Source organism: Mauremys reevesii, linkage group 13 (genome assembly GCF_016161935.1).
Source record: "Mauremys reevesii isolate NIE-2019 linkage group 13, ASM1616193v1, whole genome shotgun sequence".
Taxonomy (NCBI): Eukaryota; Metazoa; Chordata; order Testudines; family Geoemydidae; genus Mauremys; species Mauremys reevesii.
The window spans coordinates 11,664,876-11,725,823 of NC_052635.1; the positions used below are offsets into that span (position 1 = coordinate 11,664,876).

General features: G+C 44.4%; 2 protein-coding genes across 2 annotated transcripts; one reads left to right on the top strand and one right to left on the bottom strand.

Annotated features, from left to right (window-relative positions):
• The first annotated feature begins 14,060 nt into the window (after positions 1-14,060).
• LOC120380017 (olfactory receptor 10A7-like) lies at positions 14,061-15,053 on the top strand. Its single transcript, XM_039497523.1, has one exon. The coding sequence runs from the start codon at positions 14,061-14,063 to the stop codon at positions 15,051-15,053; it is 993 nt and encodes a 330-aa protein (XP_039353457.1).
• Positions 15,054-37,952: 22,899 nt separating this feature from the next.
• LOC120380676 (olfactory receptor 14A16-like) lies at positions 37,953-38,945 on the bottom strand. Its single transcript, XM_039498635.1, has one exon. The coding sequence runs from the start codon at positions 38,937-38,939 to the stop codon at positions 37,983-37,985; it is 957 nt and encodes a 318-aa protein (XP_039354569.1). The 5' UTR covers positions 38,940-38,945; the 3' UTR covers positions 37,953-37,982.
• Positions 38,946-60,948: the final 22,003 nt, after the last annotated feature.

Genomic DNA, 60,948 nt, shown 5'->3' on the forward strand with positions numbered 1-60,948 from the left:
TTGAAGATTTCAGGAGGAACCTAAATTCTTTACAATATCTGACCTTAAGTCCCTAGTGATAGCAGGTCAACCCCCGCCCCACCACCACCAAATAAATAAATAAATTAATAAATTAAGTTGGCAACACTTTTTTCTATAAAAAAAAAAGTTATTTTGTCTAAACCACAGTTTCCCGGCCATGGAACAGTTTCAACACAAAAAGTGATTGAGAATGATTCTCCTGTCCAGGCTGCAGTTTCAGATGACAAGGAGGTACCAGAATAGCCAGGGAGCCGGGGTGCTTTCCTGGGGTGTAGGAGACACAGGTACAAGTCCCTGCTCTGTCTGTCTCACAGACCTTCCTCCCCCACTCTAACCCACTAGCCCCCACTCCCCTCCCAGAGATACAACCGAGGAATCCTGATTCATAGCCCCCAGTGCTCTAGCCCCCAGACTTCAGACTAAGAGGGAGACCTCACATCAAATGTTTTTTGTCATTTTTCCCCAAACTGGATTGCCAGCTGAGCAGTGACTTAATATTGGAACTGTAGCCACAGTGCGGGGTGGTGAAAGACATTGATCCTGACTAGGTATTTATTGGAGAACAAGCCAACATAAAAACAAAAGGGAAAATATACTCTCCAAGATGGACAGCTGGCATCTCTGCTGTTCTCTGTTATAATTACCATAATATAGATTGCATTCAAAGGGGAGTGGGGTCTAGTGGTTAGAGTAAGGGGGGGCTGATGGGAACCTGGACACCTGAGTTCTATCCCAGCTCTGGAAGGGGAGGTTGGAGAACAGCCATTTGCTCCCTTCACTGCTCCTTAAGGATTCTAGGGCATTGGAAAAGCTCTAGTGAGGGAGCCTGAGGATGGAATAAGATGCACTATTGGCTCTGGGCTCCTTCTGTTCTGCCTCTGCCTCTCAATCCTGACCGGCACTGCCTGCTATCATACCCCAGGGCTTCCCTTCACTGCTCTGATGCTTCCTATCAACCCCAACCTACATTCTCTGCTCTCCCATGCCGGGGACTCCCCACACTCTGGAGCTCTCCCATTGCCCCTCAATCCTAACCCGCTGCCCATTCCTCTCCTGGGCCTGAGCTCACCATCTCCGTAGCTCTCAGTCCTGATCCTCCATGGCTGCAGAGGTGAAACTAGGCTCAATGGACAAATTCTCCCAGCAAAGACATGGTCACGATTAATGGCTGCAATATATGGACTGTAGGTCTGTTTTGGTGCATATATCAGGGGGTTGCTAGCTGGGATGGTCACATAGGTCTGTTCTGGGGTCAAAGGGAAAGGGGTGGGGAGACAGCAGGCTAGATGCACACAGGGGTTTGATCCAGCATAGCAGGGAGTACCGAGCTAGATGGATTGATGATCCAGTCTGGTAAGTATGTTTCCGTGGAAGGAAATTGATTTGAGATTCAAGCTTGAAATCCTTAGCCAATTCGTTGCAGAAATTGTCTTCTCTTGCCCCGGCTGCCTGCCTCACTGTCTCTCTTCAGAGCTCTTCTGCTGTCTTGCCCTGAAGAGAGCTTTGGAAAGCACACACTTCCCTGCCCCTCACCCACCAACATCCCCAGCCCCCGCTCTGTGCCCAGCTGACAGGCAAAGCCCATCAGGGGAGACTCTGGGCTCAGAAGTTATTGCAGAGCCATCTCCCAAGAGAATCATTGTTTATACTCTGTAAACACTGCCTCAGGCCTGTCCCGAGTGTATCAATGTTCCTTTTACAACCTGCATCCTTGAGCAAGAAGGAGAGCGAAAGCCAAATCTGAAATCAAAACAGGAGCCAAGCCAAAACGAACTGCAATGTTCCATTCTCAGGGACCCTATTTAGGGGAGTTCTATTTCCGGAATCCCTGGTCCAAGTGACTCCAAATTTGCACCACTTACCCTAGCTCAGGCAACAAAGAGAGACAGGAATTTTCCAAGACAATGTGATTCAGCAGGTGGATTTTAGAGCACTTAGAAAAATTGGCTGTGGTTGGATCCTCAGCTGGTGTAAATCTAGATTCCAGGGGTTTATGTTTCACCATTTTCTACATTGTGTAAGGGCAAAAGGCAGCACTGGACAACCTGACTTCTCCCTTAATCAAGTTTTAGGGCAGTTAATAATTCATAGGGTCAGATCTTCCACTGGTGAAATCAATGTCATTTAAATTAAACCAATGGGAATTGGTTTAAGCAATTCTGAAAAATCTCAGCCTGTCTATTTAAGGCCCATTCAACAAAACAAAACTTTCTCCCTTGTAAGCTGTTTTTTTGTGACAAACTGTATTTTTGTTGCAATAAGGGAGTTCATCAAAGATGAAAATATTGATGAAAAAATGAGAGAGACAAGGTGGGTGGGGTAACATCTTGCATTGGACCAACTTCAGCTGGTGAAAGAGACAAGCACAGAGCTCTTTAGGTCTGGGCTTAGACTGTGTATTCATCCTGCTTAACCATATGGACTGTGTTTAGTACCTGCTGCTCTGCCCTTTGGAAGACCAGTGAATTCAAAGACTCATACATGCAGCCTCCTTATCCCACTCTGATTTATTTTAACAGCAGGAACAAAGCATCCCAGCCAAAGCCATCCCATCCCATTGTGAGCACCTAAGCAGGCCGAGCTTGTTCAGATACCCCCAGGGGGTCCCTGTGTGTCAGACTGGTTCCCCCAAACCTGTGTCCTGAGGGAAGGACCCTTTTGAAACTCCTCCAGTCCTTTGGTTCTGTTGCCTTCCTGGGCTTTGGCTGTGCTGGACATGAGTTAGAACATAAGAATGGCCATACTGGGTCAGACCAAAGGTCCATCTAGCCCAGCATCCTGTCTTCCAACGGTGGCCAATGCCAGATGCCCCAGAGGGAATGAACAGAACAGGTTAGCATCAGTGATCCATCCCTTGTTGACCATTCCCAGCTTCTGGCAAACAGAGGCTAGGGACACCCTCCCTACCCATCCTGGCTAATAGCCATTTATGGACCTATCCTGCGTGATCTTATCTAATTCTTTTTTGAATCCAATTCTAATTTTGGCCTTCACAACATCCCCTGGCAACGAGTTCCACAGGTTCACTATGCATTGTGTGAAGAACTACTTCCTTTTTTTTTGTTTTAAACCTGCTGCCTGTTAATTTCATTGGGTGATCCCTAGTTCTTGTGTTATGAGAAGGAGTAAATAACACAGCCTTATTCACTTTCTACACACCAGTCAAGATTTTATTGACCTCTATCATATTCCCTCTTAGTCGTCTGTTTTCCCAGCTAAAAAGTCCCAGTCTTTTAAATCTCTTCTGATACAGAAGCTGTTCCATAACTTTAATAATTTCTGTTGCCCTTCTCTGTACCTTTTTCAGTTCTAATATATCTTTTTTATCCATAAAGATTCAGAGATCTCTTTCTTGAGTGGTAACAGCTAATTTATACCCCAACATTTTGTATGTATATTTGGGATTATATTTTCATAGAAGATTAAGGTTGGAAGAGACCTCAGGAGGTCATCTAGTCCAATCCCCTGCTCAAAGCAGGACAAATACCAACTAAATCCTAAAATCCTAAAAAACCTGTAAGGATGGAGATTCCACCACCTCCCTAGGTAACCCATTCCAGTGTTTCACCACCCTCCGAGTGAAATAGTGTTTCCTAATATCCAACCTAGACCTCCCTGTAACGGTGCGACGACTTACCCCTGCAGCGCCTCCTGCTGGTCATCCAAGGAATTAGCTCACCAGCCTCCGGAGCACCCTCTGTACGCCAGTGTCTCGCCTTGCTGCTGGTCCTGGTGTCCCTCTCAGACCCCTGAGGGATAGCTCAGTGGTTTGAGCCTTGGACTGCTAAACCCAGGGTTGTGAGTTCAATCCTTAAGGAGGCCACTAAGGGATCTGGGGCAAAAATTGGTCCTGCTAGTGAAAGCAAGGGGCTGGACTTGATGACCTTTCAAGGTCCCTTCCGGTTCTAGGAGACTGGTATATCTCCAATTATTAACTTTTTGTATTACCTTCTCTTGGGGTTCTGCCCCCTGAAGTACTCCGCAGTCTCACTGGGTCTCCCCTCCCCAGGGGAACCCCGACCCTCTATCACCACCTTGCCTTAGTCTATGGGCTACTGCTAGTCACCATCTAGCCCCCTTTCACTGGGGCCAAGTGCAGTCTGTATAAGCCAGTCATCATAGGCAAGGGAGGTTTTGACCTGCTGCTTTTCCCTGCAACCCAGTATCTCCAGGGGCCTTGTACAAGGCCTTGCAGCCTGGGGAATTACCGGCCAAGAGCTCCCCAGATCCTCTGGCCTTTTCCCAGCCCTGCTTTACTCCAGTACCCTTAGGCTTCCCAGGCAGGCAATCCCATTCCCCCTCCTCAGCTAGAGGGAGATGTTTGCTTCTGGACCACTGCCCTCTAATAAGGGCCAGCTGGGTCCTGATTGGGGCATGGCCACAGCTGAGGCTGCTAGGCCAATCAGCCTAGCTAATTGGCTCACCTGGCCACAGCCCTGTTTACCCAGGGGTGGGGCAACTGCCCCACTACACTCCCCAAGCTCCATCCTCTTTGTAACCCTCCTTCAGGTAGTTGAAGGCTGCTATCCCCCCTCACTCTTCTAGGGCATTGGAAAAGCACTCTTCTCTTCTGCAGACTAAATAACCCCAGTTCCCTCAGCCTCTCCTCGTAAGTCATGTGCTCCAGCCCCCTAATCGATTTTATTGCCCTCTGCTGGACTCTCTCCAATTTGTCCACATCCCTTCTGAAGTGGGGGGCAAAACTGGATGCAGTACTCCAGGTGTGGCCTCATCAGTACCAAATAGAGGGGAATAATCACTTCCCTCGATCTGCTGGCAGTGCTCCTACTAATACAGCCCAATATGTCGTTGGCCTTCTTGGCAACGATGGCACACTGCTGAGTCATATCCAGTTTCTCATCCACTGTAATCCCAAGGTCCTTTTCTTCAGAACTTCTGGTTAGCCAGTTGGTCTCCAGCCTGTAGAAGTTCATGGGATTCTTCCTTCCTAAGTGCAGGACTCGGCACTTGTCCATGTTGAACCACATCAGATTTCTTTTGGCCCAATCCTCTAATTTGTCTAGGTCACTCTGGACCCTATCCCTACCCTCCAGCATATATACCTCTCCCCCAAGCTTAGTGTCATCTGCGAACTTGCTGAGGGTGCAATTCATCCCATCATCCAGATCATTGATAAAGATGTTGAACAAAACCGACCACAGAACCAACCCTGCCAACTAGACATCGAGCTGTGGATCACTACCCATTGAGCCCAATAATCTAGCCAGCTTTCTATCCACCTTATAGTCCATTCATCCAGTCCATACTTCTTTAATTTGCTGTCAAGAATTCTGTGGGAGACCATATCAAAAGTTTTGCTAAAGTCAAGGTAGATCAAATCCACCACTTTCCCCATATCCACAGAGCCATTTATCTCATCATAGAAGACAATCAGGTTGGTCAGGCATGACTTGCCCTTGGTGAATCCATGTTGACTGTTCCTGATCACCTTCCTCTCCTCCAAGTGCTTCAAAATGGATTTCTTGAGGACCTGCTCCATGATTTTGCTGGGGACTGAAGTGAGACTGACCGGTCTGTAGTTCCCCGGGTTCCTTTTCTTCCCTTTTTAAAATATGGGCACTATATTTGCCCTTTTCCAATCATCCGGTACCTCCCCCGATTGCCACAAATTTTCAATGATAATGGCCAATGGCTCTGCAATCACATCAGCCATGTCCCTCAGCACTCTCGGATTCATTAGATCTGGACCCATGGACCTGTGCATGTCCAGCTTTTCTAAATAGTTCTTAATCTGTTCTTTCAGCACTGAAGGCTGCTCACCTCCTCCCCATACCCCAGTGCAGCAGTCTGGGACCTGCCCTTGTCTGTGAAGACTGAGGCAAAAAAAGCATTGAGTACTTCAGCTTTTTCCACATCATCTGCCACTATGTTGCCTCCTCCATTCAATAGGGGTTCCACACTTTCCCTGACCTTCTTGTTGCTAACATACCTGTAGAAATCCTTCTTGTTACCCTTCACATCCCTTGCTAGCTGCAACTCCAACTGTGCCTTGGCCTTCCTGATTACACCCCTGCATGCTCGAGCAATATTTTTATACTCCTCCCTAGTCATCTGTCCTGATTCCCATTCTGGTAAGCTTCCTTTTTGAGTTTAAACTCACCAAAGATTTCACTGTTAAGTCAAGCTGGTTGCCTGCCATATTTGCTATTCTTTCTGCACTTCAGGATGGTTTGTTCCTGCGCCCTCAATAAGGTTTCTTTAAAATTCAGCCAGCTCTTCTGCACTCCTTGCCCCCTCATATTAGTTTCCCAGGGGCTCCTGTGACAGATTTTTGTTACAGTCTGCCTGGAGCGTCAGGTAGTCAGGCTGACGCTGCAGGATCGTTTGGGGAGGGGATGACGTAACACACAAAGGGTTTAAATTTTAAAGCTTTATTAATAAAATAATAAAATACAGCAGAGAGTGCTGGGAATGCTCCCACATCACTCAGGGGAAGAAAGAAAGCATTAGAGCCCCAAGCCCAAACCTACTTTCATACTCACACACACACTACCCAAAGCTGGCCAGGCCTGGGTGTAACCTAAGAAGATGAGGGGGAGGATCTCTAGAGATATCTAGAAAGACTTGTGTTCTGGGCTGGGGAGGCACTGGTGGTCTTGGTACATGTAGGTACCAGTGATATAGAAAAAGGAATGAGAGAGGTCCTGACTGGCAAACTTAGGCTGCTAGGTAAGATATTGAAGTTGAGGATCTCTATGGTAGCATTCTATGAAATTCTTCCAGTTCCATGGGCAAGGCCAGGAAGATGGGCAGAACTGCAGGGTGTCAATGCTTGAACGAGATGATGCTGTTGGGAGGATTTAAACTATTTCCATGTTGACTGGGTACATATCAGATCGGGACAGGATGCAGAAAGAAAATTTCTAGACACCATTAATGACTGCTTCTTGGAGGTCACCAAGAGGTGACTATAGCTGAACTGCTCAGTGATAGCAACCAGAATATAATTAAATCTAATATTCTCGGGTTGGTGGAGGGGAAATACCAAAGAAACCCATGACAGTAGCATTTAACTTCAAAAAGTGGAACTACACAAAAATGAGGAAGCTAGTTACACTCAAAAATTGCCCTGTTCTATTCATTCTCTCTGAAGCATCTGGCACTGTCCTCTGTCAGAAGACAGAACACTGGGTTAGATGGACAATTGGTCTTATCCAGTATGGCTGCTCTTATGTTTCTCAGCAGGAAATGTAGCCACCATTCATAGTGGCTCACTCAAAATTCAGCAGCAGGATTAACTCTTCCTTCCCCACTAATGTGAATTGCCTGACACAATAAGAGACTCTAAGAGTTTGTCTACACGGTGCCTTAGTCCGCACTAAAGGGTGTAAATTCTAGTGCACTTGAGTGTGTTTCTGAGTAGCAGCCGTGTTAGTCTGTATCCACAAAAAGAACAGGAGTACTTGTGGCACCTTAGAAACTAACAAATTTATTGAGTGTGTTGTGCACTAACTGGTCCCTGTGGATTCTGTTGGCCTGCACTAAAAGTTCCCTAGTTCACATTAACACAGGGTTGTTTGACAGGAACCTTAGGGAGAGGGCTAGCTCAGTGGTTTGAGCATTAGTCTGCTAAATGCAGTGTTGTAAGTTCAATTCTTAAGGGGGCCATTTAGGGGTCTGGGGCAAAAATCTGTCTGGGGATTGGCCCTGCTTTGAACAGGGGGTTAGACTACATAACTTTCTGAGGTCCCTTCCAAACTTGATACTCTATGATCAGTGTGCCCTAGGGACATTTGGGTGTATGACAAGCTACTGTATTGTAGAATATATACCCCTCTCCCATTGACTACTGCACAACACAGACAAGCTCTAACTGGTACTCTCTCCCTGATGCTAGGCTGAGCTTTAATTAAGGCTGTTTAACAGAACCATTCAGGTTTCAATACACTTCATATCTTGTTTATCCCAATCAATATATTTCCTAATGTTGGCATGGATTTTCCAGTGCACGTGCCATGGGACTAAACAGGCTGTGGTGTCTGTAGTCACGACTTGGACCACATTTGACTGTTCAGTGTTGTACATTGACAGGGGTATGTCAGTACCTTTGACTCTCTGGGACAATGTATGCCAACAAAAGGAACATAAAGCTTCAGACTAATAGAAAGAAATAGAAGTACCAGCAAATAGCTAGCAAGGTAGATGGAAGCAGGGCCAGCCAGAGGATTCAGGGGGCCTGTGGCAAAGCAATTTTGGGGGCCTCTTCCATAAAAAAATTGCAATACCATGGAATACTATATTCTTGTGGGGGCCCCTGCGAGGTCCGAGGCCTGGGGCAAATTGCCCCACTTGCTCCCCCCACCCCCGGGCAGCCCTGGATGGAAGTAAAAATAAATTAATAGAAAGAACAAACTAAAAACAAGCATACAGAGAGAAAGAAGTAACAATACATAATTAGATAAATACATGGATAGATAGATTCCATTTGTTTTTCACTTGACCCTGTTAAACAGAAATACAGAGCGAGAAAGAGAGAGAGAGAGATTCTCCATTTGTTTTTATCTGTGCCTTGTTTTTCATGTATTGGAATTGTTCCCTCTTCCCCTAATTCTTTCCCAGTCATTTCTACATAGGCCCCATAATTTTCCCCATGAACTATCAGACTCAAGACACCAGCATGTAATGCATATAGACAATTTTCATTTGGGCCTCTCAATCCATTTTAAAAAATGTGAGTCATTTTGATTAATTCCTCCACTTCCCATGGGAGAAAACAGGCACAAACATTCAGGGCCAGCTCCAGCTTTTTTGCCACCCCAAGCAGTGAAGTGAAAAAAAAAAAAGATAAAGCCGATCAGTGGCATTTCGGTAGCAGCTCAAACGCTCTTCATTCTTCGGCCGCAGTTTGGCAGCGGGTCCTTCGCTCCCGCTCTTCCTCTGCGGTGGCACTTTGGTGGCAGCTCAAAGAGGAAGAGAGGGACTGAGGGACCCGCCGCCGAATTGCTGCCGAATACCCGGATGTGCTGCTCCTTTCCATTGGCCGCCCCAAGCGCCTGCTTCCTTCGCTGGTGCCTGGAGCCGTCCCTGCAAACATTCTATCATCTCTTTCCTAATGTAAACTGTGATTTAGACTGCTTCAGTTTTCCATGGCAAAACTGAAATAAGACAGAAAGTCTGAAAGATATAAACATTGTCCATTCATATTTTTTTCCTTAAAGAGGATCTCTGTAAACCCCACATACAATTCATTGCAACAGCAAACTTACCATGCTGGCATGTGTGGAATCCTCCCAACTCTTCTGTCCTCTAACCTCAGAATCTATCTATCTATCTATCTATCTATCTATCTATATATCACTGTATTTGGAGAGACCATTTTCACCTCGCACTGAGCCTGGCCTGCTGGAAATATATTGAGACCTGTAAAAAGAACAGGAGTACTTGTGGCACCTTAGAGACTTACAAATTTATTTCAGCATAAGCTTTCGTGGGTGACAGCTCATTTCTTCAGATGCATAGAATGGTACACACACACAGAAGATATTTATACATACAGAGAACATGAAAAGGTGGAAGTATGCATACCAACTGTAAGAGTCCAATCAATTGAGATGAGCTATTATCAGCAGGAGAAAAAAAACCTCTCTTTCTGCAGACAAGCTGTGTATGGCTATGTCTGGTGCTGTTGGAAGGATATCTATCTGCATCTATTCTGAATGGCTTCCAGGAACTACTCCCTGGAGCACTGCACAGCACAGAAGCAGAGGCCCAGAGATCAAAGCAAAATTCAGTGGAGGACCTGGTAGATTGAAGAAGATCCTTAGGGTTAGGTCTACACTGTAGCTGGGCCTGAGCCCCCCTCCCAGCCTGGGCAGGCAGACTTGCACTAGCCACACAGAAACTAAGACTAGCAATGTGAACATTGTGGCTCTCAAACTCAGCTGACCCTCTGAGGGTCTGCAAGGTCCAAACTGCTAGTTTTAGTGCCCTAGCTAGACCCAAGCTATCACTTATCTAAGTTATAGACATTCCCTTAAGGACCCAATCCTGAAACCTTTATTATTTTGGGCAATGCATAATCCTTGCTGATGAGGCCAGGAGAACTCTGAGACTAACTGTTAGAAGAAGAGTTATTCACTTGAGTGCTGAAACATTAGATGGTTATGTTAAACGTCACAGATCCCCACCAGTTCACACTGGTGTTCAAGGCAGACAATGCCATGGGGAGGCTGAAGCTGTTTGTGGAGATCAGTGAGATCACCCATGGGGCCTAGTATCCCTAGACATTTTCACTGGCTCATACTTATAGCAGCCCGATGAGTCACCAAAGAAACAGCCCTTTGTTCTCAAGGCAGGTGAGAGACTTTCTTGATTTTATTAGAGAACTGATAACAATATTAGCTCACTATGTTCTTTAAGCTGAGTATTGAGAGCTATTTGGGGTGCACAGTGCTTTACAATGGGAGTAAAACATGGTCCTTGCTCTTCAGATTTTATTGTCTCAGATGATCCTGGCAAGTCAAGATGCTAGGGGAGATAACAACAGGCAATGGATGGAATGGACTTGACTGGGCAATGAGTGTCGCTTTGCTAGCAGCACAGACATCCTAGTTTCTTTCTTTCTTTCTTTCTTTCTTTGAAGTATTGTTGGAGGGATTCTAAAATAAAGCGTTGTTCTGAAGACTGAAATGAAGAAGGAGAGAGATGTTTTGTGCAAAACTGGTTCAGGGAATGCAGCTCATGGATTTGGGTGCCACTTCCAGTGAAAATGTAACAGGAAAGGGGTGCCCAAACTTCCAGGCAGCTTTGAAAATTTCAGCCTTGCAGCCCGGGAGAAGATGTTTTTTTGTTAGCTGGTGATAGACCTGGAGTATCTGGAGGGGTTGCAAAAGAAAAGGGTGAGGGACATGGGGACCTCTTCCTTTCTTTACTCATTGATATCTAAACTTTTTTTTTTGGTCTACTTGTTGCATCCTGCCAGTAAGTTATCTGGGCAGGTGCTGTGACTTTACTACATATGTGTGAAACACCCAGCACAACAGGGAACTGATTGCTGATTAGGACACTATATGCTACAGTGCTACAGCTATTACTACTTGTATTGTGTATAGCCAAGTAGGGAGCTGGGAAGACTGAGTAAACATATGTTTTGTAACCCACTCTTCCTTGGGAATGTTTTTATCTGATACCAGATACATTTACAGAAAATGCTACATATAGGTCAAATGGCTTGTTGTTTAATTTGAAATGGAGAATGGGTCTGTTTGTAGACCGTATAGAGTTGACAGCAGAGCCTGTCAAATTAGAAATTCTGACATTTTGTCTTCATTCATCCTGAACTGGAAGAAAAGCTCATAATTTTGAAATACCCCATGAAACTAACATTCTAAAAATCCCCTCATTTGGTAAATATTGAAACAACCTTACCAAAATATTTCAATCAGGTTAATGCTTTTCCTTTTTAAGTTTGAAGCCCTTTATTCTGATTTTATCATGTCAACATTTATATTATATTATATTATATTATATTATATTATTTAAACATTTTGATACTTTTCAGTCAAAAATTTGACAAAATTGCTACAGTCTCATATTTTTTATTAGTCGTCATTTTCTGATGGAAAACTGTTATGTTGAAAAACTTTCAACCAGCTCTAATCCACAGAGGTCTCCTCCCCAGCAGAGATTTCAGAGACTGCTGTGGTCATGATATATATCAACATCAATAACAAGGGAAAGGTGAGTAGGAGGTATGGGAAGCTAAACATACAATATTAGGAACTAGGGTTAAATATTCTGTTCAAGAGCAATAGCCAGAAATATTGCACTATCCCTATAATGAAGCTGAAGTGTTCTGGATAATTACTGTAAAATTATATAGCAGGTTAAAAATATGTTATTTTTTTCTTTGTTCTTTATAATCAATATAATAAAAGAAGAGAAAGACCATGAAAGAAGAAAAAAAAGCTTAATATATGACAACAATTTCTATCTAATCTATCTATCTATCTAATAATTAAGCGACAAAGAGTCCTGTGGCACCTTATAGACTAACAGAAGTATTGGCTACCCCTCTGATGTCTAATAATTAAACTAAAGAAGTGGGCAAACTGTTTGATTACTTTAAATGTTAATCTATGGCTGTCATTTCAATAAAAGCTACCAGTATTTCTAGGTATTTTTCATTTCTTTTTATATGTAAAAGTAAGAGTTCCTTTTCCTGATAATTGCCAAAGTTTATATTGGTAAATAAAGTTATCATCATTGTGCAGGATATGGAAGATGCCTCTATTATTTTATGAATATTCTTCCTTCATCTATTTGTTTGCTTGTGTATTTCTTGGTAGCTATATTGTTACAAAGAGTTTAACTCTAACACAAATGGACAGCAGGTAGACAGGAAGGGAGGTATAAGTTTCATATGGCATCATTCACCAATACTTAGGCCAATTCAGGTGTCAATTCCTTTGAAATTTACCTCTGACCATACTGAGTCATAATTCCCAGCTTGGTACAGGGTTAGTGAGGAAGAGTTTCAAGTTGGAAAACTGAATCAAACAACTTCTGCAGTTGATGAAAAACGGAGCCTCTGAGCTCAGAGCAGGAAGAAGGGTGAAGCAGACTGAACCCCTGGTTCAGAAGCATGGGTGTCTGGATAAGCTTTAAGTAAAACAGGTGCATGCTAGCATTGTACTGTCTAACTTTCTGCTCTTGTTATGTTTTGATTCCTACTGCTGAGATTAAACAATACTTTGTTTTGAAAAGGCTGCTATGTGTTCACTGTGTTCACCACTAGTCCCAGATCCTAAAGGGAAGCCTTGCAGGGCAGCCAGATCCATCTGGGCCTGTGGAGCAAACAGAGTTCATACCCAGCAGGCTGTAGCCTCATTTGAGAGTGGGAGAATTGTAGGATTCCACACCAGAGAGGTGAAGGCAAGAGGCCTGTCTCTAAAATGGGTTGCACTCAGGGAGAAGTTGAGAGTTCTGCCAACTACAGCTATCCCTGAACTGTGATAATCATTATTAATAGGTCATTTTTTCTGAATGTGTTCTATCAATCAAACCATCTAGCTGAAGCTATGACCCTACTTTTGCAACAGGATTCATGCAGACACTCTCTTGTGCCTGTGCAGAGTAACATTATTGATAGTAGCAATTACCATATTTGTTATGCTACTACCTAGGGACCAACCTAGAACAGGCCCTGTAGTGCTAGATACTGTATAAAGATAGAATAAAAGAAAGTCCCTGCCCCAGAGAACTTTTACTCTAACTGTACAAGACAGATAAAATGCAGGGGAAAGAGAGAAAACATTGACTTCAGTGATCTCAACATGGGCATACAGGAAAATCCACATGAATCTGATTATAAAATCAGGGCCTAAGAAATGGAGCGTACGTACATTTAGTATGAAATATTTATGATTTTTCTAGTATTAGACTCCAGAAAATAATGATCCAAGTCAATGAGTTTTTTGTCTCAAGTAATCTTGATTGCAAAGGCTGGCATTCTTATACACGTTGAGTTGGTGCTTCCATGTTTGAATGGTCTCATTTAAATCAGCATGAGACTGGAATTTTCAAGTGTATAACGGAATGAGGTGCCCAAATCTCATTGAAATTTAGAAGCATAATCCTCTTAGGTTCTGTTGAAAATCCCAGCCTGAGCGAAAGTGTAATGGAATCTCTCTTTTGAAATCAGTGGCACTCATCAGTGACTAAGATACCATTGACAAGAGCGGTAGAATCTGATACTTGGTCCTTTTTTCCCCTCTTCATTCATGCCCATTTGAAACAAGTGTGATTTAAAACAAATACTTTGGCCAGCTCTAGTTATGCCGGAGAAAAATGAGCCTGTTTCATGAAAGATTTCAATATTTCAAAAGCAGGTTTTATTTGAATGAAAACCACCATTTTTGACATTTTCTGTAGAAGGGAATGGAGCCCTGTTTTTAGGGCAGCATGACCCATTGGGGTGCCCTAGAGCAACAGCCCTTTGAAATCTAGGTTTCCCATCAGCCCACCTATCTTCCAGAAAGGCATCCAGTCTTTATTGACATAAGAGCTAGAGATACACTATGTTTTGCTTGTCTCTGTTTGTCTTCCAGTTGAAAACCTATGAAGAAACAATGAGCTTGAATCAAACAGTGATGACTGAGTTCCTTCTCCTAGGATTTTCTACCTCTCCAGAGAGGCGGATTTTACTCTTTGTTGCAGTGTTAGCCATTTATCTGGTTACTGTGGTGGGAAACCTCCTCATTATCCTTGTAACATTGCTGGATTCCACCCTTCATACCTCCATGTACTTTTTCCTCTCTAATTTGTCTGCCTTAGAGGTTGGTTACACCTCAGTCACTGTCCCAAAAATGCTGCTGAGCCTCATCTCAGGGGACAAGCGCATCTCCTTCACTAGCTGTGCCGTGCAAATGTTCTTCTTCCTCTGTTTTGGGATCACAGAATCTTCTTTTCTGGCCACCATGGCATATGACCGCTACGTGGCAATATGCAACCCCCTGTGTTATCCCATGATTATGAACAAGAAGGTGTGTGTCCTGCTGGCAGCCACTTCCTGGACTATTGGCATCCCGGCCCAGGCAGTCCAGACCAGTTTGGTGTTCACCTTACCCTTCTGTAGCTCCAAAAAGATCAACCATTTCTTCTGTGACTCAGCCCCTCTGCTATTGCTGGCCTGTGCTGACACCTCCATGAATGAAACCTTGACTTACATGGTGGTCACTTTCTTTGGAATGGTGCCCTTTGCCCTGATCCTGTTGTCCTACATCCGGATCATTGCCACCATCATCAAGATGACATCAGCTGAGGACAAGAGGAAAATCTTCTCCACCTGCTCCTCCCACCTCATCGTTGTGGCTTTATTCTATGGTTCTGGCATTATCCTTTATTTACAACCCAAGTCCAGTGAGTTTCCAGACAGTGGTAAACTTCTGTCTCTGTTTTACACTGTTTTGCCTGCCATGTTGAATCCTTTTATCTACAGCCTAAGGAACAGGGAAATCCAAACAGCCTTGAGGAGACATATGTGGCACAAAATGGTTCCTTGCTATCGCTGAGTGGCAAACAGCTTTTCCAGCCTCTTCTGCTTCTGAGAATGTGACTTTTAAATAACCACACTGCTCGGAGGGTGGGGTGGGGGGAATTTGCAGAAGCACCCATTAATTTTGGCTGCCTTAGTAATTGAGCTGAGACTCCTAGGGCTTCATTTCTTAGGGTGCCCTGGTACTACCAGTGACCTCTGCTGTTGTTATCAGTACTCAGCCCTTCTGTTTTTCACGTGGGGTACCTAGGAAACGAGGCACACATGGTTAGTGGTCACCCAGGAAAATTCTGATGGAAGTGACTCAGCAGACATTCTGAAATCTGGAGCAGAACCAGGACTAGAAGCCAATTTTCCTTGGTCTGACACCACCAGACCATCCCTTCTCTTCCGGTAGGCCTATGCACCATTGACTACATTCTTTCCAGCTTCTGCACTGAACAAGGCAGGGATTAGAGCTGCCTGGAAAACAGAATTTTCCTTCTGTGGTTGTTTAAACAAATGTGCATCCCAAGTCAACAGGGACCAGGAACAAAAAGTGTTCACAGGAGGGAAAGTATCAAAAAAATTCCTCTTCGGGAAAACTAAGGGGAAATTTCCCACTGGCTCACTGAGCTGTCCAGGTAGTCCAAGAAGTCGAATTGATGGCTACCCAGGTAGTCAAGGAGGTGGCTATCAAGAGAGTTGGGGAGTGTCTGCCCCAAAAGTGGGGTGCTGTGAAGCCAGTGAGGCTTAATTTCCAGCACATTTCCTGGGACCTGGACAGGTATTGTGCCTGGCAGCTTGCCTGCCAGTTGCTAGGCTGGCAGTCAAGAAAGAGAACTTGGAGTCACTGTGGATAGTTCGGTGAAAACATCTGCTCAATGTGCAACAACAGTAAAAAAAAAATTGAAAATAATGTTAATAATGATTAGGAAAGGGATAAGACAGTATATATTATAGTGCCCACTATACAAATCAGTGATATCCCATTACCTTGCATACTATGTGCAGTTCTTGTTTCCCCATTGTCACAATGTCTGGATTGGCTCACAAGTGCGAGTGCCTACCACTGGGCAGACTGTCAGAAAACAGGTCAGAGGCCCCAAACTGGTGGTGTGATCTGTAATTAGATTTCACCAAGCCTTTAACAAATATGAACACCTTGATCATTATGCTGGTCTTACCATGGAGTCACAGATAGTCTCTTTAGATGCTCCAGTCATAGACTTGGACTATCAGGGTTGGAAGGGACTTCAGGAGATCATCTAGTCCAACCCCCTGCTCAATGCAGGACCAATCCCCAATTAAATCCCCAAATGGTCCCCTCAAGGGTTGAGTTCACAACCCTAGGTTTAACAGACCAATGCGCAAACCACTGAGCTATCCCTCCCCCAGTCTATCTTGCCAGCCAAACAAACTGGACTTAGTGATAAATGGTCACTTAAACCAAAACTCACAAAATATTCAGGTTGCTCCCAGTCCCAAGAGACCAGTCACTTAGCCCAGATCAGTTAGTTCTCTAGAGATCATACCAAAGACAATGCTGGTAGCCAACTCTATAGTAAACTAACTAAAGGTTTACTAGCTAAGAAAGAAGAATGAGAATTATTGAGAGGTTAAAACAGGTAAAAATATAGGCACAGGTGAGTCACAGTTTGTAATTCCAAATGGTAGCAGAGATTTAGTAATCTGCAAGTTTCCAAAAAGGTTCTTGGGGCTACTCAGAATAATCTCTGTCTTCTCGTTCAGTTATTCTGCCATCTTAGAATCCAAATAGGTCAGAGATGAAGGATCTTTCCTTTAATCCATTCTTATAGTTTCTTTTCACAGAAAAGAAGCTGAAAGTGTGGGCTTTTCCTCTGATAACAGAGAGTGAGGAATGCATTTTGAGTCTTTGATCTCCGATCTTTACACACAATGACCACAGCGGAAATAAGCACTTTTCTATTAAAGGTCATAATTTGCATTCCACAAGGCTTCTTTCTTGCTTGATAGGTTATTTAGTTACAGGGGTCGACACAGTGTAAATGTTTGCTACTGTGGAGGAAAATGGCCTAAGGCTTAAATTTTGGTCAAGTGAACTGTATGTATGGTCAGGTGACCTGTATGTGTGTGGCCTGGAGGAAGGAGGAAGGGGGTAAAAGGAGAAGGGTAGACAGAAACTACTAAAGCAGAACTAACTGTAGAAATTAGAAAAGTAGAATTAACTTTTTGTAACAGTTTATGATTAATAGCTGCCAGGTGACAGAGCAAGAAACCGCAAAGGGCAAAAGTAAGGAAAAACAGAAAAGGCTTGCTTTGGTTTATTCCTTGTATGGATGTAAAACTTTAAGGAAGTATATGTAATTTTTGTGGTTTTTATCCTATAGAAGCTCTCTCATTTTATCTGTCGGGGGCGGGGGGACGGGAGAGCGTCGGCTGCCTTGGCTGACTCCTCCATGCATGCATTTTTGCGTGATCAATAAAGGAGCCTCAGGCTGTCTGATCCAAAATCAGCCATGTGGGCAATTTTCCACAACTCTACTACATGATAACAGGATTCAGATAAGTGAAAACAATGCATGTAACATCCCATTAGTTTTCATGAAGCTTAAACATCAAATACACTCTGATAGATTTAACAATTACTTTGATCTATACTAACACAGAAGTGAATTGACCTGAGGCTTGGACATGAGCTGGCACCTGGTCTGCCAGTGTCACACCCATATCAAAAAATCTATTTTATAATGGGAAAAGGTACAGAGATGGGAAACAAAAAATGATTAGGGGTATGAAAGAGCTTCCATATGAGGAGAAGTTAAAAAAAGACTGGGCCTTTTCAGCTTGGAAAAGAGCGTACTATGGGGGGATATGATAGAGATCTATAAAATTGTGAATGATGAGAAGAAAGTGAATCAAGAAGTTTTACTTACCCCTGCACATAACACAAAAATCAGGGATCATTCAATGAAATTCATAGGCAGCAGATTTACAACAAACAAAGGACTTCTTCACACAATGCACAATCAATCCATAGAACTTGTTGCAGGGAATGTGATGAAGGCCAAAAGTATAACTGAGTTCCAAAAATAATTAGATAAGTTCATGGAGGATAGGACCATTATGGCTATTATCCAAGATGGTCAGGGATGCAACCTCATGCTCTGGATGTCTCTGTTCTGTTCAAGTCCCTCTGACCCATCTGGCACTGCTGGCAGAGGATACTGAATGGGTACATTTCACAGTCTCAGAGACATTAAATTCAACTGAAAAATCTATCATGATTTTTGGTAAGTGAAATATATTCCTTCTCACTCCATTTGCAGCTTATATCATAGTCAAAGTATATGGGAATTGGCGCTGACAAGAGGCTTTCAGTATGACTATAACACTCTACTAAGGGCAACCTTGGCAAAGGGATAAACTTTAACAACAGTTATTTTGGTCCCTGCTGGCTGATCATGGCAATGAAGAATCTGTCTATAGGGTGTAAGGTTCTTGACCTTAAGGATGCCACTGTTTCTATATGTCTGATCCAAGATCTGGAGTGACAGCTGGCAATATGAAGGAACCCTGATCAATTTCATTTGAAACGTCAATTTCATTGACTCTTAGGGTATGTCTACACTACAAGAGTAGATCGATTCAACTTAAGTTGAATTTGTGTATCCACACTAAATACACTAATTCGACTGTGTGAGTCCACAGTAACGGGGCAAGCGTCGACTTTGGAAGCGGTGCACTGTGGGAAGCTATCCCACAGTTTCCGCAGTCCCCGCTGCCCATTGGAATGCTGGGTAGAGACCCCAATGCCTGCTGGGGGGAAAAATGTATCGAGGGTGGTTTTGGGTAACTGTCATCATTCAACCGTCACTCCCGCCCTCCCTCCCTGAAAGCACCTGCGGGCAATCTGTTCACGCACTTTTCTGGTCAGTGACAGCATGGACGCCACAGCACTGCGAGCATGGAGCTCCCTCCACTGGCTCTGCTGGGCCGCCTCGGCTCGGGAGCAGCCCATAAGTTCAGCGAACATCTCGTCCCGTGTCTTTTTCTTTCGCCGCCTAATCTGCGCAAGCCTCTGTGAGGGGGATGCTGTGGCAGGTCTGGAGACAGTCGAAGCTGTGTGATGGGAAAAAGGGAGTGAATTCCTTGCAAAGATACACTTTTGCGAACAATGAACACAGTCTAGTCTGTGTCTGTGAACAAGACCATGCACAGCACCTATCTCGTGCGCACTCCTGCTGCAGGCAATCCGGAAAGCATAAACTCTGCCCCTGTTCCACCCCATCGCAGTCTCCCCCGACCCTTGGAATTCTGGGTTGAGATCCCAGTGCCTGAGGGGGCAAAAATCATTGTCACGGGTGGTTCTGGGTAAATGTCGTCAGTCATTCCTTCCTCCGGGAAAGCAACGGCAGACAATCATTTCGTGCCCTTTTTCCCTGGATTACCCTGGCAGACGCCATAGCGTGGCAACCATGGAGCCTGTTTTGCCTTTTGTCACTGTCACCGTATGTGTACTAGATGCCGCAGACAGAGGCGATTCAGCAGCGCTACACAGCAGCATTCATTTGCTTTTGCATGACAGCAGAGATGGTTAGCAGCCGTTCTGTACCGTCTACCATGCCATTGTAAATTGGCAATGTGATGACGGTTACCAGTCCTACTGCACTATACCTTCTGCTGCTGTCATAGGTGCCCCTGGGTGAGATCAGCCAGGGGCGCAAAAGACAAAACTGGGAATGACTCCCCGAGTCAATCCCTCCTTTATGGTATCTAAAAATAGAATCAGTTCTGCCTAGAATATGAGGCAAGTGTACTAGGGTTCCAGTGTATCAGAGAACTAGAGAGCACAGCCACTCCGTGTCAGATCATGCAGGAATGATGAGCTGCATGCCATTCACAGGGGGTGCTCCTGCAACAACCCCACCTGTTGCTTCCCTCCTCCCCCAGCGTTCCTGGGCTACCGTTGCAGTGTCCCCACATTTGTGTGCTGAAGTAATAAGGAATGCAGGAATAAGAAACAGTGACTTGTTAGTGAGATAAAATGAGGGGAAGGCAGCCTGCAGCTGCTATTATAGTCCAGACAGGACATTAAGCAGTGTGGGGGAGAGGAGACCAGCATCCTGCTGCTATGATAGTCCAGGCAGTACAGAATCTTTTCTTTACACATGAAGGGCAGGGGCTGATGGAGCTCAGCCCCCTGTTGCTATGATGAAGACGGTTAGCAGGCCGTCTACTTATGGGCTGATGACGAGGACGGATAGCAGTCCTACTGCACTACACCATCTGCCACAAGGCTGATGAGGACGACGGATATCAGTCGTATTGTACTGTCAGCCATCCATGAGGCGGGGGGGGGGGAGGATGCTACAGTACAGTGCCGCAGCATCGCGTCTACCAGCAGCATTCAGTATACATTGGGTGACATTTAAAAGAGTCAAGAGACGATTTTTTTCCCTTTTCCTTCTGGGGGTGGGGGGTGGGGGTACATTGACGAGCTATGCCCTGAACCATTGTGGACAATGTGTTTGACCATACAGGTATTGGGAGTTCAGCCAAGAATGCAAATGCTTTTCGGAGACTGCAGGAACTGTGGGATAGCTTGCGTCCTCAGTCCCCCCTCCCTCCATGAGCGTCCATTTGATTCTTTGGCTTTCTGTTACGCTTGTCACGCAGCAGCGTGCTGAGTCTCTGCTACACCATCTGTCTGGAGATTTTTTAAAAATACTTTGGACCAGGTGTAACATTACAGTAATTCCCCTAATTAGATGCAGGAGTCTCCAAGCGAGATCACCCTGAGGAGGGTCACTGAAGGAGATAGAGAGTGCATGCTGCGTGAAAGCCAGCACAAACCAGGGGCCTATGCTGCCATGCTCGTGGAGGCAATGCTCCCAGAATACCTCATGAAAGCCTGGCGCAGAAAAGTGTGCTACCACGGAGCACCCAATAAGGCAGCTCTCCCCAGGAACCTCCTGCAGAGGCTTTTCGATTACCTCCAGGAGAGCTTCATGGAGATCTCCCAGGAGGATTTCTGTTCTATCCCCATATATATAGACCTCCTTTTCACATAGTTCAGATTCCTGTTCCATTAATAATAAAAGTTTACATGTTTAAAGCACTTACCGACTGATCCTTCCCCTGATTCAGGGTCCGGGTTAACGGCTGGGGAGGGTTGGTAGGGGATCTCCGTGAGGGTGATGAAGAGATCCTGGCTGTCGGGGAAACCAGCATTATAAGCGCTGTCAACTGCCTCCTTCTCCTCATCTCCTTCCCCATCTTCCCCGTCCGTGAACATCGCCGAGGAACTGGCTGTCGACACTATCCCATCATCGGAGTCCACGGTCACTGGTGGGGCAGTTGTGACAGACCCACCCAGAATGGCATGCAGTGCCTCGTAGAAGCGGCATGTCTGGGGCTGGGCTCCAGAGTGTCCGTTTGCCACTTTGGTCTTCTGGTAGCCTTGTCTCAGGTCCTTGATTTTCATGCGGCACTGCGTTGCATCCCGGCTGTATCCTCTGTCTGTCATGGCTTTGGAGACCTTCTAGTAGGTCTTTGCATTCCGTTTTTTGGAGCGCAGCTCCGAAAGCACAGACTCCTCGCCCCACACACCGATCAGATCTAAGACTTCCCAGTCAGTCCATACTGGGGCCCTCTTTCTATTCTGAGATTGCATGGACTCCTCTGCTGGAGAGCTCTGCATCATTGCCAGTGTTGCTGAGCTCGCCCCGATGTCCAAACAGGAAATGAGATTCAAACTGGCCAGACAGGAAAAGGAATTCAAATTTTCCCGGGGCTTTTCCTGTGTGGCTGGTCAGAACATCCAAGCTCGGACTGCTGTCCAGAGCATCAACAGAGTGGCTCACTGTGGGATAGTTCCCGGAGCTACTAAGGTCGATTTCTGTCCACACCTAGCCTAATTCGACATAGCCATGTCGAATTTGGCGCTACTCCCCTCGTCGGGGAGGAGTACAGAATTCGAACTAAAGAGCCCTCTAGGTCGAACTAATTAGCTTCCTGGTGTGGACGGGTGCACGGTTAAGTCGAATTAACGCTGCTAAATTCGACCTAAACTCCTAGTGTAGACCAGGCCTTAGTTAGGATATTTTTTTTTACATCCTTGCTTCATTGTGTTTTCATTAAAACCATCCCTGTTAGTAACACAGCCACCAAAAAGAAATCTGTTTTGAGGGAAGATGAATGCAGACTGTGGTTAGCAAGTACATCTTTTGGTGAGCAAACTGCTCCACTTAACTCCCAAGGACCTATGATTTCAGATCCGCATGGGGCTAGCTGCCACTGCTGCAGAGTGGGCTGGCTCTGTAAGACAAGGTGGGTTTACCCACACCTGTGGTCGTCATCTGATCCCAGCTGATCGCTTTTTCTCATATGCTTGTGCTTGAGTCAGTGGACCATGTATCACATGAGAGAGCCTGATCCAGTGGGTAGTAGAGACCTAGCAGAGATCTTTTCAGAGAGGCCTAGAGTCTGAGGTGAGCCTGGAAGTGCTCCAATGCTCAGAGATCTGAGGAGCAGAGAGAGAGCTAGGTTATAAATGAGCTGTGGAGAAGAAACATTCATAGAAATGATCTGGTGAATAATTTTTAACAATGAATACTGCAAGAGAATTATTATCCAGACATAGAGAACCATGAACAGGAGAAGAGTCACAATAAATCACATCTAATCTATCTATCTATCTATCTATCATAATTCATAATCAAACAGACATATATTATTATTATAAGATGAGGTTGTGTTAGGACATTGTATACTCCTATCTGTCTGCCTATCTATCTAATCTCACATTGTGCTTTTATCTATCATATACGTAATTTACAGAGCCCCGCTCCTTTGTGTGGAGAGCTGAGAACAGGGAAACCTCCTGCACTCATCAGGGGGCTGATAACAGTAACTGAGGTGATGGGAGCATTTCCTATGTCTCAGAGCTATTGTCATAGGCTGTACCTGGGGTGTTCTCATTCAACAGAGACCATCCCATTGAGGCGATTGCCTCCTCACACCTCTTAGAGCCCCCAGTGCTGCAGATTGATGTGCAGAGGAGCCCTTTCCCTCCATCCTGCCTCTAGCAGGAATTTCTGATGGAATGAAGTAATTGGCATTTCCATCTTCCGTTAGACAGCCTAGTAGTGTATGGGAATGGACACCTGATAATGTCACACTTACATGGCCGAGTTCTGGATTGCTCCATGTCACTAACTCCAACGGGAAGCTTGGGTGATCTTGAAGCAGGCAGCAAAACCTGAAACAGAAACGTCCCACTCGAAGTTTATCATCAGTGGGGAAAATCCATAATTCATCTGTTGGGAGACACTGAAACTACAGTGCTGTTTAAAGTCCAGAAAGCATTGTGAATATCAGGGCTGGAATAGAGCAATTGCCACAACCATGGACCCACTGAGGCTGTGTCCCTGCTCTTTGGCTAACCCCCCATGCCATGGCTCTTTCCCTAAGGGCCCCTGTTCTTGCCGGGTTACCTGCCCTGATATCTGGTGTGTCCTGATTGGGTGGGGTGTTAGGGTTGCTGTGCTCTTCACTGCCTGCCACCCACAGGGCCCCATGCTGGGGTGGGATCGGTGCAGATCCTGGGGCCAGAGCGTCTGGGAATTAACACTCCCATTGAGATGCATGGGGCAGCTTCTCCCTCTCAGAATGATTCTCAGGTTCTCTGCAGAATCAGACCAGATGTCACTGTACTGATTACATTCATGGAAGTCCCTTCCATCCTCAAGTGAACTCCCTCTAATTCATTTTTTGGATTTTTTGTAATATATATACAGGTTTTAGTTTGGTTTATTTATTTATTATTATTTGTCTTTAGACTTTTTGAAGCGACCTCCTGTCAAGGTTCCTTCCCCACTCTGAACTCTAGGGTACAGATGTGGGGACCTGCATAAGAACCTTTAAGCTTAACTACCAGTTTAGATCTGGTTTTGCTGCCACCACCCAAATTATTTATGAGTCATTTGGGAAAGTCTGTCTACCTCCCCCTCATAATATCTTCCTCCCAAGTACTATAACCCTTCCCTGGGTAGCCTTGAGAGACTTCTCCACCAAGTTCCTGGTAAACACCGATCCAAATGCTTGGATCTTAAAACAAGGATAAATTAACCATTCCCCCTCTTTTCCCCCACCAATTCCTGGTGAGTCCAGATCCAACCCCCTTGGATCTTAAAACAAGGAAAAATCAATCAGGTTCTTAAAAAGAAGGCTTTTAATTAAAGAAAGAAAGGTAAAAATCATCTCTGTAAAATCAGGATGGAAAATAACTTTACAGGGTAATCAGATTCAAAGAGCCCAGAAGCATTCGGAGCTCAGCCAAGAATGCAAATACTTTTCGGAGACTGCAGGAACTGTGGGATAGCTTGAGTCCTCCAGTCCATGAGCGTCCATTTGATTCTTGGGCTTTCCGTTACGTTTGTCACGCAGCAGTGCGCTGAGCCCCTGCTATGGCGTCTGTCTGGAGATTTTTTAAAAATGATTTTGAATTTCGTCTTCTGTAACGGAGCGCTGATAGAACAGATTTGCCTGCCCTTACAGCGATCACATCCGCATGGTCCATGCGGGAGCTCTTTCTTTATTTTGATTTTTAACTGCATTGCCACACGTGCTGATCTGAGCTCCACGCTAGGCAAACAGGAAATATTCAAAAGTTTGCGGGGCTTTTCCTGTCTACCTGGCCACTGCATCCGAGTTCAGATTGCTGTCCAGAGCGGTCAGTGGTGCACTGTGGGATACCGCCCGGAGGCCAATAACGTCGATTTCCGGCCACACTAACCCTAATCCGATATGGTAATACCGATATTAGAGCTACTCCTCTCGTTAGGGAGGAGTACAGAAACCGGTCTAAAGAGCCCTTTATACCGATATAAAGGGCCTCTCAGTGTTGACGGGTGTGGCGTTAAATCGGTTTTACGCTCCTAAAACCGGTTTAAACGCCTAGTGTAGACCAGGCTTTAGTCTCAAGAGCGAACAACCCCCAGAACAAAGAGCACACAAACAAAAGCCTCCCCCCCACCACCAAGATTTCAAAGTATCTTGTCCCCTTATTGGTCCTTTGGGTCAGCCAGATTACCTGAGCTTCTTAACCCTTTACAGATAAAAGGATTTTGGTGTCTCTGGCCAGGAAGCATTTTATAGTATTGTACACAGGAGGGCTGTTCCCTTCCCTTTATAGTTATGACACTTCCAAAAAGTTCCCAAGAAATTTTTTAACAAACAAACAAACTAATGAACTGGGAAGGGTTGCAGACCACACTGGATGAACAAATATCTTCAACCAGGATTTTTAATGAATCTATAAACTCAGGGGTCATACCCTATGAGTGGAGAATTGCTAATACAGTTCCTACTTTTAAGAAAGGGGGGAAAAGTGATCCAAGAAACTACAAGCCTGTTAGTTTGACCTCAATTGTATGTTAGGTTTTGGAACACATTTTGAAAGAGAAAGTAATTAAGACATAGAGGTGAATGATCTAACTGATCACCATATTTGGGGATGGGAAGGAATTTTATCTTACACAATCCCCACAAGAAAAAATGACTTTGTGGTGGGAAAAGAACATCTGGAGGATGCACTTGTTGAAGGATACAGTTTTACACTGGGAAAGGAGACCTGACAGCTAGTTGGCAATGTTGACTGCTAACTGAAATCCATGAAAGCCAAGAGAGCCAGCAGGAAGTCCGTGCGCATGAGGAGCCAGAGTTCAGGAATCAAGAATGTATTGTATGAGTAAAGGGCAGTAGAACTGTACTTAGCCTGTGCTGATTGAAGGCATCAAGAGAAAGGGTGGGGACCTGTACCTCTCCACTGTTTAAAGACAGAGCTGATTAGGCTCCATAGAGAGTCTTTTGTTCTGTTAAGTGACCACTACAGCTGAAATCACTGATAATCAGGTCTAAGGGTATGTCTACACTACAAGAGTAGTTCGATTTAACTTAGGTCGAATTTGTGGATTTGACCTTATGAATTCGAATTTGTGTATCCACACTAAGGACACTAATTCGACTTTGTGAGTCCACACTAACGGGGCAAGCGTCGACATTGGAAGCGGTGCATTCTGGGCAGCTATCCCACAGTTCCCGCAGTCCCCGCTTCCCATTGGAATGCTGGGTAGAGCCCCCAATGCCTGCTGGGGGAAAAATGTGTTGAGGGTGGTTTTGGGTAACTGTCATCATTCAACCGTCACTTCTGCCCTCCGTCCCTGAAAGCGCCGGCGGGAAATCTGTTAGCGCACTTTTCTGGTCAGTGACAGCGCGGACGCCACAGCACTGCGAGCATGGAGCCCGCTGCGATCATCGCTGCACTTATGGCCGTTGTCAACTCCTCGCACCTTATCGTCCACCTCTTCCACAGTCAGCTGCTGAGAAATCGGGCGAGGAGGCTCTGGCAGCGCGGTGAGGACATGAAGTGTCAGAGTGGCACAGACCTCTCACAAAGCACGGGATCCCGCGCCGTGGAGATCATGGTGGCAATGGGTCACGTTCATGCTATGGGACGGCGATTCTGGGCCCGGGAAACAAGCACGGACTGGTGGGACCGCATAGTGCTGCAGGTCTGGGATGAATCACAGTGGCTGCGAAACTTCAGGATGCGTAAGGGCACTTTCCTTGAACTGTGTGACTTGCTGGCCCCTGCCCTGAAGCGCAAGGACACCCGCATGCGAGCAGCCCTGACTGTGCAGAAGCGAGTGGCCATAGCCCTCTGGAAACTTGCAACGCCAGACAGCTACCGGTCAGTAGCGAACCACTTCGGTGTGGGCAAATCTACCGTGGGGGTTGCTGTGATGCAAGTAGCCCACGCAATCGAGCTACTGCTCTCAAAGGTAGTGACCCTGGGAAACGTCCTGGTCGTCATAGATGGCTTCGCCGCGATGGGATTCCCAAACTGCAGTGGGGCTATAGATGGGATTCACATCCCTATCCTGGGACCGGCCCACCAGGCCAGCCAGTATATTAACTGAAAGGGCTAATTTCAATGGTGCTGCAAGCACTGGTGGACCATAGGGGACGTTTTACCAACATCTACATCGGGTGGCCGGGCAAGGTTCATGACGCGCGTGTTTTCAGGAACTCTGGTCTGTTTAGATGCCTGCAGGAAGGTAGTTTCTTCCCGAACCACAAAATAAGTGTTGGGGATGTGGAGATGCCTACAGTGATCCTCGGGGATCCAGCCTACCCGCTAATGCCCTGCCTCATGAAGCCCTATACAGGCGCCCTGGACAGTGACAAGGTGCTCTTCAACTATCGGCTGAGCAAGGGCAGAATGGTGGTGGAGTGTGCTTTCGGACGTCTCAAGGGGAGATGGAGGAGCTTACTCACTCACTCGGATCTCAGCGAAACCAATATCCCCATTGTTATTGCAGCTTGCTGTGTGCTCCACAATCTCTGTGAGGGCAAGGGGGAGACCTTTATGGCGGGATGGGAGGTTGAGGCAAATCGCCTGGCTGCTGATTATGTTCAGCCAGACACCCGTGCGATTAGAAGAGCCCAGTGGGAAGTGCTGTGCATCCGGGAGGCTTTGAAAGCTAGGTTCCTCAGAGAGCAGGGTAACCTATGACTGTCTCTTTACAGAGAAGCTGAACCTGCCCCTGTTTCAGTTACTATTGACTTTTTTCAGCGGTTACATACCCCGTTCACCAGGTTTCCCCCCTTCCAACAGACGTTTAAAAATAAAGTTATTGGAACATTTTTAATTAACAAAGTTTTCTTTACTAACGAATTCGCGTTAAAGGGTTCAAACAGGGACGCAGACTGTGGTGGGTACGGTGTGCAGTGATGTACAAACTGCTTCTACACTCGCGGACTGACAGGCTCCTGCTCCTCCAGCGGTCTCTGGGGGGAGGACGGTTACAGGAGGGTGTGCAGGAAGGGGTGGGTTTGCAGGAAGGGGTGAGGGGTGTGTGGGAAGGGTGAGTAGGTGTAGGGGGATGATGGCTCTGGCTGGGGCTCAGGGCATCGGAGAGGTTCATGGCTAGGGTGGAAGGGCATGGTAAGGGCAGCCTGCCTTGCCATTTGTGGATGCCAGGCGCTCGGACCCTGGGGCAGCATACACCTCCCAGACTGACCTGGGGCAGCAGACACCTCCCACAGTGACCCGGGTGCCTAGTGACTGCACTCTGTGTGTGACCTGCTGTTGATCCTGACCCGACCCCATGTCTGTACCCTGTTAATGGTGGCTGTCCTATGCAATTAACAAACCCCTCCCGCCCCTTCACACAAAGTCTTCTGCAAAGAAACATGACGGAAACAGTAATGAACAGCAAATTATTTTTAATACTCAACTACACAGTTGGGGGATGAAACTGGGATTTTGGATTGGTTGAGCCAGGAAGGGAAGCTCTGCTGGGGTGGAGTGACAGTTTTCACGGCCCCTAGCACCCCTCCTTCTTGTGATTTTGGGTGAGGGGGGGACAGGACTTTGTGGCGGGGGAGGGCGGTTGCAGATACAATTCAAGGGGGCTCTCTGCTCCTGCCTGTGGTCCTGCAGAACATCCACAAGGCTCCGGAGCATGTCCATTTGCTCCCTCATTAGGCCTAGCAGCGTTTGAGTCACCTGCTGGTCTTCCTACCGCCACCTGTCCTCCCGTTCGCTGTGTGAGCGCTGCTGCTGAGAGAGGGTCTCCCTCCACTGGCTCTGCTGGGCCGCCTCGGCTCTGGAGCAGGCCATCAGTTCAGCGAACATCTCGTCCCGAATCTTTTTCTTTTGCCGCCTAATCTGCACCAGCCTCTGTGAGGGGGATGCCGGGGCAGTTCAGGAAAGAGCCGCAGCTGTGTGATGGGAAAAAGGAAGTGATTTCCTTGCAAAGATACATGTTTGCGAACACTGAACACAGTCTAGTCTGTTTCTGTGAACAAGACCAAACAGGGCACCTATCTGATGTGCTCTCAGGACAAGTTCGAATTTTCGGCATTCGCTTTCATTGCCTGGGGTCTTGCACTGGAGATCAGACAAGCGGGGCAGGACAGCAGAATCCGTGTAGCAGCCAGGCCTGGTAAGCCGTAAACTTTAGGCTGCTTAACAGTTAATGGATAGCAGTGCCCTCCTGCTGCAGGCAATCTGGAAAGCATAAAGTCTGACCTTGTTCCAGCCCCTCGCAGCTGTCCCTGGGAAAGATCCCTGTATGCTTTCCCTCTGCAGCCTCCACCACGTGGCTGTTAAACGACGGTCATTGTTATGCAAAGGAATAGTCAAGCATTCACAATAGTAACATTACAGTAATTCCCCTAATTAGATGAAGCAGTCGCCGAGCAAGATCACCCTGAGGCGGGTCACTAGGAGAGACAGAGAGCGCATGCTGCGTGAATCCCTGCACAGACCAGGGCCCTATGCTGCCATGCTCGTTGAGGCAATGCTCCCACTGTACCTCAGGATGGCCTGGCGCGGAAGAGTGTGCTTCCACGGAGCACCCAATAAGGCACCTCTCCCCAGGAACCTCCTGCGGAGGCTTTTCGAGTACCTCTACGAGAGCTTCGTGGAACTCTCCCAAGAGGATTTCTGTTCTATCCCTATATGTATTGACCTTCTTTTCATATAGTTTTTATTCCTGTTTTTTAAAAAATAAATGTTTACATGTTTATAGCACTTACCGACTGATCCTTCCCCTGATTCAGAGTCCGGGTTAACGGCCAGGGAGGGTTGGTAGGGGATCTCTGTGAGGGTGATGAAGAGATCCTGGCTATCAGGGAAAGCAGTATTGTAAGCGCTGTCGCCTGCCTCGTCCTCCACAAACCCTTCCTCATCTTCCCCATCCGCGAACATTGCCGAGAAACTGCCCGTCGACACTATCCCATCCTCAGAGTCCACGGTCACTGGTGGGGCAGAGGTGGCAGACCCACCGAGAATGGCATGCAGTGCCTCGTAGAAGCGGCATGTCTGGGGCTGGGCTCCGGAGCATCCGTTTGCCCTTTGATTTTTTGGTAGCCTTGTCTCAGGTCCTTGATTTTCATGCGGCACTACGTTGCATCCCGGCTGTATCCTCTGAGTGCCATGGCTTTGGAGACCTTCTCGTAGGTCTTTGCATTCCGTTTTTTGGAGCGCAGCTCCGAAAGCACAGACTCATCGCCCCACACAGCGATCAGATCCAAGACTTCCCGGTCAGTCCATGCTGGGGCCCTCTTTCTACTCTGAGATTGCATGGACTCCTCTGCTGGAGAGCTCTGCAGCGCTGCCAGTGCTGCTGAGCTCGCCCCGATGTCCAACCAGGAATTGAGATTCAAAATGGCCAGACAGGAAAAGGAATTCAAATTTTCCCGGGGCTTTTCCTGTATGGCTGATCAGAACATCTGAGCTCGGACTGCTGTCAACACAGTGATGCACTGTGGGATAGCTCCCGGAGCTGCTAAGGTCGATTTCTGTCCACACATAGGCTAACACGACATAGCCATGTCGAATTTAGCGCTGCTCCTCTCGTCGAGGTGGAGTACCGAATTCGAACTAAAGAGCCCTCTAGGTCGAACTAATTAGCTTCCTGGTGTGGACGGTTGCACGGTTAAATCGAATTAATGCTGCTAAATTCGACATAAACTCCTAGTGTAGACCAGGCCTAAGTGTTTAGTCCTGCTGTGGGGAGAGTGTTTCTGTGGAAGAGACAGCCCAGACTGCCCTAGCAGCAAGGCTCCCTCACTGAGAGCTCAGCTGAAATCACTGAGAGCTGGGTGGAACCTCAAGAGACCAACTCACAGAGGTCACAGTGGCAGGTGGCAGCAGAAGGTGACTGTGCAGGGCCATTGGCAACAGAGCGATGGAGTGAACGGTGGCACAACAAACAGCAGTGGCCAGAGCGAACAGTGAGCAGCTGGAGGAATGAGCAAGGTGTCTTCTTGCCCCCAACCTGGGAGGTGAACTCACGTGTAAGCACCTCTGAACTCTGAGTCTCCACTGACCAAGGACAACACCAGTGAGTGGGGTGCAGTGGAGGGAAAAGTTAAATAAACATTTTTTTGTTGGACTATATTTCAGTGACTTTGCTCCAGAATTCTAGATTTGTGACTGGGAATGGAAACGTCTATAAATATGTTTCCTAGTAGGCCAAGATTTTTAAAATGCATTATTTGCCAAGGTTCTTGCCTCACATTGTTGCTATCTTGAGAGGTCATTATGTTGGGGAGTTTCTGTACTAAACATTTTTATTATTTTAATTAATGTTTACATGAGAATGGGCATACTGGGTCAGACCAATGGTCCATATAGCCCAGTCAAGGCCAGGTGCTTCAGAGGGAATGAACAGAACAGGTAATCATCAAGTGATCCATCCCCTGTTGCCCATTTCCAGCTTCTGGCAAACAGGCTAGGGACACTCAGAGCATGGTGTTGCATCCCTCCCCATCCTGGCTAATAGCCACTGATGGACCTATTCTCCAGGAATGTATCTAGTTCTTTTTAAAATCCTATTATAGTTTTGGTCTTTACAGCATCCCTTGGCAAAGAATTCCACGGGTTGACTTTATGTTGTGTGAAGAAGTACTTCTTTTCATTTTTTTTTAAACCTGCTGCCTATTAATTTCATTGGGTGACTGCTAGTTCTTGTGTTATGTGAAGGATTAAATAACATTTCTTTATTCACTTTCTTCACACCCGTCAAGATTTTATAGACCGCTATCATATCCCCCCTAGTCGTCTGTTTTCTAAGCTGAAAATTCCCAGTCATTTTAATCTCTCTTCCTGTTTCATAACCCTAATCATTTTAGTTGCCCATCTCTGTACCTTTTCCAATTCCAATATATCTTTTTTTGGGATGGGGTGACCAGATCTGCACACAGTATTCAAGGTGTGCATGTACCATGGATTTATATAAAGGCAATATAATATTTTCTATCTTATTATCTATCCCTTTCTTAATGATTCCCAACATTCTGTTTGCTTTTTTGACAGCCGCTGCACATTGAGTGGATGTTTTCAGAGAACTATCCACAATGACTCCAAGATCTCTTTCTTGAGTGTTAGCAGCTAATTCAGACTCCATCATTTTGTATGTATAGTTGAGATTGTTTTCCAATGTGCATTACTTTGCATTTATCAACATTGAATTTCATCTGCCATTTTGTTGCCCTGTCACCCAGTTTTGTGAGATCCCTTTGTAACTCTTTGCAGTCTGCCTGGGACTTAACTATCTTGAATAGTTTTGTATCATCTGCAAATTTTGCCACCTCACTGTTTACCCATTTTTCCAGATCATTTACTAATATGTTGAATAGTAATGGTCCCAATACCGACCCCTCAGGGATACCACTATTCATCTCTCTCCATTCTTATAATTGATAATTTAGTCCTTCCCTTTGTTTCCCATCTTTTAACCAGTTACTGATGCATGGGAGGACTTCCCTTTTATCCCATGATGGCTTACTTTTCAAAAGTCAATTTAAATTAAATACATTTTTTTTAAATATATATTTTTAGAAATCTAGACCTGTTATGTGTTTTGGTGTAACTTGCATTATCCTTATGTTAAATTTGCATTATCCTAACAAAACATTTACTTCATTCATATTTCTTTTATATGTTACAGGTCAAAGTGAAAATGAAAAAAACAAAATAACAATACAACAATTTTTCCACTCAAAGGCCTCAGAAACTAACCAAGGTGAAGAACACATCAAGAACCAAGAATATATCAACATGTTATTTGAAGGTTCAAGTGGTATATCTACGTCTGACCAGCCTGAAGCACAAATACAGCTACCTACTGAAGAAACAGTGTCTCCAAAACCTAAAGGCAGTTCCTAATGTTTGTCAGTCAAAATATTCCCATTTATTGAAGTTACAAAAGATGGCTACTGGTGCACCTCTTCCAAAAAAGCATACGAAGAAGGAAAGCTTCCCAATGCTATAATTGGTAAAAGTGGAGGAGCTTGGTTTGTCAAACCGATCAGCAAAGCCAATGCTGACAAACTACGTGAAAAGGCTGCAAAACACCAGGCATCTGGAGTGCATCAACACGCAGAAAGCCTTATAAGCCCACTTTCAAATCCAATTTCAGAAGTACTTAGTGAGGCTAAGAATGTTGGAGACACAACACAGTTCATGCAAACAAACATCGCTGTGGCATCCTACTTTCTATTTAAACAAGAGATACCACACACTACAAACTGGAGGCCAATGTTAAGTGCAATTTTCTCACTTGTTCATACTGAAGTTGAACACTGGTTCCGAACAAGACCAGCAAATGCTCTTTCTGCAAGAAACTCAACTGACTGGCTAGAGGCATGCGGTGCAACAGTGAAAGACTCAACAGTTGAAAAAGTGAAGAACTCTCTCACCACATTCAAAAAATGTGCATACATGGCTGATAAATGCATCGATGCAAATGGGCATCAAGTATTAAGTCATTGTGTATGTTATGTTGATGTCAGGGGTAGGCCAGTAGATGCATTTCTAGATGTTTAAATTATAGAAGACACATCGGCGGCATCGGTGACAACCCACATCTTAGAAGAGTTAAATGCTTGTCAATTGGACCCCAAACAGATGGTTGCTTGTGCATTTGATGGAGCTGCAAACTTCTCTGGAAGACATGGTGGAGTACAAGCTTTGCTCAGAGAAAAGTGTAACCCTAATCTCTCCTATGCGCACTGCAGAGGCCATCTACTCCAACTAGCACTAGTACGAGCTGCAGAATCTTCAAAAGACATTTAAAAAGCTATATATTTAATGTATTCATTATATTCTTTTTACATCAAGAGTCCAAAAAGACTGAATATCTTGGACAATATAGAAGATACACTGGGACTGAAGTTCAAATTAGTCCAACCTGGCTTTTTCATGAGTGATCCTTGGCTGTTGTCTTAAAATTACTCCAGCCATTATTACTGGCTTTGGAAAGTATCTACCAAGATGGGATGGATCTAAGTAGTGAGGCTGGTGGATTAGTTTTGCTACTACATTCAGAGAAGACCCTTGCCATTCTCTCTCTTGTAAGTCTACTGTTGAAACCACTTGGGTCATTAAACAATGCCATCCAGGCATCTGCTACCACTGTAGTAGATCTTTGTCCAGCAATAGAAGCTACATTTGCATCAATCAGAGAGCTATCCACTGAAAAAGTACTGGAAGAAGCAAAGACTTCAGTCCAGAAGTTGACTAATGAAGGCATTTATACTGAATCCTTAAGTGAAAAAGACAAGAAGTGTTTGTTAAGACAACTGAAAAAGTACACAGACTTGATTCTTAAAAATCTACAACAGCGACTTCTAGATTTTACTCAATCTCTACGTAGCTTTTACAGATGCCTGTCCTATAAAACACCAACAGTTGGTTGGAGTGAAGCACTATCAGCATTGGGGCTACCATGTGATCAGGACAGTGTTACCCAGTATTCATGTGAGCCCACTGCCAAAGACAAAACGTGGAGTGGCTCTTCTTCTTGTGAGGAGGTATCTCCTTTGTCATCCTGGGTCTGCTCTAAGGTATGCAGATTTCCCTTTTTGGTTGGCCAGACCACAGGCCTCCTTTTCTTTTGTTTACAGGCACATGCAATGTGTCCCTTTTTGCCACAGTGTCAACACACCTGGTCCTTACACCAGCATTCTGATGCGTGGTGACCCAGCTTACCACAGCAGTAACATTCCTGACACCCCACAGTTTTGTGGGTAGGTTCTTGTGACACCTTATGCACCCTAGGGGATGCACTCATGGATTGTGCCTCCTTTGTAGCCAGTTCCATGGAGACAGCAATATCAATGGCCTTCTGCAAGGTAAGATGAGCCTCTGTCAATAGGCGCTTCCATATAGCTTCACTGTGCAGGCAGCAAACTAACCTGTTACGTAGGGCATCATTTAACATCTCCTTAAATTCACAGTGTTCTTCAAAAGCAGCAAAGAATCCTGTGGCACCTTATAGAATAACAGACGTTTTACAGCATGAGCTTTCGTGGGTGAATACCCACTTCATCGGATGCAAGTAGTGGAAATTTCCAGGGGCAGGTATATATATGCAAGCAAGAAGCAAGCTAGAGATAACGAGGTTAGTTCAATCAGGGAGGATGAGGCCCTGTTCTAGCAATTGAGGTGTGAAAACCAAGGGAGGAGAAACTGGTTCTGTAGTTGGCAAGCCATTCACAGTCTTTGTTTAATCCTGAGCTGATGGTGTCAAATTTGCAGATGAACTGAAGCTCAGCAGTTTCTTCTTTGAAGTCTGGTCCTGAAGTTTTTTTGCTGCAGGATGGCCACCTTAAGATCTGCTATTGTGTGGCCAGGGAGGTTGAAGTGTTCTACAGGTTTTTGTATATTGCCATTCCTAATATCTGATTTGTGTCCATTTATCCTTTTCCGTAGAGACTGTCCAGTTTGGCCGATGTACATAGCAGAGGGGCATTGCTGGCATATGATGGCGTATATTACATTGGTGGACGTGCAGGTGAATGAACCGGTGATGGTGTGGCTGAATTGGTTAGGTCCTGTGATGGTGTTCTGCAAGCTTTCTCAAAGTTGCTACAAATTGTGCAACTGTTTTGTCTTCTTTCTGGTCTCTTTTGTGGAACTTATATCTTTCAGCAATTACCAGTGGTTTTGGGGAAAAAAGGGGACCCCAGGATTTCCACAATGTCACTGTAAGATTTAGTCTCTGGCTTAACAGGATGTAGTAAGCTGAACCCCCAAACAAGAACAACCCTACCTCTCTCCAAAAAAGTCTACATTGTTCCATTTCCTGGAAAAGGGAATATTTATTTATTTTAATCAATATTTTCTGTGGAAAATTTCCATTTTGAATAAGTGGTTTTGCATGAAAAGATTTTGGATGAAAAAAAAATAATTTGGAAAAAAAAAACTTTTAATCTGCTCTACTGAATCTAGTCTCTCCCTGTGCCTATTCAAGCTCCAAGAAAAATGAAAGTCTAGCTTATTGATTAGTGTAAATGGATTTATGCCACTGGAGGTCAGGCCTGAGAATTACTGAAACACTTACCCAAAGTATACAATGATCCCAGCCATCAGTATCACAAAAAGCAGGTGTACTTTTCTGATTCGCATGATGTTGGTGTAATGTAATGAGAGCACAGAAAAGAACAGAATTATTAATAATAAAGTTTTTAACAGCCTCAGCCAGATTCCCTGGCAGAATTTAGACCTCAGCATTTAAAAGGTGCAAGTCAGCAGCAGATGCTGTTTCTTTCTTTCTCAGCCTTGTTTTGGAGGGTGTAACTGGAACAGCTAACCAGGTTAATCACAATCTCTCCTTATGTTGTGAGCTGACTTCCTCTTTCACCTCTGCCCTCTGCATAACTCTTTGGCAAAAATCGCCTTTTGACAGCAGACACAAAGCAGATTGAGCTCTGACTGCAAACCGTCAGAGAAAGAATTCTTTGACCAGCAGGGAAATAAAATAATCTGGAAAAGGGGTCAGTTAAAATGTACCCTAGGCCAGCACTGCCATGCAGCAGCTCCCAGCCTGTGCCACGCTCCTTTCCCCTCCTTGCACCCTGCCCTTCTAAGGTTACTACCTGTGAGTTACATTTTAAAAACCAGGACATCTGGGACAATCCAGAGACTGTAAAACGGGCCAGCTTCACAGGCTTCTGGTACAGCAGTGATCTCAGACAAGAGAGGGTCCTGGACAGGCTGAATCCTGATACCCCTCTGGCTGGGCCCCACCCCCTTCCTCTTTGCTCCCCAGACCAGCACAAAGTGAAAGTACAGGTTTCAGAGTAGCAGCCGTGTTAGTCTGTATCCGCAAAAAGAACAGGAGTACTTGTGGAACCTTAGAGACTAACAAATGTATTTGAGCATAAGCTTTCTTCGGCTACAGCCCACTTCATCAGATGCATGGAATGGAACATATAGTGAGGATATATATATATATACATACAGAGAACACGAAAAGGTGGGAATTGCCCAACCAACTCTAAGAGGCTAATTAATTAAGATGAACTGTTGTCAGCAGGAGAAAAAAAACTTTTGTAGTGATAATCAAGATAGCCCATTTAAGACAGTTTGACAAAATATTTAACATGGGGGAAACAGATTCAATGTGTGTAATGGCTCAGCCATTCCCAGTCTCTATTTAAGCCTAAATTGATAGTATATCTAGTTTGCATATCATATTTGCTTCAGTTTGGGGGGCTGTCTGTAAGTGAGGACAGGTCTGTCTCCCAAGATCTGTGAGAGTGAGGGATCATCTTTCAGGATAGATTGTAGATCTTCAAAAACAGACTCTAACGAGAAACTGCTGAACTTGAATTGATATGCAAACTAGATACTATCAATTTAGGCTTAAACAGTTTTGATTTTCCAGCAGATCTGAGTGTGTGTTTGGTACCTGCCAGTTCTTCTGCCAGGATCTGTGACCAGTAGTACATTAAGCCATTTCCAATTATTTATCTAGCATAGCTGGAGCAAAGCATAACTTATTAGAAAATATTACAGAGCAACTCCTAGTGACTAACACACCATTAATAAAAGAATAAAAACCCAGCAACATTACAATCATAATTTGAATGGGAACTCAGCCATCCAGACAGTGGTGGAGACTCTTTCTGACCTCTTCAGCTTTACAGGAAGCAAAATGTCAGCTCTCTCAGAAAACCCCATCACAGAACTGATGACATTGAGCTTCCCCATAGATGACAATGAAAAGACACTGGCATCAAGTCAAACATATCCCACACTCCCCAAAAGCAGACCACCCCAAATATCTATAACAAAGCAACTAGCGGGGGTTGGACTAGATGATCTCCTGAGGTCCCTTCCAAGCCTGATAATCTATGATCTATCTATGAACTAATCAACCAAACACCCAACAAACAGAACATACAGAACATAAAAAAGACACAAGCTTAAGACTTACTTATGGCTACTGATTAGACAGATTTATTTACACCAGTCAAACCCTACAGTAACTCCATTGAGTTCAATGGAGCTAGTCTGGATTTTTTCTACCACATAAACAGATTGCATGCTATGTTCACATGGGAACAATTGTATCATCAGTTGGTTATATTTATGAAGACATGCTCAATGAAACTATGGTCATGGGAGAAATATGGGCATTTTATTCTTGGAGAACAACCTTGATCCAATTATTTTCCATAGGGCAGCTTTGATATCCTTGTTCCTCATGCTGTAGATGATCGGATTCATCACTGGAGGCACCACAGAATAGAGAACAGCCGCCAGGAGATCCACACCTGTTGGAGTGCTTGAGGTGGGTTTCAGGTAGGCAAAGGTGCCAGTGGAAACAAACAAGGAGAACACAATGAGGTGAGGGAGGCAGGTGGACAGAGCTTTATGCCGGCCCTGCTCAGAGGGGATTCTCAGCACTGTGTTGAAGATCTGGACATATGACACAATTATTAAAACAAAGCAGCTTAAGCCTAAAAAGATAATAAATACAATAACTCGCACTTCACTGCGGTTTGAGTCATAGCAGGCGAGCTTGAGTAGCTGGGGGATTTCACAGAAGAACTGATCCACCATGTTGCCTCCACAGAAGGTTATGGAAAATGTGCTTCCAGTGTGCAGTGCAGAATTGAGAAGACCACAGATCCAGGCACTGGCTGCCATTTGGACACAAGCTCTCCTGTTCATCACCCTCTCATAGTGCAGTGGTTTGCAGATAGCGATGTATCGGTCATATGCCATGATGATGAGTAAGAAAACATCTGCTGAAGAGAATAATATGAAGAAAAAGACTTGGGCAAAGCATCCAAAATAAGAAATTGACCTGGTGTTCATGACGCAGTTGACCATGGATTTGGGGATGGTGACAGAGATAAAGCCGAGGTCCAGGATGGATAAATTTATCAGTAAGAAGTACATGGGGGTGTGAAGATGGAGGTCAAGGATTACAGCGGTGATAACAAAGAGGTTCCCTGTCAGGGCTACCAGGTAAATCACTAGAAACACCACAAATTGTAAAATCTGCAGCTCCCGACTCTCAGAGAAGCCCAGGAGAAGGAACTCGGTCACGGTGGTTCGGTTGAACATTTTCCTTCTCAGTACATCATGTCCTGCCTGTCCTCATGTCCTGTGTAGGGAAGAACAAAGAAAATGCTCATGATTAGAACAACAGAAGGAATTACCCTGATTCCTCACTCATTAAGATCTCATGATGTGAATGTGAGAGTCGCACAACGCTCGTCATGTGAATTGACTAGGTGTGGTGAGTGCTCCTCACCAATCTCATCCAGACCATTAGTCAGGTACATTATCACACTAACATAACTTGGATTCAAATATCAGAGGGGTAGCCATGTTAGTCTGGATCTCTAAAAAGCAACAAAGAATGTGGCATCTTATAGTCTAACAGATGTATTGGAGCATAAGTTTTCATGGGTTTCTCTTTGAAGTCTGGTCCTGAAGTTTTTTGTGGTAGGATGGCTATCTTTAATTTTGCTATTTTGTGTCCAGGGAGGTTGAAATGTTCTCCTACTGGTTTTTGTAAATTGCCATTCCTAATATCTGACTTATGTCCATTTATCCTTTTACGTAGGGACTGTCCAGTTTGGCCGATGGTCATAGCAGAGGGGCATTGCTGGCACATGATGGTATGTATAACATTGGTGGACGTGCAGGTGAATGAGCCGGTGATGTTGTAGCTGATCTGGTTAGGTTCTGTGATGGTGTCGCTGGTGTAGATATGTGGGTAGAGTTGGCATCGGCGTGGCGCAGGGAAATAAGGAAACAAATCAACAGAGCAAGATGTGTACAGAGAAGTCTCCTGCTGTAAGACAAGCCCAAGAAAGAAACCAACAGAACTCCATTGGCCATCACTTACAGTCCTCAGCTAAAACCTCTCCAATGCATCGTCAGTGATCTACAACCCATCCTGGATAATGATCCCTCACTTTCACAGACATTGGGAAGCAGGCCAGTCCTTGCCCACAGACAACCCGCCAACTGTAAGCAAGCACACACCGCACCATAGTAACTCTAACTCAGGAACCAATCCATGCAACAAACCTCAATGCCAACTCTGCCCACATATCTACACCAGCAACACCATCACAGAACCTAACCAGATCAGATGCAACAACACCAGTTGATTCACCTGCATGTCCACCAATGTAATATACGCCATCATATGCCAGCAATGCCCCTCTGCTATGTGCATCGGGCAAACTGGACAATGTCAAAGTTAGACTCAGGACTCTCAGTTTGTCAGACCACTCTGTTTTATTAGCACAGCGCTCTGCTAATAACACCCAGATAATGTGAGCACCATGCAAGACACAAACTATCTTATTTATACAGATAAAAGGGTGAGAACTTAACAAGATAACAAAGGAAGCAGAATCAGATAAGTTTACCTGGGCTAGGCATGCATATCTTATTTCCTTACTAACTATTACCCATCTTCTGTTAATGTTTCACCATTAGCACCATTGTTTATGCCTAATGTTTCTTTTCCTGGCACCTGTATTTCAACATTTCTTATTTCTGCTTAAAGGCCAGGGAGGTTGAAGTGCTCTCCTACAGGTTTTTGTATATTGCCATTCCTAATATCTGATTTGTGAAAATGGACTGTAAACTGTCTAAACTCCTACCTGCTACATGGGGCCACAACCGTGGTACCCCTAACCCACCCAGCAATATCGTCAATCTATCCAACCACACACTCAGCCCAGAAGAAATGTCTGTCCTATCTCGGGGACTCTCTTTCCGCCCTGCCACCCCCACAAACATGATACAGTTCTGCGGCGATCTGGAAGCCTACTTTCGCCGTCTCCGACTCAAAGAATACTTTCAGGACAACACTGAACAGCGCACTGATACATAGTTACCCTCCCACCAACAGCACAAAAAGAAGAACTCCACATGGACTCCTCCTGAGGGTCGAAATGACAGTCTGGACCTATACATTGAATGGTTCCATCGACGTGCACAGGCAGAAATTGTGGAAAAACAACATCGCTTGCCTCAAAACCTAAGTCGTGCAGAACGCAATGCCATCCACAGCCTCAGAAACCATCCTGACATTATAATCAAAGAGGCTGATAAAGGAGGTGCTGTTGTCATCATGAACAGGTCTGACTAACAAAAGGAGGCCGCCAGACAACTCTCCAACACCAAATTCTACAGGCCACTTCCCTCAGATCCCACTGAGGAATACACTAAGAAACTGCACCATCTACTCAGGACACTCCCTACACCAACACCGGAACAAATCAACATACCCTTAGAGCCCCGACCAGGGCTATTCTATCTACTGCCCAAAATACACAAACCTGGAAATCCTGGACGCCCCATCATCTCGGGCATTGGAACTCTCACTGAAGGACTGTCTGGATATGTAGACTCTCTACTCAGACCCTATGCCACCAGCACTCCCAGCTATCTCCGTGACACCACTGATTTCCTGAGGAAACTACAATGCATTGGTGACCTTCCAGAAAACACTATCCTGGCCACCATGGATGTAGAGGCTCTCTACACAAACATCCCACACGCTGATGGAATACAAGCTGTCAGAAACAGTATCCCTGATGATGCCACAGCACAACTGGTTGCTGAGCTCTGTGCCTTTATCCTCACACACAACTATTTCAAATTTGATGACAATATATATCTCCAGATCAGTGGCACCGCTATGGGCACCCGCATGGCCCCACAATATGCCAATATTTTTATGGCTGACCTGGAACAACGCTTCCTCAGCTCCCGTCCACTCACGCCCCTTCTCTACCTACGCTACATTGATGACATCTTCATCATCTGGACCCATGGGAAGGAGTCTCTGGAAAAATTCCACCACGATTTCAACAGCTTCCACACCACCATCAACCTCAGCCTGGACCAATCTACACGGGAGGGCCACTTCCTAGACACTACGGTGCAAATAATTGATGGTCACATTAACACCACCCTATACCAAAATCCTACCGACCGCTATGCCTACCTTCATGCCTCCAGCTTCCATCCCGGGCACACCACAAGATCAATTGTCTACAGCCAAGCACTGAGGTACAACCGCATCTGCTCTAACCCCACAGACAGAGACCAACACCTACAAAATCTCCACCAAGCATTCTCAAAATTACAGTACCCGCACGAGGAAATAAGGAAACAGATCAACAGAGCCAGACGTGTACCCAGAAGCCTCCTACTGCAAGACAAACCCAAGAAAGAAACCAACAGGACTCCACTGGCCATCACATACAGTTCCCAGCTAAAACCCCTCCACGCATCATCAGGGATCTACAACCCATCCTGGACAATGATCCCACACTTTCACAGGCCTTGGGTGGCAGACCAGTCCTCGCCCACAGACAACCTGCCAACCTGAAGCATATTCTCACCAGTAACTGCACACCGCACCATAGTAACTCTAACTCAGGAACCAATCCATGCAACAAACCTCGATGCCAACTCTGCCCACATATCTACACCAGCAACACCATCACAGGACCTAACCAGATCAGCCACACCATCACCGGTTCATTCACCTGCACATCTACCAATGTTATATATGCCATCATATGCCAGCAATGCCCCTCTGTTATGTACATCGGCCAAACTGGACAGTCTCTAAGGAAAAGGATAAATGGACACAAATCAGATATTAGGAATGGCAATATACAAAAACCTGTAGGAGAGCACTTCAACCTCCCTGGCCACACAATAGCAGATCTTAAGGTGGCCATCCTGCAGCAAAAAAACTTCAGGACCAGACTTCAAAGAGAAACTGCTGAGCTCCAGTTCATCTGCAAATTTGACACCATCAGCTCAGGATTAAACAAAGACTGTGAATGGCTTGCCAATTACAGAACCAGTTTCTCCTCTCTTGGTTTTCACTCAACTGCTAGAACAGGGCCTCATCCTCCCTGATTGAACTAACCTCGTTATCTCTAGCTTGCTTCTTTCTTGCATATATAAAGCTGCCCCTGGAAATTTCCACTACTTGCATCCGAAGAAGTGGGTATTCACCCACGAAAGCTCATGCTGCAAAACGTCTGTTAGTCTATAAGGTGACAACAATTTCTTCACTTAACAAATTTTGTCTTACCGTACTGGAAACATACTGCATCCAGTTATATTGATAGGTATTAAACAATTATCTTTTTCTTTGCTTTAACAGATGTATTAAAACTTTAATATTCTCTGATATTACCCAAAACATCTTATCTTCTAAATATCTGCATTTTAGTACATTCCATAGCTATTGCAGTATGTTTTTTTTTTAACTTTTATTTGTTTTTGTAATAGGTTGTTCTGTAGCTGGTATTAGCTTTTTCTGATTTTCTGAAAGACAAAAATAACATTTTCTACCCCTTTCAGGGTGGCATTGATTATCGCTTAAAAGATTCCTTTCTTTTACAAATACCCTTGCTGATTGCAGGCAAAACAGAGGAATTACCCCCATATTTTCCTGTGTGTGTTTATAGGCAGGCCAGGTTTTAATGGCTTCTACTTTTTAAGGGTTATGGGGAAATTATTCCAATGTTTAGTTATTAAATTCATGAGGTGGTGTACCTCAACTTTTTCTTCTTATATAGCAGACCAAGTTTGTAATGTTTTTCCTGCTGTGTTAAGCTTTAAGTTTATTCACAGGTAATAGCTGAGAAGCATCATTACCATATTACCTTAAAGGATTTTTCCAAAAATCATACACACTATACGTTGTTACAGGGGTACTTACTAACATTAAATTTATTTCAATGTTTAATATTAACAATAACATTTAGCATCAAATCTCTTAAAGGGATCTTGTTATATACCATGTCTTTTATTTAGGCAATTTCTTTTGTGCTGGCAGTTTTCACCTTCCTTTATCAGTTAGGTAATTTGCATCAACACAGGCTTGGCTTTTGGATTCAAAGCCATCAGCAGAGCTCAGAGACTCTGCCTTAAAAGGGACACAATCAACTTCCACCAGAGTTTTGATTTCTTTCCACTTTCAACTCCTGTTTACAAAACACACACAGATCTGAAAAAGAAAACAGTCTATTGCTGCTCTTTTTGGAGCCCTAATAGGATTTTAATTCAATGGCATATTTCATTTTTATTTCTTTTACCCCTTTTTACAATATACACTGCACATGTCCTAGGGAAAAAGCACATTCCTTCTATACTACAACTTTTTTTTTTAAACATTAGCCATATCAATTTTTACATACGATGTAACTTTTTTTTTGTTTTTTTTTACAGAGTTTTCATGTACCCTTATCAAAAGTGACAGTCTGATTACACAGAGCCATTTTAAGGTTCAGTGTTTTTAACATTGCTTCTTTTTGTTTTGTGCACCTCACCTCTGCTGTTGCACAGGGCACTGTTAAAATTTTTTTTTTATTCTTTCACTACAGCTCTTATCTACTATTGTTACCAAAAAAACCAACCAAACAAACAAAAAGACTCCAGAATCTCTCCCTATTCTCCTGATTTTGACTGCCCTATTGCAGCCATGACTTGGTTTTTATTTAAAAAAACATTTTAAATTTTATAAAGAATCAAGTTACCCCTTAAGGGTTAAATGCTAAATCCCAAAGCCAAACAACAGTAATTACCTGTGTCTTGCAAAAAGGTCTGTCAGTTTTACAACATTGAATTAAGAGTCAAATGAATTTTTAGTGGCATGAAAAACAAAAACAAAACCAATTTATCTTATACCTACAAAACAGGAGTTTTACAAACCAGATGTGCTGGTTTAGATTCTTAGAACTTTACATATTTTCCACAGACAAATAGATACATACTCAATTTCCTTAACATTCCTTTACACTGCTTTGTTTTTACATAGCTTTATATATATTTGGATTATTTACAGGCATTCTTTGGGAAAAGGGCCCATTTTCCCTTCAGAATGGCTGCAAAGAAACCAAGAATTCTCTCTCTTTAACATGGTCCTTTTAAACATTTTCACAAAGTTTAACTGCTTAATTCTCTCCAGCCTTTGTAGAGTTAACTTTTCACTTTTTCCTTAAATCACTTGTTTATCTCCCAAAATAACATCTTTATCACCTCAGATTTCACCATTTTTAAGTATTGTTCCAGGGGTTCATGCCTGCACTTACTGCTTTTCTTACTCCTTACACTATGCCCTTAGGGCTTCCAACCTGTTTTTCAGTTTATTTATCTGTTGCTTGCCTGCTTTTCTGGGCCTGATCCTGCTTTTTTCCAATGAACCGTTTGTGAGTGCTATTGTGGTCACTTCACAATTTTGAAATAAATGTTTAAGGAAAGGGACCAGGAAGGGTGGGGGCTAGTTGAGGAGCTCCCCCGCCCTTGCTGAATTGGTAGTGGAACACTAAAGAATCAGTTTTTGAGGCAGACAACAAAGGGGAACAGAACAAGGGGCTTTTTGTCCTTTTTACAATGAGATGGGAGTATTAAGGGGGTTGGATCGATCCAAGGTGGGTTTTTGAGAACGGGGTAAAGGGGAGCGCTCGGTCTGGTGGTGGGAGAGGAGGCTTTTAATAAAGCTTTTAACTTATTATTTGAATATTTGAGAGAGGCGAGTTTTGATTTTGTCCAGCTACGATTTGCCTCTTCCCACCACTGAATGAAACAATTAACCTCTTCTTTAGCCAATTTAGTTTTAGGTTGGCCGAGTTTGTCCTTTAAGACGTCCACTCGGTCTTTGTTCCAAGATTTTAACACTGGCCACTGAGTTTTGGGATCCCCCTGAGTTAGCCTAGACCATTTTTCCAGAAATTTACAGGAGTCCGGACCCTTCTTACAGGAGTCTGGACCCATCCTAAATACATACATGAGCCAGCGTTCGTTTAGGGAACTGTCCCGACTTAGACGTCTGGTTACCCATACAGGAGGACTTCACACACCAATCGCACAAGAAAGAAATTCGCGTTCATCAGAGCAATGCCCGGTGCAACACTCAAAAGGAGCCCACAGGCTACTGTCTCAATCGCCCTTTCTTTCACACCAAGGGTTTTACCCAAAGTGCGGTGCGGCTGCGATTGTGCAGATTCCACTCACTCAGACCACGGGGACAGGAACCCCTTGGTCGGCCTATCCCCGGACGGAGATGGCACCCAGACTCAAACACTCCACAGGAAGACGGATAGACATAGAGACAGGACAGTCCTCAGTCCGGACAAAACACAGAAATAATTACCTGACCAGATTCCTGATGTCAGATCCCGGGATCCCTACCAGAACAGAGTGGGAACCAACAGGTTCAATGGCGTAGACTTCACTGTGGTCGTGCGCCTTTCCGTTCTGGTGGAGGACCGCTCGGGCCAAATGCCCAGGTGCCGGCTGCCACGGTCGTCCTACAAAAACGGTCAGGAATCACACAGCCCCAGTGAAGACAGTTGCCATCTCGGTGGAACCTCCAAATTGTCAAAGTTAGACTCAGGACTCTCAGTTTGTCAGACCACTCTGTTTTATTAGCACAGCGCTCTGCTAATAACACCCAGATAATGTGAGCACCATGCAAGACACAAACTATCTTATTTATACAGATAAAAGGGTGAGAACTTAACAAGATAACAAAGGAAGCAGAATCAGATAAGTTTACCTGGGCTAGGCATGCATATCTTATTTCCTTACTAACTATTACCCATCTTCTGTTAATGTTTCACCATTAGCACCATTGTTTATGCCTAATGTTTCTTTTCCTGGCACCTGTATTTCAACATTTCTTATTTCTGCTTAAAGGTACATACAACATTTCTTTAATCCATTCTTATTTTTACAATATAATTCATTCTACTTTCACAACAATCCCTATGGAAAAGGATAAATGGACACAAATCAGATATTAGGAATGGCAATATACAAAAACCTGTAGGAGAACACTTCAACCTCCCTGGACACAAAATGGCAGATTTAAAGGTAGCCATACTAGAGCAAATAAAATGTCAGGACCAGACTTCAAAGAGAAACCGCTGAGCTTCAGTTCATCTGCAAATTTGACACCATCAGCTCAGGATTAAACAAAGACTGTGTATGGCTAGTCAACTACAAAAGCAGTTTCTCCTTCCTTGGTGTTCACACCTCAACTGCTAGAAAAGGGCCTCATCCTCCCTGATTGAACTAACCTAGTTATCTCCAGACTGATTTTTGCCTGCATATTTATACCTGCTTCTGGAAATGTCCATTACATGTGTCTGATGAAGTGGGTATTCACCCATGAAAGCTCATGCTCTAATACATCAGTTAGTCTATAAGGTGCCACAGGACTCTTTGTTGCTTATAACTTGGATTAGCTACCTTTAAATCAAGGGAGTCAGGTCAGTTTACACTATCTGAGGATCTTGCCCAAGATGTGGCCTGATAAAATGCAGTATGAAGAACTGGAGCAAAATAGAACCCAAATCCAACAATTCCAGCCAAGATGCTTCCCCTATTGTGATCAGCTCAAAATTTGGGCATGAACCTAACATTTTAAAACAGCCTGATTCCTCCTTTCCCTGGAAATACAAGATAGACACACCCAGCCTTCTAAGTGGTAGCTCATCTGTGATGATACCACCCAAGGGCCACGTAGACGGCTGGTTGCCTGGTTACACATTGATTTATGCCACCAATCCCAGCTGCACATCCATTTCTATGTGGTGATGGGCTAGTGATATTGCTCAGTTCCTGCTGTGTTGATCTTTTACCTCTGTGAGTTTATGTCTATGTTGTGCTCTTAGACCTTCATCTTACTATGGGTATGTTTTGCGTAACTGTTTACAGCGTTTTTTTTTCTTTTCCCCTTTTTGGCTGGCAGCAGCATGTGACAAAAGGTGTAGCACTTGACTAGGAGGTTTGGAGTCTAGTCCCACTGACAATGGTCAAGATAGACATGCTTTGGCTGATAGCCCTGACTCCTCTTTCAAAAGTGCTAATGTGTTTAAAACATATTCTGGGGGCTGTCGCTTTTGTCAGTTATGTTTTGAACACTGAAATCTCAAAAAAAAACAATAATTTGTTTTTCAACTTCAAAATTGCAATTTTCAGCTGAAATTTTTTGATTTCCCAAATGCTGTTGGAAAAAAGAAAAAAAACTGGGTTTAGGTTTTTTGGTAAAGTTCAAAATTTTCCAAGGAGGAAATAAAAATCTGAGCAGCCATTGATATTGAATTAATTAATAGAATTAATTAAAATCTTCAAATTGTAATTCACATTTATGTTCTTAAATCCCCCTATGTAAAATCATAGAGAGTTCACCTGGTCCACCCTCCAGCTTCAAGACAGGACCAAGTAAATCTAGACGATCCCTGACAGAGGTTTGTCCAACTTCCCTTGGCAGCCTGTTCAAACCAGGGCTTTGGAGCTGTGCTCCAGCTCCACTCCAGCTCCAGGCAAAAATTTGCAGCTCCATTGCTCCAGAGCTTCTCTGTGCTCCATCTCTGGGCTCTGCTCCAAAGCCCTGGTTTGAACGACTCTTAGAGAGAGAAAAATTTTCATACTACCTAACCTGAATCTCGCTTGCGGAAGATGAAGCCCATTGCTTTCTGTTCTACCTTTAGTGGATATGGAGAACAATTGATCACCGTCCTCTTTATAACAACTTTTAACATATTTGAAGATTTTGATCAGGTTCCCCCGCAGTCTTCCTTTTTTGAGACTAAACATGCCCAGTTTATTAATACCCAAATATATTTAATTGAAATAGCAAACTTACTGTTCTGGACTTTGTGTAACTTGTCCCAACTTGCGATGCTTTCCGGTCTCAAGCAGCAGGATTATTTAGCTAGTTATCATGCATCCCTCACTATATTATCCAACAGCTATTTCCATGTCTCTTCACTAGATTTCCTGAGTTGCTAAATTTCTCTGCAGTTCCTAGCAAACAGTCCACAGATGGGTGCTGCTTGCTCCCCTCCTTGACCAGACTTGGCAGACAGGTGATGGACTAAATGGGATGGGGGACTGAAAGCCCCTCCCAGCACTGGAGATAATCCTGGCTTCTTCAGGGTTGAGACACAGTCACAGCCCAGGATGTCCCTGCTCTGGGGTTAAAACACTGAATCTCATCTCCAGGGCTGTGAGACCAGCTCTGGTCTCACTTCAGGAGCAAAGCACCCTGACAACCAGCCCTAGCTGAGCCTACCCTCACAGAAGGGAGAACCGATCTACCCTGGATCTTACATGATGGCAGCATCCTTAGAAGGATCCTAGGCTAAAAACAAGAAGGGCTGAGATCCGGAGGTGTCCCATGGTGTTTGCAATCTAAAAACAAACAACAACAACAACAACAAAAATTGTGTTTGCAGTAAAAAAATATATTTGTAGCACAGACGTGACCGACAATAGCTAAGAGCCTAGTGGCACCACAGCCCCAGCTGGCCTGGAATAGTTGGTTTCTTCATTAACTCAATATGATTATCTCTGGGTTGGGCAGGCTTTCTTTTCCAGCTTTACATCAGCAACTCTTGGGATGTGGCCACTAGAGGGATCCAGGCTGCCCTGGGAGTTTGATGTTGGTCATTAAGTTACTCTGAGGCAAACACAAAAAGTTATGGCCCAAGTCATGAGCTGATGTAAATCAATACAATTGAGTAGCTAGGACTATTCATGCCAAGGAGGAGTCTAGCCCTTTGATATCATTAGAGCTACTCTGATTTACATCAGCTGCAGATCTGGCTCATTACACAGTTTCCAATCCAATTTTTGCCAGAGACTTTGAACCAAAAAAGAGTCAAAGTTCCTAATCAGTCTGCACTTTCATAGCTCTTTGTCCACTGGGATTAATTACAAGAGTGTAACTTCTAGAGGTGACGGACCAACTCATTTCCCCTGGGGGCAGAACTTTGGAGGAATTAACTGTTGCTAAAATTTTCTCCTTCTGATTAATGGTATGACTAGCCCAACTGTCTTTAAGCTCCTCTAATCTGGGGTTTGGGTGCTGAAGTCCCTTTGTGGTTCTTGGGCTCATCATAGAATCATAAAAAGAACAGGAGTACATGTGGCACCTTAATGACTAACAAATTTATTTTAGCATGAGCTTTCGTGAGCTATAGCTCACTTCTTCCGATGCATAGAATGGAACACACAGACAGGAGATATTTATACATACAGAGAACATGAAAAGGTGGAAGTATGCATAACAACAGGAAAAGTCTAATGATGAGCTCATCTCAATTGATTAGACTTTTCCTGTTGTTATGCATACTTCCACCTTTTCATGTTCTCTGTATGTATAAATATCTCCTGTCTGTGTGTTCCATTCTATGCATCCGAAGAAGTGAGCTATAGCTCACGAAAGCTCATGCTAAAATAAATTTGTTAGTCTTTAAGGTGCCACAAGTACTCCTGTTCTTTTTGCGGATACAGACTAACACGGCTGCTACTCTGAAACCTGTCATGGAATCATAGAATCTCAGGGTTGGAAGGGACCTCAGGAGGTCATCTAGTCCAACCCCCTGCTCAAAGCAGGACCAAACCCAACTAAATCATCCCAGCCAGGGCTTTGTCAAGCCTGAACTTAAAAACCTCTAAGGAAGGAGATTCCACCACCTCCCTAGATAACCCATTCCAGTTCTTCACCACCCTACTAGTGAAAAAGTTTTTCCTAATGTCCAACCTAAACCTCCCACTCTGCAACTTGAGACCATTGCTCCTTGTTCTGTCATCTTCTACCACTGAGAACAGTCTAGATCCATCCTCTTTGGAACCCCCTTTCAGGTAGTTGAAAGCAGCTATCAAATCCCCCCTCATTTTTCTCTTCTGCAGGCTAAACAATCCCTGTTCCCTCAGCCTATCCTCATAAGTCATGTGCTCCAGCCCCCTAATCATTTTTGTTGCCCTCCGCTGGACTGTCTCCAATTTATCCACATCCTTCTTGTAGTGTGGGACCCAAAACTGGACACAGTACTCCAAATGAGGCCTCACCAGTGCTGAATAGAGGGGAATGATCACATTCCTTGATCTGCTGGAAATGCCCCTACTTATACAGCCCAAAATGCCATTAGCCTTCTTGGCAACAAGGGCACACTGTTGACTCATATTTAGCTTTTCGTCCACCTAGGTCCTTTTCTGCAGAACTGCTGCCCAGCCATTTGGTCCCTAGTCTGTAGCAGTGCATGGGATTCTTCCATCCTAAGTGCAGGACTCTGCACTTGTCCTTGTTGAACCTCATCATATTTCTTTTGGCCCAATCCTCTAATTTGTCTAGGAGTGTCCATCGTTAATGGACACTCACAAACACAATAATATTCGCTCCTGAATACACAACTGTGTGCACCCAGAGACACACAGAAAATAACAAACACTCACAACACACACAAAGTCCCATATTATGCTTCACTAAGAAATGCACAACATTCTAAATTCACTAATACATGGACATTGACAAACACTGAGACACCCACATTCACATCATGTACATTCAGAAACTCACTCACAAGGACATAAAAACTTTTGCAGGCTTTTTTACCTTAAGCAAACCAAACACTTTTACTTTAAGCAAACCAAACACTTTGCTGCTGAAAACCGATTTAGTTTGTATCTCTTGTATCTAATTTTTTATTATTATTATTATTTTATTTGGAGGTTGTCTATTTCTGACCAAAAAAATCTAAAATGCTTGAGGAAAACCCCCACAAAAATGTTCATTTTACTGAAAAGCTATTTTCTTTCAAAGAAAAATTGATGAAAAAATATTGACACTCCTAATGTGAACAATAATTGTTTTTTCAAAGTGTCCGAGTGATTTAGGAATGTAAGGTCCCAATTAAAGTCCATTGAAAGTATGCACTTAAATCACTTAGGATATGTCTTAATTGCAAATGAAATCCCATGGCTGGCCCATGCCAGCTGACTCGGGCTGCAGGGATGTTTCCTCTTTGTCTAGACATTGGGGTTTGAACTGCAGCCTGAGCTCTTGGATCACCAAAGAAATGATTGATTTCATTGAGACCACAGAAGTTCAACTGTGACACTGAGAATATCAATGAGACAGAAACCACTCACCCATCTTGATGTAAATCAGAGTCTCATGTTCCTTCATCGGAAGCATCTATCTCTGGCCACTGTTGGGGATGTGTCAATGATCTATGGCATAAGATGACCAATGGTACTGTCAGAGAGAAATGCGTATTGAATAGGGAAGGTGGGGTTATTTATGCATCCCAGGAGCTAATGTGATCCTGGGATGCATGAACAAGGGAATGCCAAGTGTAGTAGAGAGGTTATTTTACCTCTGTATTTGGTACTGGTGTGACCGCTGCCGGAATATTGTGTCCAGTTTTGATGCCCACATTTCAAGAAGAATATTGATAAATTGGAGAGGGTTCAGAGAAGAGCCAGAAGAATGATTAAAAGATTAGAAAACATGCCTTATAGTGACAGATTCAAGGAGTTCAGTCTATTCATCTCAAGAAAGACAAGGTGAAGGAGTGACTTGATTACAGTTTATAACTATCTACACGGAGAAGAAATATTTAATATATAATAATGGGCTCTTCAACCTAGCAGACAAAGGACTAACACCGTCCAATGGCTGGAAATTGAAGTTAGTCAAATTAAGATTGAAATAAAGTGTACGTTTTCAACTATAAGTGTAATTACCCATTAGAACAGTTTACCAAATTTCATGGTGGATTCTCCATCACTGAGAATTTTAAAATGGAAATTGGATGTTTTTCTAAAAATCTGCTATAAGAACTATTTTGGGGAAATCCTATGCCTGGGGTATACAGGGCAGACTGTTAGATCACAGTGTTCCCTTGGGGCTTTGGAATCTATGTATCTATTTAAAAAGTGTTGAAGGCAGTAAGGTGCCCATATACCACCATAGGTCCTGACTCCATAGGTGGTCCTGAGCTGGAACATCCACAGGGAAAAATTAGTGGGTGCTCTGCACCCACCGGCAGCCAAGCTCCCCTCCCCCCAACCCAGCTCTGCCTCCTCCCCTGAGCATGCTGTGTCCCTGCTCCTCCACCTACCTCCCAGTGCATTCCGCCTGGCCACCGCCAAACAGCTTTTTGGCCGTTCTAGGAAGGAGGGAGAAGCAGGAGCTTGGTGCACTCAGGGAGGAAGTGGGGCCGGGGTGGGGATTTGGGGAAGGAGTCAGAATAGGGGCAGGGAGGGGGCAGAGACTTTGGGGAAAGGATTGGAGTCAGGGCAAGGCCGCAGGCAGAGGGTGCTCAAGCACCCAGCAGCAGGAGCAGAAGTTGGTACCTATCTATACCACTGAGTAGCAGGCGATAGGACACCAGATGAGGTGGAAAAAGTTCTCATGGCAGCAGCTGGATCTGAGGATAAACAGAATATTTGTGTTAACACTCCTAAGAGGAGGTGGGTTATCAGGATAAAAATGATTTTGTATAATAGGGAAATCAGACATTCAGATAGATGAGGGCTAAATAAAAGGCTAGAGAAATATAGAAAAAAAATGTTGGCTACACAGTTGAAATGCCAAGGAAATCAATCATTTTCCTGCTCAGGATACTTAACTGAGCTGTTGGACAACTAGATAACAGAGAGAGGGGAATCTCAATACCTCTGGAATTAAATGGAAAATATTAGTTAAAATTTAATTTATCTTCCTCAGTTACATTTGCCAAGTTTTCTGTGCCTTAGATACAAGCAATAGAAAACATGGAGCGGGGAAATCAAACCACCACCATCAAATTCATCCTCCTTGGATTCTGAAATCTCCCTCAACTGTAGATCTTTCTCTTCCCACTGTTTTTAGTTAGCTACCTTGTGACGATGTCTGGGAACATCCTCACTGTTGCTCTAGTTGTGGGTGATCAACAACTTCACACCCTCATGTACTTCTTACTCGGGAACTTATCCTGCTTGGAGACCCGCTACAGCTCCACAATCCTGCCCAGGATGCTGCCCAGTCTCCTGACTGGGCACAGAACTATTTATTTTCGGGGCTGCATTGTACAAAGGTATTTCTTTGATTGTCTGGGAGCTACAGAATGTTTCCTCCCAGCAGCTATGTCATATGATTGGTATTTAGTGATATGTAAACCCCTGCACTTTGCAAACCTTATGAATAGCAGGTTCTGTCTCCTGCTAGCAGCTAGCTCTTGCATAAGTGCATTTCTGGCTATCAGTATAATAGTATTGTTGGTGTCACAATTTACTTTCAGTGGCCCCAATGAAATTAACCATTTCTTCTGTGATCTCACTCCTGTGTTCAGTTCTCCAGAACTGACTCCTGCTTGATGGAACTTACAGCTTCCATTCACTCACCCCCATTTCTGTTAAATGTTATATTCTATGTTGCTATTATAGGCACCGTCCTGAGAATCTCATCTGCCAGACGAGAGTAAAATGCCTTTTCTACCCACTTCTTTCACTTCATGGTTGTTACAGCTTTTATGGGACTCTGATGACTTTGTATGTCTTACCCAGAAATTATACCCTGAGGGACCAGAACAAAGTATTATCTATCTTCTACATAGTCATGACTCCCCTGCTCAATCCCCTTGTCAAGGTCCCTTCCCCACTCTGAACTCTGCGGTACAGATGTGGGGAGCCGCATGAAATCACATATTTTACCAGCTTGGATTAAAACTTTTCCAAGGCGCAAGTTCCACCTTGTCCTTGATCGCTGCCACCACCGTGTGATTTAAACAAACATTCAGGGAGGGCCACGTGGAGCTCTACCTCCCCCAAAATATCCCCCCAAGCTCCTACACCTCATTTCCTGGGGATGCTTGAGAATAATATCCTGACCAATTCGTTACAAAATGAGCACAGATCAACCCCCCTGGGTCTTTAGGACACTGAAAAAAATCAGATTCTTAAAATAAGTTTATTTTTAAAAAAGATAAAAGAATCACCTCTGTAAAATCAGGATGGAAGACAACTTTACAAAAAGATTCCAAACACAGAGGATTTCCCCTCTAGGCAAAACTTTAAAGTTACAAAACTAGGGATAAACCTCCCTCTTAGCACAGGGAAAATTCACAAGCTAAAATAAAAGATACTCTAATGCATTTCTTTGCTATTACTTACTATTTCTGCAATACTAGATGCTTAGTCCAGATATGGCTTAGGGAGATGTGTTTACCCTGCCCTGGTTCCTTTGCTGACTCGAAGAGAGCCAAAAGAAAAGACCCACCAAAAACCTCCCCCGCTCCAGATCTGAAAATATCTTCTCCCCTTATTGGTCCTTTTGGTCAGGTGCCAACCAGGTTATCTGAGCTTCTTAACCCTTTACAGGTAAAAGAGGAATTAACCCTTTGCAGGGTAAAGAGGGATTTTATGCTACCCTTAACTGTATGTTTATGACACCCCGCATCTACAACCTGAGACACTGGGAGGTAAAAGAGGGCCTATGAAAATGGTAAAGTAAATTTGTGCTCTGCATGAGAATGCAGACACTCTGAGCTGTTTATTTAGGATAAAATGAAACTGAGAGACTCTATGATCTCATTGCAACCAATGGCAGTGAGGCACCTAGAGACTACTGAAAGTTCCACTAAGTGCCTAAAGACCTTTAACGTTCTGGCCTAAATATCTTTAACATATCCTAAGTTACACAAAGGTCATCAAAGTTGAATTCTCCCCTATTAAAAAAGAAAATAGTTTTGTTTACAAAAATAATTTAATTTAAAAAGCACTTATTTTACAATATTTTTTTTTAAATTCACTTTTTTAAATTAAATTTAAATTTTTTTAAAAAAATATCTTTTTCCCCTCCTCCCCTTCCATTTTGCCCCCTTTCTCCCTTTTTTCAATGGCAAAATGGGAAAAGGACAAAAGATGTGTGACCATTTAGGGGAAATCTTACTATGTACCTCTTATGAAAGCTTATGGATACTGGGGATTCTCCATGCTTGTCTGTCAGACTGCAAACTTCTCTTTGATTGTAAGGCTGATCTTGGCCTTCCTGATGTCTTTTTGCCTCCACCTGGACTAACATTCCAAGTGGAGGTAGTGAAGGGCTCACAACAAAGGGTCATTAAACTCTGATGATCATGCATTCAATGGAGCACTTGCTGTGATGGGATGAATAAATTCCACACTAGCTCAAGGAGAGCTGGAGAGCAATTAATGCACCTGGTGGTTCCAGAAGGGTATAGCAGGCTTAATTAAAGATGAGACCCAGTGAGGGGTGGCTAATATATAGGAAGCCCTTCCGGGGAGTAGAGGGAAGAGAATGAGTGTCTAGGATTCCTGATTGTTTCTCCTAAGTAAAGAGACTGAGAGGGAGTTTAGGGCTTTGCATTCTCTTCTGAAACGGGGGCTCTGTCAGAGAGGCCAGGAGCAGTAAATTCTACAGATGAAGTTTGTACCCTGGTATTGGCCCTGAAGGTCGAAGGGCAGCATGGGTGAAGAGACTCCTGAAGGATGCCTGGAAGAAGGATTCTAGGAAACAGCACTGAGGGTCAGCAACTTGGGAGGAGCTGGACCTCTTGGAAAAAAGACCTGTGAGGAAGCGCTCTGTAGTAAATTAGCAAATAATTTTCCACAGTCTGGGAGGGCCAATGAAGATTTTGCCAAGGATTGGGTCCAGGGAGGACGGAAGAATTTATGTTTCTTTGTATTTTGCTGGACTCTTTGTTTCACCCTTTGAGGGGTGGGAAGAAAGTGTCCTGGCTGGTGGGTAATTCACAGAATGAATTGATCACTAACAGGCCCGAATGGTGCCTGGTGGAGGCAAATGAGGAAAGGGCTCTGCAATAACATTCACAGCTGTAAGGGGGAATGAATGCGGGTGAGACACCCTGCCATAATCCCCCTGGCACAACAGCCCTGCCACCTGGGGCAAACCCACACTGCAAGTCTGAACTCCAGAGATGTGATGGTGTCTAACAATGAATCATCTGGTAGGGGGCATAGATTGTGTCTGCACTACAGAGGCCTGTCTACACTTGGAAGTTAGATTGACTTAGCTATGTATTTCAGGGCTGTGAAAAATGTCATGCCCTGAGTGCCGTAGTTAGATTAACATAACCCCTCCCTGCCCATTGTAGATGCAACTAGATCAACAGAAGAATTATTCCATTAAGCTTGCGACTGCCTCTCTGGGAGGTGGGTTAACTACACTGATGGAAAATCCCCTTCTGCCAATGAAGGAAGTGTCTACATTATGGTGTTACAGCTATGCCATAGCCATTGTGGGTAAGCTCCCGTGTCTACATACAGCGTCTGCTGGTGTAGGAAGAGCACCTCCTGAACGATGTTAGTTATGCAGACAGAAGCTCTCATCTGTCCACATAGCTATGTCTTACCAAAGGTTTTGTTGGCATAGCAATATTACTTGGGTGTGTGGTTAAGTGTAGAGCAAGGCTTTGATCACATGCCCTATCCAGCTCACTGTATTTCTGATGTGATCTTGTGTTTAGAGATCTTGGTAAAGCCTGTGAATCTGTTTGCTTCACCTGCCCCTGGAGAAGTGAACCATAACCTCAGAGCACCTACATGCGTCCATCTCTGGGATGGGGTGTGATTGACATACTAGGACATCTGGGGCATCAGCACTGGTCCTGGGGCCTAAGGCAACTGGGCCATGTCATTCCATTTCCATGAAGGGTTAGAAAGAAGAAACCGTGCTGCAGCCTGCTGAGATCCATGAAAGCTTAATACACACATGTCTACAGTAGTGGTGTAGGGGTAGGATTTTATATTTGTATTAAAGGTCATAGTTTATCCCGCCAGCCACCCTTTTTGAATAGCAGAAAGGACTAACCCTCTGGGGAACTGGTAGCAACGGATCTGACAGACTGCCAGTGTCTGTACTGATGTTAAGGCAGGGACAGACCAGATTGATTATGGACACCCTTTGTTTTAGGATAAGTTGTATTATAAAAGATGGAGTCTTGTTTCCTATATGTATTATAAACTTCCCTCTAATCATTTCTTTCTTTTCAGGTTTAGTGAGTAAAAGAAAGGATCATGTATTTTGTCTATGTTAATTAGATTAGAGGAATGCTGAAGGCCCGAGCCACAGTGTGAACTGTTTTGATTACAAGATTTAATGAGGTTTAATTTCTACTGCCTTTCTTGCTCAACATGAAACACTGCTGTTTGTATAAGGTCTCTGTAAAAGACTGTTTGTGTGATTGAGGAGTGCATGCATCAGGAAAAGATAAGGTGTGAAGGCCATTGTCAGAGCCAGATGGTCAGGGGAGGAGGAGTGAAGAAATTGAACAGACTTATCCATGCCAGAGAACCATCAATGCACATCCATGACTGAGGAAAGACAGATTGACGACCCTGAGGAGGAGGCTGGCACCCCTAAAGACAAGACAATTGATTAAATCAAAAGGACAGAATGACACTTTGGAATGTTAACATCAGAAAATAACACCGATTAAGGACTAACCGGTCACATATTGACACAGCAAAATCCATAGACTTCAACAGAGAAAAAGGATTATAAGAACAGGGTGCTTTGCCATGGGACTTTGGGTTTGTCTTGCCACAACTCCAGGAGCATTGGATCGCGACAGACAGAGCCCGGCTCTCCTCTGCGACCAATCTGGCTGGCCACTAGATTGATCCAGACTCTGGACTGGTAACTATAAACATCAACTGGCGGGGACTGTGTATGTCTGTGTGTGTGTGACTGAAAAGCATATGCTAACTGCTGTATTCTCAATAAATGCGACGTGTTGCCTTCTCCCCTATAAAAAGATTTTGTGTGCTTTGTATAAGCATAACATTAGGACCCAACACAGCTGCCTGGTGAATGCCAAGTGTTGGTTCCAAAAGAGCCAAATTTTTTCATGGATTTTTGGATTCAATCACTGAACAAAAAACCCCAAAAAACAAACCAAAAAAATCAATTTTTTCACTCAGTTCTAATCTTATATCATTAAAGAACAGGTCCTATGAGATTTATGAATACAACCCCAATTGGCACTTAGATGATTTAGGTAATAATCTGTATTATCCACACCATCTATATGTTAGTGGACATTAAGCATAAATAATATTAAACACAAATAGTGTAGCCATTCCATAGCCTAAATTGGCCTACACCTTAACTATACCTCTATTCTCTTATGCTAAGTATCCCATAATGCCTTCCATTAACTGAAATCAGCATTGTCTGAAGAAGATTAGGCAGTTGTCCAGATCAGGATACATGATAATTTTACCACAGCAACAACTAGGCAGTGATTTTCATAGCCCTGTACTGGAATGACTTTGAGAGGAAAAGACTCATGTTTGTTCTGCCCTATTACAGGCCTAGCAGGTGCTTTCGTGCTCTTTGGTACGTGAAATGGATCTGTTCAGACCTAGGAGATAAGGGGTATACCATGCTACCAGAAAAACAAGGTATAAAGCTGACTAGTTTCAAATGATGTACGCAGCATCTTTTATTTGTAAACAGAGCAGGTATAAAACGATGGCTTTATGAGTATAACTTTGGGAGCACACCTTCTGCGTAAGGTGAATATAACATGACTGTATGAGATCACTTCCCGGAGATCGGTATCATACAGAACCTTTTTTCTGTTCTATATTATTACTGGTTTAAAGCAATAAACTTGACTGGCATTGGTTATTTGGTCTTTTGAATATATTTGATAATGAATCAAAGTGGGTGAAGCGATTTACTATACAATTCATCAACACTAAGTAACATTGTATTGGTTGCAATATAAGTAAAGAGAGACTGGTAGCTCTTGGACTGGTTTGTGGATGTCATCAGAGCAATACTTCCCCATGAGTCAACTTCCCATCACCACCCACCCCCTACTGTATTAGTTGTCACCCTGTTAGTAGACACAAAATAGGGGCCAAACCATTCTTTATCTCACTATGGCTCCTATGCTCCATGTAGGGGGTGGACACCCACTCCTGCCCTGAGGGGCTTAAAACGGCCCTAGGAAAGGGTTGTGGCAGGAGAAAGCTGCCACTGGGCTGATTGGGGGAAGCAGGCAGAGCTGCGGCCACACCCCAAACAGAGCCCACCTAGCCCCTATAAGAGGCTGCGAGCCAGGAGCCCAAACAGTCTCTCTCTAGCTGTAGAGGGAGATGGGCCTGGCTGCAGGGAGCTAGAGACAAGGTACCGGGAGTGGAGCAGGGCTGGGGAACCGCCAAGGGAGCTCCAGCCTGGAAACCCCCCAAGCTGCGGCCTAGTATAAGGCCAAAGAGGTACTGGGGTTGTAGGAGACAGCCCAAGGCTAGACAGAGGCAGCAGGCCCAAACCCCCCTTGCTAGTGATGAGTGGCATACACTGCAGTCTGCCCCAGGGAATGGGGGGTAGTTGGTAACTGGCAGTAGCCTTACACTGAGTCAAGGTGGGGATAAGGAGTGGGGGGTTCTCCTGGGTGGGGAGACCCTGAGACTGAGGGGTTACTGCCAGAGAGGCAGCACCCCAGAGAAAGAGGCACCAGGGTCCTAGGAGGAAAATGGGGGCCAGCGGTAAGGCGGATCACTGGCCTACAGAGGGCTCTCCGGAAGTTGGGTGAGCTAATTCCCGACAGAGACTAGCAGGAGGCGCCGCAGAGGTGAATCCCACATCATTTACACTCCAATATCTTGCATCTTATAATGATGAACAAGAGCCAAAGTCTTTGTAGTTAAGTAAAAGACTCTCAGGATATGTCTACACTGGCAACGTTAAAGCACTGCCATGGCAGCGCTGCCACAACAACACTTTAACGTGGCCATGTAGTTGCGGCACCAGCACTGGGAGAGAGCTATCTCAGTGCTGTAAAAAACTCACCGCCACGAGGGGAATAGCTACCAGCACTGGGAGCCTGGCTTCCATCACTGGTGCACTGTCTACACTGCCATGTTACAGCACTGAAACTTTCTGTGCTCAGGGGTATGTTTTTTCACACCCCCAGCGAGAAAGATGCATCTCTGTAAAGTGCCAGTGTAGACAAGTCCTCTGTCATTGACTAGAAGGAGTTTTGTGTAAGGACGCATATGGGGCAGAGGCAACAGATATTTTTTCCACATTTGATATGGGCTAGGAACTTTGTCTTCCCTGCCCACTCTCGAAACAAACACTCGCAGATTACATTCACGTTTTACAAGACAGCAACCCACCTCCACCTTTCTCATCCCACATACACAGAATATTCCCTCTCACTGTGGGAGAGGGGGCCCCTCGCTGTTTCAGCAAAGACCAGAAGGATGGGAGATAATTATGTCATCAAGCATCTAAGTAGAGATTTTC

Bases quoted from the DNA above. Each gene is read 5' to 3' on its own strand.
- LOC120380676 (XM_039498635.1), bottom strand. From the start codon at position 38,939: ATGTTCAACCGAACCACCGTGACCGAGTTCCTTCTCCTGGGCTTCTCT.
- LOC120380017 (XM_039497523.1), top strand. From the start codon at position 14,061: ATGTTTTGCTTGTCTCTGTTTGTCTTCCAGTTGAAAACCTATGAAGAA.